Raw genomic sequence first — 72089 nt, 5'->3', positions numbered from 1 at the left:
TAAGTGACTGCATGGAGAGAAACCTCCTCCCTGCTTTTGCAATCATAAGCGTGAGAACAGCTGGTGCTCATCATAACATCTGAATAGGGTTTTAGCCATAATGAAAAGGGAGGGAGATACTGCTATTCTTGGTAATAATCCATAATATTTGGTTGTTTCCTAATCTGGTTGCCTGTTTTTCTTTTAAAAGTGTAGGCTTGGGCACCTAATGTTATAGTGCCCATTTTAAATATCTTTACTACTTTTATATATATTAAAAGGAACTGAGTATCGAGTCAGTAGCCATAAAACCATGTGTACCATGTCTGGTACGTACCACTTATTTGAAATGCAAAACTAGTGAGTTCAGCCAGATATCAACAGGGCTGCATTTTGCTCAGTTACTCTCTTGCTTTCATCCTAATTCAGTGGCTGACATGATGTATAAGGGGGACAGGGACAGGGGCGGTACTGCAGCACCACTGCAATGGTAATGCTGGTAGTACAACTGCCATCCTCCACAGCGGCACTTCTGCTTCTGTGACCACAGCAGCAACATGGCAACACCCTCCCAGACCCATCCCATCACTCTTGCTCATCATGTTGGCCATTTTTAATTATGTGCCCCAAATCTCAAATGCTGGCAATCAATTGATTCTAGTAATCAATCATGTAAGAGCAGCATCCACATTTGCTTCAGTTTCGGTTTGACAAACAACAATTTTCAGGGGGCAATGTGATATTTATTTATTTTTTAAAAAAATAAAATAATGTGCATGTGCATTGCACCATCAGTGCACAGCAAGGCAGTAATATTTCAAACTGAGGGAAACCTTTTGGAAAGAAAAAATGAGCTTTTCCCAAGGTTTGCTGAGAAAGCTCATAAATACTGAGCTAATTCTGAATTGAGCTGAGGCAAGCTTGTCCAACAATAATGAAGGATTATAGTGTTGGTACTAATAATCAAGGAATCCTATCCTTATGGGTTAATGAAATTCCAGCAATGGTAGTGATATATCTGAGTAGAAAGCCTTTTATGTCTCTACATTCAGTGTAGGAAATAGTCTTCTTAAAAGGCAAGCAAGCATAATATATTGCTGAATTCTAAGTCATTCATTCAATTTTTGTTCTTTCCAAAAAAGAAGGGATTTTACTATACCTTTAAAAAAACACATTTGCAAACTGCATATATGGGTAGTGTAAAGGGAGCTTACGTATAATAAAAGGGAGCTTACATATAATAAATAATTAAAAAGGGAGCTTACGTATAATAAATCCTGATTTCTCACTATAAGAGTCCTCCTCTTCAAAAGTTGTTTATGTATAACTCTTTATGTGCACAATTCCCTAATTATTTAATATGGACTGAATGGTTATTTTTATCGACTGTGTTACTGAAAAGATTGTATTAATTGCAGTGGGCAACATCGAGACTAGTCAGTCATCACTAATCACCACTGAAATCAATGAGACAAATTAGTCATGACCAATTTAAGTCCCATTAATTATAGTGGGATTTAGCCATGATTAGCTTAGTCCAGATGATGCCCAGTGTATACAAGCTTCAATAATTGGGCATTTTTCAGAGACATGTAAACTGGAGATGTATGATGAAATTGGTCATTTATACTTATTGCATGCAATGTATTCACAAGCCAGGGGACTTATCCAGGAACATTTTAAATTATTCCAGAATGGGGTCCATTACGGCCCTATTCATATATTAGAATAATAGAATCAAAGATTGTAAGAGCTGAAAGTGACCTCAGAGGCCTTCCAGTCCAATCCCTTGCTCAGTGCAGGAAACTGCTTTAGCATCCCTATAGATGGTGGCCCATCTAGTGAAGAAGAGCTCAGCACTGCATTAGGGAGACTGTTCCACTGTCGAACAGCTCTCACAGTTAAGAAACCCTTCCTAATGTCTACTAAATCTGCTTCCTTGTAATCACAACCCATTGATTCTTGTCCTGCTCTCAGGAGCAAGTCTGTTCCCTTCTTCTATGTCAGCCACAATAAATTGTAGCTGGGGATGACTGGAGTTGTAGTTCAGCAACATCTGGAGTACCACCAGTTGGGAACTCCTGTTCTATGTGGTCTGAGGACAGTGTATGCCAGTGGTGGTCCATGCTGGGGAGGCGGCGGGAGGCATCTTTAAGGGTAAGAGTAAAAGGGAGCCAGCGTGGTGTAGTGGTTAGAGTGCTGGACTAGGACCGGGGAGACCCGAGTTCAAATCCCCATTCAGCCATGAAACTAGCTGGGTGACTCTGGGCCAGTCACTTCTCTCTCAGCCTAACCTACCTCACAGGGTTGTTGTGAAAGAGAAACTCAAGTATGTAGTACACCGCTCTGGGCTCCTTGGAGGAAGAGTGGGATATAAATGTTAAAATATAAATAAATAAATAAATAAATAAATACTTTTGGTGCTTGCCTCCGCTCCTGCCACCCCTGAACATTGTTCCCTGAAGCAGCGTGCTGCCCAGCAGCCCCTGCGGTGGTGAACTGCCTCCGTCATTCACCTGGCCGCTGGCAGGGGCTCGGCTCCGTGGAAGCCAGGTGAGTGGCGGAGGAGATTCCCCGCCGCAGGGGCTGCTGGGTGGCATGCTGCTTCACAGAACAGCGTTCAGGTGTGGCAAGAGCAGAGGTAAGCACCGAATGCATTTACTATTTAAGGTGCCTCCCGCCGCCCCCCACCCCCAGTGCAACGTTCACGGACCACCACTAGTGTATGCATGTTCATATCTTTATATGCATACAGTTATCTACACATCATGTTCATGATCTATCTGTATCATGCATTTGAGAGGGCACGGACCTAGGTTCATTTTTAAAATCAACTCATGCGAGTCATTCACATTAAAACATGCACATGTGTACAGACCTCTGTGCACATACAACATAAAGTTTGAATAGAGCTTTGGTGAGAACTTTGTCATCCGTTCCTACTTGGTGATAACTTTACAGGACCCTTCCTTCATTCTCCACCATGTGTTCAGGATTCCTGAATGCACGGAGAAACTTTTAGACAGTTATATGTTCCAACAGTCTGTTGATAGTAACAAACCATCTGTGGATGTCAGGAAGGCTGTGTCACTTTCATCAGAGGTGTGGTCCACAGATCCAATCTCATTTCCTTCTCACATGTTCCTGAATGTGAAGAACATGAACATGAGGAGAAAGAAGTGAATGGCCCTACTATGGCTTTTAATTAAGAAAATGTTTTATAGCTGCTTCCCTGATAGACACAAATAAATCTTATGTCAATTTAACTAAAGCCACCTTATGTGGCGCAGATGGGAAATGTTTGACTAACCAGCAGAAGGTTGCTGGTTTGAATCCCCGCTGGTACTATATTGGGCAGCAGCAATATAGGAAGATGCTGAAAGGCATCATCTCATACTGTGAGGAGGAGGCAATGGTAAACCTCTCCTGCATTCTACCAAAAGAAAACCACAGAGCTCTGTGGTAGGTTGCGTATTTTGATTTTTTTTTCTTTTTTGTTTTTGGCCCCAATCCAACCCCCCCCCCCCCATTTTTGTTCTTTGTTTGAAATCAGCCAATCCGAAATACCTCAATTTTGTTCTTTGTTCAAAATTGCAAAATCCGAATCCAAAATCTTTTGGATTTTAGAAAATGGCCCTGGAGCAAAACTAGTGAGTGGGAGTGATAGTGCCCAATGTGGGGAAGCTACCGCCCAAATTTCAGAGGAATTGGGCAAAGGGCTGATTTTTGGTGAATTTTTGATTTTTCCCATAGGGAATAATGGAGGTTTCAGCAAAAGTATAGCTTCATGTTGGGGGGAAAGGGGGTGGCCCAGAGTAGGGTGGGTGGTAGTGCCCAGTGGGGGCAAGGAAGCTGCCAGAATTATTTCAATGGAATTGGGCAGAGGGCTCATTTTTAAAGATGTAATGGAGTTTACGTGCCTTTAATGTTCTTCCCCATAGGGAATGATGGACCTCCATAATTCCAGCCCCATAACTGCACTTGGGTGGCACCAGGGTGGCCCAGAGTGAGTGATGGTGTAGAGCACATAGGGTGCCAACCACCCCCATGGGTTGCTAACCCATAGGGTACTGAGTTCTGTTGTTTCTGAGATGTTTTGAGTGTAGATTCTCTGGTAGCATATGAAAATGGATTCATTGTTTGTCATTGAAAAGCTCATTTGCTACCAGAGAATCTACAGGCTCGGCTCAGGCTGGCAACAAGGCAGGCAAAAGCAATGGCATGGTATCTTTCAATGTGGTGAAAAAATTCTTCTGGAACAAAAAAGCAATGAAGCAAGGGAGTAGCAAGGTTGGAGTGGGCCCACAGACAAGATTTTAAAATGCCCCCCCTCACTGAAGCAGTTTTGTAAATTGTGGATGATGCAAATCATTTAATGCACTAGAAAAAGACATGCTGTTCTGGTAGCTCCAAGTCTTAACACCCACATCAGTTTTGGAGGATGAATACAACTGAAGGAAGCCCGGGTGGGTGTGCAGCTGGGGGAGTCAGTCATGTGACATGAAGCAATGGGCCCCCAGACAACTGTCTCCCATTGCCCTATTATGGTTATGCCCCTAAAATGCAGCAGATAAATCCATTCCCAGGCTGGCATGCAGTAGCCATAGCAGGCTGGCAGGCTGGGCTCAAGCTGGCAACAAGGCAGGCAGGCATAGGCAATGGCTTGGCATCATCATGGCAACTTTGTGGCATGCCATGCAATGCAAACTAGTTCTCTCTCTCTCTCTCCAATGAGGCAGAAAGGCAGAATGGCGAATGAGTAACTAACTTGTTGAATGAACTGAAAACCCCTCCTTGATTAAACTCCCCCCACACTTGCCCATTTTTCGACTCTTCCCCTGGTCAATGTGGGGTCAATAAAGAGTGGCAAGAGGCAAAAGAACCAATGGGGAACAAGGAGGAAATTGTCAGCAGGTCAGCCCATGCTTTAAGTCACCGATCGGAAGGCTGGAAGGGCGGGAAATTCAAAGAGATGTCAAACACAAAATGGAGACTGACTCAGAGATCACCACAAAATGGAGGTCAGAAACAACAAAACGTTTTGTAGCCGAAAAAGGGACGTTTTGTTTTGTGTACAAAACTTTCAGATTTGGAAAATGGGTGTTTTGTTTTGTCTACAAGACACCCGAAATGGCTTGTTTCGAGTACAAAACATTTTATACCCGAAATGTTTCGCGCATCCCTACTCTGCGAGCACCAGGAGTCAAAATTGACTCAGCAGCACACTTTACCTTTATTTTTAGATTTAACTAAAGGTTTATTGAGAAACAACTCCATTTCTCCTTCTCCTTCCCCTCCCTTTTTCTTTCTGATTCCATCCCCCACACTCTCTTGTCCCCTACTGGGACAAACTTTTCAACATCAAAATATAAAAGATTACTAGATAGAATACAACAGGAATCTAGCCATAGAGACAACCTTTTCCCTAATTCTAGTGCATTTATCTTTACTGTAGTCTTTGTGTGCAATGTAAATGGCTGTCGCCTTTCTCCACTTTGATATATTTGGACACAGTTATCAGTTCTGCTACTTTCATACTTTTTCTACCAACATACGAGTCAATGGAATTTAAGAGTGATGCCCTAGAATGACATCTTGATCTTGAAACATGTTTTCCCCATGTGAAATGATCCTAAGACATACTCAAATGCTCCAGATGATGTTGAATTAGAATACAAGATGTTGGATTTGAGTTTCTAGATTTGTTTTTCAAATTAAATTAAACATAATTGGATGGGTTTGAGATATTGATAGTCAGTTATATGCGTCAGTGCTCACATCCCACTAATTGAGTAACAAAAGTGGAACTTAAGCCAAAAATTACAAACACACACCATAATTCAAACACTTCATTAGAAAGTTGGGTTTAAAAAAAAAATCAGCATATTTTCATTTGTGCAACATGTTGTTTTGGCTCCTTTTGAAACACCTCTTTCTGTTTTTAAAACATATCTTTCTATCTTTTCTTGAAACATATGTTTCAAGATATGAAACATATCTTTCTGTCCGTTTGCTTTCTCAGTCACTGTGCAAATGTTATGCAATTAAAACAAGACGTACCTGGAGTAGTTGCTTGGCTACTCTAGAAAAAAGAAAACAAAACTGGCAGGATTCGGGGAAATGAAGGCCACAACTAACTGAAAATACAAAGGTTATACAGCATTCCAAAAAATTGCTTGTTTACTTCTACCTCAATTGCAGGGTAGGGCAGGGTGTGTCTGGACTCAGGCTCAATCCCCTGCAAACTGAGCAAAGAGGCACCTTTTAAAAATGGTGATTCTCTTCACTTTAAAATGGGACTGGGAGCCATTTTATCATAATGTAATAATATAGTATATTATTTTATAATAATATAAATTGATGTAAACCACTTTGGGAACTTTTGTGGAAAAACGGTATATAAATATTTGTCGTATTCATATAATCCCAGTATTCTACAGGTGGTTCCAGAGAGGCTTAAAGAGGTTCAAAATACCACTCTTCACCTGAAGATATGCCAAAAGGAGAAGAGGCAGTGGCACTCTTTGGACTGGACCTTTGGGCCTATGTCCGGTCCTTCACAAGTGAGTGTGTGGTTGTCTCCAAATGTCCCCATAGCAGCAGCCTGCGCTGTGTCACCAGCATACTCCGCTCTGCCTAATCAATCTTCCGGTGGGGGTGGGTGGGCACCATGTACATGGCAATAGAGGCGGGGCTCTGCCAGCCACCCTGCCCCATATCCCTCATGTGGAGAGTAGCCACCATGTACACAGCAAGAACGGCGGGGCTTCCACCAGCCTCCCTGCCCATCTCCCCTCATGCAGGGAGCAGCAAGAGCAGCGGGGCCTCCACCAGCTGCCCTGCCCCATCTCTCCTCACACTTGCATGATCCACAATGTACAAAACCTTTTAAAAATAATTTAGGATAACGTTCTATTGTCACACATAGGAGAGATATCGAGACAGATATCGAGACAGATAGATAGATAGATAGATAGATAGATAGATAGATAGATAGATAGACAGATAGATAGAAATGCTTTTTGTTACCACTATTCAGCCTCATTGAAGATTACTTTACTTACTTCATTAGCTGAGCTTCGGTGGGGGGGCGTATTTTAAAATCTTTTCTCTGGGCCCACTCCAACCTTGCTACTCCCCTGGCCAGCCTGCCCCAATCTCTTTTATGTGCAAGGAGGGGGTGCATGGCTAAATATGGGCCATAGCAGCCTGCCTACCTCTGCCTGGCTGCTTCTGGGTTGGGCCGGTTTCAGGCGTTGGTTAGTCAGATCTGATTGATGCAAAATGGCGCCGCCAGGCACAGAGGGAGTGGAGGTTCTGTCAAAGCTCAAGAGAGCCTGGCTCCAGCACAACAACAGGTGGCATCACTCCAGTAGTGAGGCTGGGTGGCTCCACAGGTAGAGTTGTCAACAAGGGAGCTGATATTTTAAAATAAAACGGCAGTACATATTTTCGTTTGTCCTCCTGAGAACCCAGCCTGCTCCCACCCTCGCTAAGAGCCATTTGAATTCATAGATTACTGGAGAACTGGCAGGGAAAGGGTTAAAGTGAGGGACCTGCACAAGTCTCACTTCCTGCAGCCTGGGGATGTACAGTATTTGGGAGCAGAGGGCTGTGACAAAAGAGCAGTTGCAGCCTTTTCCGCTCACAGAAGAGTATGAGGCAAGAGAGTCAGAGCATGGAGAAGGAATCATTAAATCTTCCCTCCCAGACCTGGGATACTGAAGGAGAAAATAATCCTTCATCTTCCCCCTTATCAATGGAGTTCCCTCCCTGGCCCCTTCCCCATACATAGTTTCTTTTTCCACCTTTCTTAGTAGGCAGGACACAAAGCTCAAAATGGTGGGATGCATATAGCTACAACCATCTACAGACTGCTGTTTCCCCCTGTTAAACAAATCGAATGACCTGCTCCCCACTACATACACACTGTTAGTCCCCTCCTTGCCCCCTTACTTTGTCCCCTCCCTCTTTGTTGCCCCCTTTATTTGTTCTCTTTTCCCCCTTTCTTTGTTTTTCCCTGTTGTCCACTTTCTTTGTTTTCTTTTTCTCTGTTGCTTCCACCCTCTTTGTTGTCCCCCCTTCTTCCTACCCCATTTCTTCTTTTTTGCCCATTTTCCTCTTTGTAGCCCCCTTCCTTCCTACCCCATCTTCAACAGCCACAGCCTCTCATCACCTCCCTGAATTCCTGTCTTGCTGTACTCTTCCCACCCTGCCCCATCCATAGCATTACTTATCACATCTGAAAGATTCATAGCATAGTTTGTGATGATGTCATCCACCCCAATTCAAGATAAAGGACACTTGAACATTTGAGGCTCAAGTGCGCTAACCTGTGAACCACCTAAGCGATTTGAACAGTGATTGGAACAGTCGTAGTGACACATAGGGACACTTCAACAGCATAGCTTGTGATGATGCCATCCACTTCAATTTAAGATGGCGGACACATGGACATTTGAGGTGCAAGTGGGAACTGATTTGGACCTAAAGTTGTAGGGACACCTCAATGGCTTAGTTTGTGATGATGTCATTTAACACAATTAAAGATGGCAGACATGTCACCATTTGAGGTGCAAGTGGGCTAACTTATGAACCGCCTAAGTGATTTGGACCAAATTTGGTTCCATGGTAGAGAAACATAGGAACACCTCAGTGGCATAGTTTATGATGATGTCATCCATCATAAGGAGGTTCATCTTATGAACATCATCATGAGGTTCATCTGCCTCATCCTTATCATATGGTGAATCAGTAATGGAATGGACTGCAGACTTGCAAATCTTTGCAAAGTGTTGCCTTATTTGCACCTGTTGCAAGTGATCTACCATGCAGGACAGTGAGCAAAATTGGCTTTGTGGGCACAGTCTACACATGCATAGTATTGGTAGCTCTTCTGCTTCCACTTTCTGGGGCAGTGCCATATGAGCAGATTGGGTCTGGGAGGATTTATACTGAACAGTCTGACTTTCAGGAGGATGGTTTGCAGGGAACCAAAGAGAGTGATTTAGCACAATGAAGAGTGTTTTTCACCCTTCTAGCCTTCTGTATAACTTTACCAAGGTAAGTTTCCACTCCAATAGCAGCTTTTCACACAGTTTAGAGCAGTTTGTTTTCATAACAATCTGATTCCACATCATTTTATCAGTAATGTAGACAAACTCACAGGTTATACTTGAGGCGCGCAGTGCTGCTGTGATAGATAGATTCACCAGGCAGTTGGGATCTAGAATAGAACTTGAAACATTCAGCAATCACATTCAAATAGTGTTGAAATGATCATCTAAGGCTTGAAGAGCAGCTTCATAAGAATTGGCATCCCTTTCCAAGTTGGCAGTAAAGGGCAAATGATCACATATTCTATGGCTTTCAGGGACCAGGCAGTGAAGCAATATAGCCTTCTGCTTTGTTGGGGTAAATTAAGGAGTCTGTAGAGAGAAGAGGTAATTGAAGAAATGGGACCTCCATTCTTTCCAAGAAAGAGCAGATTCTCTAGGGGGTGGACAAGAAAAAAGGTGGTGGTGCTGTATGAGCCATGTGCTGCAGTGGGCAACCCTTAAAGAACAGAGTCCAGGATTCATAAGGAAAACGTACATTATGCAGGTCTGGAAGCTGGAGAAGCAATCAGCATCATTGATAATAGAAAGCAGCAGTGCAGAAATGTATGCCTAATAATGCAATGCTTTACTAGGAACATTCAGAAGTTTTGCAGGGTCACACACTTAGTTGGCTCAAAATCTCATCACTTAATGTTTTATAGCTGCTTCCCTCATAAACACGAAGAATCTTATGTAGATTTAACTAAAGGTTTATTAAGCAACAATTATATTTTATCCTTCTCCTTGCCCCTCCCTTTCCCTTTCTGATTCCTTCACTACACTCTCTACAGGATCCCCACTGGGACAAACATCCAAACAACAAAGCACAAAAGATTACTAGATAGAATGTAACAGGCAGCTTCCTATGGTCCTATCAGGGCCTCTGTACACTTCTTGGTTTTTTAAAATGTCTGTCTGAGATTTCCAAAACAAGTTGGGTTGTCAAGACAGAGTTTGTGTTAAAGGGGTTGTATTTGTGCATAGTGCGGAACCATGGGACCAATTGACCCACAGGTCTTCCCTGCACCCGCCCCCCGCTCTCTTATCTGCATTCAGACGAAACAGAGAATGTGGGCTCTCTGTAGTCAGACTGCAGAGAGGAGGGGGAAGTGTCTGCGTGGGCTTCCTTCTTGCTTGAAGGACAGGCCACACAGCCAATCATGGCTGGAGAGAGGGAGGAGCTTCTTCCCTCAGCCCTGGTTTCAGCAAATGCAGCCTCTAGTTCTGCATTCGCTTGTAACGTTCCCAAATTCAAACCTTGGGTATGAGCAGTGAAACTCACTAAAAGCCAGTAGTTCAAACTGGAGTTTGCAGAGCACAACTTTGGGTTGCTTTCTAAATTAGACTGGCGTTGCACACATTCGGATGAAATGGTTTGGTAACCTTAGGCCCTTCAACTCCAATTCTTTGTTACATATGAATGCGGCCATTCTCTCTTGTTCTGGCCTAATCCTGTGTGCTGTGGAGACAAATAGCTAAGCCATAGGACTGACTATAAATCTCTCTGAATCTAGCTAATTTGGCTTAAAGGGCTATGATTTGTGTTTGTAATCTTTTTTATTGTAATAATAAAAAAATTATACAATACTGCTTACCCTGTCCTTGATTCTTTCTTGCTCAGTTGACGATGATGAGTTATTTCAAAGATTTCTTATTTTGCTTATCAATGATCATCTCATAGTTCTTCATTTCCTGGGCATAATTCTATATAGACTGCTGTATTTTAAAGTTTAATACTCCTGGATTATTAAGGTTGATATTTATGATGAATTGATTTCTTTTGAGTGTTCTTATTATAAATATAATACATCAGAACATTCTGAAGATCTTTCCAGACAGCAACCTCCGATATAGTTTATTTCTCTGTGTTTGTAGACTTCTGCATCATCCTCACCAGCATCTTATCAGAACACCCAATAATGACATTTTCTGCAAGTAAATCAAAATGAAGGAAATTACTGCTTCCTTCCATGTTTTGACAAATACATTTCTCACTTCCACCATGAGATGCACACATAAACTGACACATTGTTCCATTAAGGTGTTTCTGGGAAATATATTAAAGGTAAAAATGCTTTGGGAGGGCAATTATATATTTTTTAAAAGCCATAGTGGATCAGCCTAGTGGTCTATAAATTCCTTTAATAGTCCAGTACCCTTTCAGAGTTTATGGAGACTAAGATCAGATTTTGCATATGAAACAAAGAAAAATGTAATGTAAATATCATATATGATTATACTCTATGGCATTAGATAAATGTGTGCATATGTTATGTGCACAGCTTGAAAACATGTTGAAAGAGCTTCAGAGTTGCCCATGGGCTAAAAACCACGATCCATTTATTCTGTACAGATAGGACAACTTTAATCTGATTGTTCGGAACAAGCCCACACAGCTACTAAATATAGGACAAGGGCTGATAAATTGAATTATGTATCCATCACCCCTCACACCCACTCAATCTAATCCATCACTGTAATCTCGTATGCGAACAAATAAACAGGGATCCTCCCTTCCTACTTTGCAACACCCCCACATCATGTACATGCAAATGCCACCTAACATCAACTATATAGTTAGGTGGCATCCAAGCATTCCTTCCTGATATGTGCATGCAGGATCGGCAGGAGCGGCAGAGACATGCCAGGTAACGTAGATGAAGAGGAACTGCATGCATTCATTCTCCTCTCTGCAAAGGGCTGGAGCAGTGGAAACACATCATCTGACCTGGCCCAATGCGTTATGTCTTCCACATTTTTCAAGAGCTATGTAGAGCAGGAATTGTCTGCAGTCTGCAGGCTATTCATTCTGCATAAGGTTCTAATCTGTCTTTCCCAGACATGCTTAGAAACTAAGCAAGCAATTCTCCAAGGTCTTATTCTGTCAGCGCCTGTGAAATTGTACTTGAGTCAGTTTGCCTATTCCTTTATATCTATTTTTGGCTGTAAATGGCAGGCCTGCCAGTGCGCCCTGCCATTCTGTCCAATGTTTGAGAACTCTCCCCCATGTTTTCAGTCCCAGGCAGGCAGAAATAATGTGGGGGATGGAATTGTCAATCACCTGACAGGCCAATGTAAGTGGCTGGGGAGGGGGTGTTGCTTAGCTTGATGGGAGTCATCTGGCTCCAGGAGTTGGAGGAGATGCAGGTGGCAACCTTCCCTACCTTGCTGTGGCTGGAGGTCCAGCTGGGCTACTGGGAGTCAGAGGCAGGATGGAGATTGAAAGAATGGAAGGGAGCTATGGGGAGAAATAGAGAGAGGAGAGAGGAGGGGGGGGAATGAAAGGCAAAAACTGAGTTGGGAACCAGGAGGTGGGGAGAGGCAAGAGGAGAAAGGCAAGGAGTTCAGAGAAGGATATAGATGCAGAGAGGAAGGCAGCATGGAGGAGTGAGGACAACATGGAGAGGGAAGAAGTCCAAAGCACCAACCTGGCCAACCCTCATCCTGCTGGAACCTATGCCCTGGACAAAGCAGAACCTGACACTTTTTGCTTTAGTAAATGCCTCCAACCTCTGGCACAGGGTGGGAGGAGTTAGTGGCCAGATCAACAAGCATCCCCTATGGTGAGCTCAATCAACCCTAGTTGGGGTGGGAGCAAGATACCATTCCTTGGGGGCAACTGTGTCCAGAGACAGGGACTGAAGAGGTTCAACAGGAGGAACAGGAGACAGTTATTGGAGGAGGAGAAACTGAGGGTGTGTGTATCCCTTTAGAAAATCACCCAAGTTTAGCCCTCTAAGCAGTCCCTGCATGGATATGTCTGTCTGTAATAAACAGTTTGGAGTCTTTAGGAGGCAGACTTAAAGGCATACTTATTTTGTCTGGTTTTGTCCTCTGTATATGGAAGATATGGACTTTGAGGAACTACACCCTCAGGAATCAATGAAAGTGGTTCTCACTCATAAGTTGTACAGGTCTGCTCTAATGCTGGACACATCAAGTTCTCAGAAAAAATATTTATTTGTGTATTAAACAAGTATTAGTCACTTTTTCAGCAATATAGCAGTGAACATAGCACCTTTCCAGAAATATAGCAGTCATACTATACTTCTAAAAACCATCATACAAAAGCTATAAAAAGAGTATGCCTAAAACAGAGCAGAAACACAGATTTATCACCCTCAGCAAAAATTGCTAGTGTACCAACTGGAACTTCCTAGCTTGCTTCAAGGGCAGTCCCAAGAAAAGTGAATGATCATTGTTAACAGTTAATCATAGTTTAACAAATCCTACACCACCCAGGTCAGACCTCAAGTTTGGCGGAGAAAAATACTGGCTTCCCTGTGACAGAGTAGGCCTTCAAATGGGCACTAAGCTGTTTGGTTCTGTTTGTCTTATGTCTTCAGTCACCAGTGCTTGAGGCTCTGGTTGAAGCTAGAGTCTGAGGAAGATGTGGAAAGAAGTGTGTGGAAGTGGAGAACTGAGTGCTGTCTAGAGCAGAAATGAAGAGTAGAGGAGGAGGAGAAAAGGAATGATGGCTGTGGTGATGGCGGCTAGCCTGACACTGTTAGATAGGTTAATACAGAAGGCCCATCAGGATGGGGATGGGATGGAAAGGCCTGTTGAGGTGCCATGGTGGGAGGGGGGACCTGCTAGGGTGGAGCACACTTGGAAGACTGGGGAGGGGGCTTTAAAATCGTCACCTGGAGCTTCTAATTAAATGGTAAGAAAGTCCAGTTTTAATGGAACTAAGAGAGAGTTCGTAGCTCTAATACATGGCTTGCAGAATGTGTGGGATGGGTAACATACTGGCAAAAATCCACATCTGTCATGGATGCCATGTTAAGACCAGCCATGAAACTGAGAGCTGAGCTGAGCAGAATCCCACATTTCCCCCTATCACCCACAGGTGGAAACTTAAATTTATGGTTATGTAGTTCATTCACAGGATACCGTTGAGGATAATAGCCTCTTCATCTCCCCGTACCTATAGCTCAGCTGGTGCACCACCAATTACCTAGTTGGAGTCACTTGGGTCTCCATTGGCCTAGCTACCTCATCCTGCTGCCTTCACCGCAGGTTTCTGTTATACAGGCCAGGACGGTGCATTCTTCAAATAAATCATAAGGCATGGCTTTTAAATTTGCTACCAACCTGGCATATATAAACACCAGCTAAAGGGGTTGAAAGGGAACCTAGCTACGATTGCCTTCTGCATTCCTTAAGCTAGAAAAAATGACTAGATGGAACAATCATTCCTAATAGTTTAAAATGGCATCTCTTTAAAAAAAAAATGCTGCCATGCCCAGTCACCGTGTCTCTCCCTCCCCATTAATACCACAATAACCTCCCACACCTCTTCCCCTCTCAACAAAACATGCAAAGCACATTTTTAGCAGATGGTGATGCTAAATTATGATAAACTACTTGCAATGGAGTATAATCAATCTCTTTCTCCAACCAACAATCATCAATGTATATGGCATGAATCCAATGTGAATCCAGCATTGCGCAATATCCCCCTCTTTCATGTTGGTGATCTCACTGTCCATTGACAGCTGCCATTGACCATTGGGCCAGTCTTATCAGTTGCATAGATACTGTATTTGGTGAGCAAACCTAGTTGTAAATGCCTGATTTATAATAATGTGGCAGGACCAATGTAAATCACAACCTGAGATCTACAAAGCTGAATGCAGCCACCAATCCTACTTTGTGACCGTAATACCACCTCTGTTTTTGCAGTCTGAGATGCAAGAATAATTGGAAGTTAATCACGTCAAGCTGGGCCAACAATTGTCCTAGAAACTTTGAGTGAGTTTTGTGGGAAAGGGGGACTATTACCTCTTTCTGAATTTCATTGCTAATGTTGTTGTTGTTGTTGTTGTTGTTGTTGTTGTTGTTGTTGTTGTTGTTGTTGTTGTTCTTCTTCTTCTTCTTCTTCTTCTTCTTCTTCTTCTTCTTCTTCTTCTTCTTCTTCATTTTTTTGTCACAGTGGTGGCCTTCCTCATAACTGGCAGGTGCCATTTTCTCTTCACAGTTGCCCTATGAATGACACGTAGAGGCTATTCTAATGACCAGGAGGAACTGTTCCTTCTGCTCATGTGCTGCCACAGGAGCCGCATGGCTCCCAGCAGCAAACCTCACAAAATACCCCTCCCCTTAAACAAGGTTAGTGGAGCGAGCACGCCACTAACCCTGTTTAATTGATCGTGTGCTTCCACAGCGCGACTCCATGCTGTGGTCACACATGAGTAGACCCCCCCAACTGGGAGGCTACAACAAGCCTTTTGGCCTTGGGGGGTCTCCCTGGGATGCCCTGCGCACTCACGCAGGGCATCCTGGGACTTCCAGGGGCCGGGCGGCCCCCGATCCCCACCGCCCCTACCGGCTCCATGACAGAGCTGGTAGCCATGTGGGTGGCTGTTCTGGCTGCCCAGGGATGGCTCTTTGCTCGTTGGCGAAGCCCGCTCTCCCCACAAACCACCTCGAAGCACTTCACTTTGCTCGTGTGAAATGCCTCCCTATCTTCATGTATGATTGTTCCAAGGGAAATTGTGTTTAAAAAGATGGACAGTCTTCAATAAAGGTCACCTTTTTTACTCATAAGGGATCACACTGGAACAGGATTACCTGATGATGTACAACATGCACAGGGGCACTGTGGGGGGAAATGGGTGCCATCAGCAATTGAGAGAAGTGTCATCATTGCTGCCAGTAAGCCCCCACGTTCATCTCTACTTCACCCCATTTTGTATGCTGGGTGGCAATTTCAAGGGATGTGGGATGAAATTAAAAATTGTGCAGGAGAGGCTCTTATTCAACATTACTGATGGATGTGGCAGCAGCACTTGAAATACTGCTGGTTTCCCCAGCTTCTACACCACGCTGGCTGGGGCCTTATATGTTAGTGTTTATTGCTCTGTTTTAAAGTGTGTTAATTAGTAGTTAACACACTTTAAAACAGAGCAATAAACACTAACATATAAGGCCCTTGATGCTGTTTTGCATAGTAACTGGTCAGGTAGCAGAGCATATCAGTGAGGGCTGAAAAAGACTACTACCTGCAACCCTGGAGAAGCCACTGCCATACTGCGCTAGATGGACGAATGGCCTGACGCAGTATAATAGGGCAGCTTCCTATGTTTCCATGTGCATCGGATGATCAAGTCACCCTTTGCTTGACAGAGATGATTAACTGAATAAGAGAGTAGCTCTATTCAGACAATAGGATAGTTCACACAATCAAAATCCGTGTAAGAGGAGCACCCACCCAGGGTAGAAGATCCAGGTGCGCTCCTGATCAGCAGTCCTGTGAACTCCAAGATCAAAATAGGAGGAGGGGAGTGTGCTCATGTGTGAGGTGGGAGCTGAATTGGACAGGCATACCCTACACAGATTCTCTCCCCAGCACTTTACTGAGAGTGGAGGAAAAACTGTCCAACTCAGATACTCCCTTGCACATGATCATGCTCCACACCTCCTACCTTGATCTTACGACTGCCGATTACGAGTCCATCTGGCTCTATTATCCTGGCTGGACACTTCTCTTACCTTGATTTCAATTGTGTGAACTAGCCTCGAATGTTGTACATATGTACAGGTATATGTGCATGTTTTTATTTGAATAACTGTATATGCGTTCATTTAAAACAGGCATCCCCAACCTGCGGCCCTCCAGATATTGCTGAACTACAACTCCCAGCATCCCTAGACACATTTTTTTGTGTCTGGGTATGCTGGAAGTTGTAGTTCAGCAACATCTGGAGGTCCGCAGTTTGGGGATGCCTGATTTAAAAAGGGAACCTAGGTACAGGCCCACTTACATGCAGAGTGTAGATTGGAAGTGTATTAATGTACATGCACTGAACAGAATGTGTGGATGCATGCATACAGATCTGTACATGCATACAGATCTGTATTTGTGTACACTGCAAACAGTTTGTACATGCACTAATCATCATGCATGAACATAGCTCCCGCCAGTGGGAGTCTGGATGACTGAATTACTGGAGGGGAGGTGATGATCAGAATTCCTTTTTCATGGTGGGTAGCTTAAAATTGTTGGATTCTTTGGTATATTTCTGAGATAGCAGAGCACCTGTATACCATCACCTCCTCATTACAGGAGACACAGAAATGAAAGAGCAGTTGAATAGGCAAACTCCCTATAGCATAGCTATTTCCCCTGAACCAAAACTCCTCTTCCTACCCACCCACTTAGAGCTACAGAACCCTCAGGAGCTTCTGTTCTCTTTAAAGAGTTCAGCACTTCCCCAGCAGCAAAGGGCAATTTCCTCCGATCCCCTGCCTGCTCCCTGTTAATCTCCCAGATAATTAGCATTGCAACATGGAAGGATCAGGGTAGCTGGGGAGAATTCGCTTGTTCAAAGAGATACAGGAAATGCTGAAGCTTTTAAAAGAATAAAATCCTCTTGAGACATTGAGGGGTGGCTGTGAGTCCAGGCAATAGCAGGCAGCTGTTCTCAAGGGGACTCCGATGCCATCATTTTCCTTAAAAATGGGGTGTTCCAATCATATTGCAAATTATTCTAAAAGTGGGATGGGGGAGAAGGCAGAAATGTGCTTCAGAGTGAGGGTTGTCTTTCGGGCATTCATTCATTAAGGTTGTTATTATAATGTCTGGTAGTGGAAATGAACAAGAAGCCTTCCTTTGTTATCCTGTTCATCAATAGAAACACCCATTATTTCCTTAGGAGGCAAGGCTACGGCATCTGGGGCTTTTTAGTTTTGAAAAGAGGCGACTATGGGGAGAGATGGTAGAAGTTTATAAAATAATGCATGGAGTCAAGAGAGTGGATAGAGAGTGTTTTCTTTGCCTCCCTCACAACACTAGAACCAGGGGACATCCCATGAAACTGAAGGCCGGGAAACTTAGGATCAGCAAACGAAGTAATATTTTCACCTAGTGCATAATTAACCTATGGAATTCTCTGCCACGGGATGTGGTGGTGGCCACTAGCTCGGATGGCTTTAAAAGGGGCTTAGACAAATCCATGGAGGACAGGTCTATCAAAGACTGATGGCTATAGGCAGGGGTGGAGCTGTAATTGTGCACATGGGTTCCAAGACCCATGCACAGCTGCTACTAGTGATACTGCATTCACTGCAGTGGGCACCCAGCATCGGCCCACTTATCTCCCCACTGCATGTGGGGCACCTCCTTTCCCCCCACTTCGAGCACACCGAGCATCAACAGCAACAGCCTCCCCGAGGAAGCAGCCTGGGGTAGCCTGCCCTGCCTCTACCACTCAGCTGTCTGCAACACATTCATGACAGCCAGCTGAGTGTTTGCATGGTACTCAGCTGCTGGGCCAGCCACTTAAATAGCCACCAGGCATGCATGGAGGCCCGCTGAGTGGTGGGCTTAGGGCAGCCTGCCCCAGGCTGCTTCATGAGGGAAGCTGCCACTGCTGCCGCCACCATGCATATGCAGCGGGGAAAGAAGGCTGTCACAGGGGACACCCCAGCCGGCTTGGGGTGGCAGGCATCCTGAACATGGGCTGCCTATGTCGTCTCTATGCAACTGGCTATAGGCCACCTCCAGCCTCAAAGGCAAGATGCTTCTGAATACCAGTTACAGGGAGTAACCCTGCAACCAGAGGCGTATCTGTGGAAAACATTCTTCAGCTTCTTGTCTTTCATATCCTTCAATTTACTAGCATCTGATCTAAGCCTGGCAAATTTATTTTCTAATCGAATCTTCCATTTAGGTGGTATACTAGTTTCTTTTTTAGCAGATGCACTGATCTTATATCCAAGCTCTTGTATTGTTGTTGCTGCACTGTACATTAGTTGGTTTGTTTCTTGCAAATTATTGGTTGTATTTCTGCAAGTGCAGCATTGACATCTTTTAATGCCTGAGCGAGTTGTTTTTTGGCAACTGTTTTTAGAGCTGGAAGTCAAACCCTGGTGGTTGTTTGGTTCATGTGCTTTTGCTGTAGTTCTTGTTGCTTTTCTGTTAAATGGCATTTGGGTTTTTGCGATGAAAGCAAAGAGGTTGCCTGGTTTTGTATTTGAAATGGTTTTGAATTTGGTTTTGAATTTGAACCCTCCACCTGCAACTGAGCAACTTCTTCAGTTGGTGGTGAATCTTCTTCCATATCTTGAGCCTGTATTGCTCTTTGCAGTTCTTCCAGTTCAACTTCTGTGAATACTTTATTTCTTGTTATGAATCTTCTCTGGTCTGCTAGCCTTTGTTCTGTTATTTCTATATCTGGATGCTTCTCTTTCCAAATTTGGAACATTCTTTTAAAATAACCTCTTCTAGTTGGACTAGACTTATAATAGCAGATCATTATTTCCTTGTTGGCATTTTTCGTATATTTTTTTTCCAGTTAAGCGACATTTCTTCCAGTAACCCTGAAGTCTCCAGCCCTGGTTGCTCAACTGAAGATCCCGAGTCCTGTTGCCCACTTGACACCAGATGTCCAGGGACTCCAGCTCCTGGCGCGGTCCTTGTTGACCCGGGCGACAACTGATGCCCGGTATAGATTTATTAAAGTTACATCTCACCATATTGTTGATGAGGGAGGCACTCTTCATCTGGCTCCTCTGGTGAGACCGGTCCAGTATGGTTGGACCTCTGGCATAGCTCTCACCTTCCCCAGATCACGCAAGCCCCACAAACATGCCAAGGTAGGTATTGGGGGTATTATTATTATTGTTATTGTTATTGTTATTATTATTAAATTAATTATTCCAGCAGGGGTTTTTCTCCCAGTAGATAAAAGCTGCAATCCTATGCACACACACTTGGGAATAGTTCAACTGAAATCAGTGCAATTTGCTTCTAAGTACATAGATGCTAGTTTCCCTTTTCCTGGCACCCCTGCACCAAGACTTGCCATTGCCTTCTAGGCCATTCCCTTCACATCTGGCTGGACCCAAATACTAGGGACAGAAGTGTTCTTACAAATGTTGCAGGGCATGACCTCAGTGGCCATAGCTTCAGGCTGTTGCAGGGAACGTTGGAAGGGCAAATAAAGTTTTGCAGAAGGACAGAGAATGGTTGTGGAGCCATTGCTCTCACCTTTCTGTCATTTCCATAATTCTGCAGAAAATATGTTATCCAAATCAGGACAGGGTTTATCTTGGCTGTGTAGGAATAGCCTGACCTTCCCCAGAGGTCAATTTTGCAAATTAAACAAAATCAGTTCACTGCCATACATTATTATCTCGAAATTAAATAAATAAATAAAAACCCGTCAAGCCACATTATGTCCTCAGTAACAGCTGGACGGTCTGATCAAATGGAGTGGCACAGGGCCCAATTTAGTAGATGGTATACTGGCTAAAATGCTATTGGCTATTACTTTTTGCTATTAGAATCTGTAATAAAAAAGATCATTGTAGGATCTCTTGCTGCTGGTGATGATGTGAGAAAGAGCAAGGGCAGCTTGACTTTAACATCTTGTGTTAAGTTTGCAGAACAGCAGTTGGAAGGAGAAGCTTGGAAACTGTGCAGAATAGATCGGAAAGTGGCTCTTTTTCACCCACTACTAGCTAGCAGTTTTGCACACATGAAATTATTTATTCCAATCCAATGCAAGTGATTATTGCATTGTTTGAACAATATTAATACCAGCCCAGATCAAATTGTTCAATGCATCATTCTTGGGTTGATGCCTCATACCACAGGCTATAATGGCCCAAAGGAAATGCCTATAAAGATACTGTTGTGAAAATGGGATGAAACTTTCAGACATGGTATATCTTTCTTAAAGTTGATGGTGGACCTTGTTAGGGCTTCTCATTTCATGCAACAACAGCAACAAATATTTATATGCCACTTTTCAACAAAAGTTTCCAAAGTGGTTTACATAGAGAAATAATATGTAAGTAGCAGGGGCGTACCAAGGTTGGAGTGTGCCCGGAGATGAGATTTCAAAATGAGCCCCTTGTAGCCTTCCTCTCCTTCTCCTGGCCTCATGTCTCTGCTGCAGAAGAACATTAAGGGCACAAGTAATATAGTGTAGCAGATTACCAGAGGACAGGAGACTACAGTTACAAGGTGTAAACAACAGCAGAACAAAATAATACAACCGTATCTGAACCAATTCCCTTAATAAATATTTCTTAAAATAGCCTCCCAGTCATACATTTGCAGTACAGTGTAAAAATATCATTGGATTTAAACTATTAGATATATTCACAGAACTACATCTGAAATGAAGAATGCTGTTCACACTTTATTCTATAGGAATGTAATGATTTTAGACTCTCTCTCTCTCTCTCTCTCTCTCTCTCTCTCTCAAACTCTCTAATAATAATAATAATAATAGTAATAAATAATAATAATTATTATTTTATGTATTATGGTAGAACATCAACATTACCTTGACACACTGGGCACCATAGTAACAAACAACCGTACCACATTCATGCACAATTAAAATTCCAATAAGATATACGTTAAAAGCCTGAATATTTAGAAGCAAAAAGGGGAGATGGGGAGAGGAGAGAGAGCGTGAACACACAGCTGGAAGGGAAGGGAAGGTGCTGTGCCAGCCTGGTCGAGAGTAACCAGAAACATGGGGATAAAGCCCCGGGTCTTGACCGAGCCCCCGCTCCTTGCCTCCACAGCTATTGCTTCCCCCCCCCCGCCGCTGCCTTTCCCTATCGCCTGTAATATTCCCACCCTCCACCTTCGCTGCTCTGCTCTCCTCTCTCTCCACCTTCGCTCCGAAGTCCACGTGGCAGTGGTGACTGCAACAAACAGGCAACGGGACTTGGAACAGAGGCTGGAGCGGATTCCCCCAATCTTACCGTGCAAGAGCCCAAGTGTCAATGATGTCCTCATTCATATTCTCCCCTCTCGCTTAATGTGTGTAGAGTCATGCTTTCAAAAATAATAGCTTTCCAAGAGACACAAGCATGGACACAAACTTGCACACCCATTGTTGACATATAGATTAAAGTGGTTTAGGCAATGAGAAGGAGCTTAGGAAAGTGAGTGTCGTTTAGTAAACATGGTCATCAGAAAGCACCAAACTGCCAGGGGTAATCCCACCCTTCCCCAAGACTAGTATCTTCTTTTTGCACAAACCTGTTGAAGTATTAAGGAGAGAGGGGAGACAAAGCCCAAGCCTGAGCCATCTCCTCCTCCCATCTGCTCGATGCAAAGAGATGTAGGTGCAGCAGAGAGAATATTCAGAGCAAAGAGAAAGGAGGGATGGAGGAAGGTGAAGGGATACCAGAGGACAACCGACCATGCCTGTTTTGCAACCCATGGACCACAAGGAGAACCAGCAATCTTACCTGAGCGAGCCTCCCAGGCTGCTTGTTTTCAGGTGGCGATTTCATCTTTATTTTATGGCGCTGCTGCTTAATGTCATCCACCCTCACTCATGACCTCCCCGCCCCCACACTCCTAGCTTCCCAGGACCTGTATCAGCATATCTTCCCAAAACAAGATTTCAATTTCAGTCATGGGAGGTGGCAAGGCAAGAAGGTTCGTCTTTCTGCTGCAATATGATGTTCCCCTTGCAGAGGGACAGGCTTTTGTAGAGCCCGGCATAGCCATACCTGCTTCCCAATCTCAACCCCCGGGGCCCTGCCGCCTGCCATCACGTCACCCGCCGCTTGTCCCTGCAGAGACAACGTTGTTCTGCCACAACGCTGCAGCACCACTGCCATCATCCGGCCTCTTCCATGCAGCTCCCCATTCCAGTCTCCACCCCGCAATGCCTAGCACCATGCCCAGAAATGCATCATGGGAAAGGTGAAGGTGGAGGGCAAGATCAGGGGAATCGGCTCCAGCTTCCACTTGAGTCTCGCTGCCTGTTTTCTGCCGGTGCCGCTGCCACTGCCATGTGGGCTCTGAAAGGCAAAGGTGGAGCGGGGAGAGCAGAGCAATGAAGGTGGAGGGTGGGAATACTGCAGGCAACAGGGAAAGGGAGTGCAGGCGGGAGCAGCAGCTGCAGAGCAAGCGGCAAGGATTAGGGGCCTCGAGGCGGGAGCAGCAGCCACAGTAGCAGCAAGAGGGCTCAGTGAGCGACTCTTTGGGATCATTGCATGGCGGGATTGGAGGCTCTGTGCATGCAGCTGCGTGGCTTAGAAGAGACGGTGGCAAGGACTGGCCTTGGGGGCCCCTCAGAGGCTGTGGGCCAGGAGACATTTGTCTCCCTTTGTGCAATTAATGCTACACCCCTGTAAGTAAGGAAGGAAGGAAGGAAGATGGATCCCTGTCCCCAAGGACTAACAACCTAAAATGAAACCTAAGATAGACACCAGCAACAATCACTGGAGGTACTGTGCTGGGGGAGGATAGGGCCAGTCCCTTTCCCCCTGCTAAATAAACAGGATCACCACCTTTAAAAAGTGCCTCTTTGCTCAGTTAGCAGGATTTCTGAGAGGCAAACGTGTTTCACTTGGATGCTTGGAGAGTTTAGCAGTCTCTTCTGAGAGGACTTGGTCCCCCAAATTGCACTGCAGACTAATATGTGCCAGGGTGTCTGAGAAGGTGGCACACCCCACCCCACCCAACTTTCACATTTACATTCAGGGTTACGTTCGGTAGTGCCAGGTGCTCCACCAACTCAGGTCCGAAGCAGAACACCTGGAGGGCAGGGACAAGTCTTCCTGGCAAACCATGGCCAGATCCTGCCACATCTGGCTGCAGGCTGCCCTGTAAACTTTGGGTCACAGTGCTCATGCTTCACTTTTTCAGCCAGATAGCACCCCACTGCAGTCTCTGACTACTTCTTTGCTTGAGTATGTCATGGCAGACCACCACCACCCCCGAGACAAGCCCCAAATGGCTGTTGGTGCTACTGACTGCAGCTCAGTGGATCTGCTGCTGCTGGGTGTGCTGCTGGCGGAGTGCCCCCTTCCTCCACTTGCCCATGCCCTTGCATCTTCTCCTCAACCTCCCTTTCCTTCCCAACAAGTCTTTTCATCTCCCAGGAGAGTGTGTTGCTGCGTCAAATGTTCCCCTTGATGCATGGGTCAATAGGCAGGCCAGCACTTATACAGGCCCTGAGTACGGTGGCTCCAGATGTGCTGCTATCTCCTCCCTCAGGCAATTCCCCTGCTGCCTGACCTATGAAGTAGCCACAGGGGAAATGGGCTCCCAGGAAGTCATCCTGGGAGCCCCAGAATGACTTCCTCTTCAGATGCCTTGCAAGGGAGATGACTTGGCTCAGGAGGGCATGCAAGAGCTCAAGATCTCAGTGGCCAGCAAGTCCCAAGTAAGTGTGTTTAAGATTGCAATGCTACATTTCCAGAAACCTTTTTCTGCAGGTGCCATGGGGACTGGAGAGTATTTTAGTATGCTGTTGTGTATGCTCTAGTCCTGAAAAACAGTGTAAATGGCTTTCTGGGGTCTTGCAAACACACACACAAGCGTGCATATACCACATTGTACCCATTAACATGCACATTGCTTCCAATAAAAATTCAGAGCAGATACAGTGTAATTGTGCAGGTATCCAGTACACTTGGAATAGATTTCCTACCATGTTTTTGCATTTTACCACTTGGCCTGGGACAAGGAGCTCAAGAAGGCTATATCAGGAAATGGCATAGAATTAAAATGCTTCGCAGTGGGGAATACTGTGGATATGCTGCCCTGCTACTGAGCTTGAGACTTGATGAAAGGTCCCGTGTGTCCCTGTTAGATCAGGGGCAAGCTCTGTTCAGTGAGACCCAGTTGCTCAGCCTAGACTGGGACAAGGCATGGCTGTGACCTAAACATGACTAAGGTCTACAGTCCCTCCTATAAAAATAGAATTCCTTACTGAGACTGAGACTTCTTAACCTACTCTCCATTATTTCTGCTCTGTTGTATCCCTCATTCTTCTATTGTGTCCCTGAAACTGAAGCACAATATAATGTAAGAGGTACCTGCATCTCACAAGTACCTGCAGAAAGCTCTCTTCACTCAGGTCACAGGAAAGCTATGCCAGTTCTGTTCCTCTCGCATTAGAAAGAAATATCTGAAGAATACAGTTGGGAGGGCAGACAGGCCCTCAGTCCTTGGCTAGGAAAAGTATCTAATTGTAGGGAAGACTCTTTCTTTAGTATGTTTCTCAAAGGGATAAAGCTGAACCATGTTCTATCCTCTTATTTGACTTTACATTTGCAGAAGGAATTTGAAAGGCCAAATATATAAAACATCAAGTATTCCAGAAGTGTCCTATATACAAGGATCCTCTGTAGAATACAGATTCCGATGGGAGATACCCAAGCAATTGACCGCCTATTCAGAGTCAGCCTCCAGGCCCTGTAGAGAACCATCCTGTGGACAAAATACAATAGCTTCCATTCAGCTGTGGCTGTATCGAAAGGGCACTGTAATATGCATCGGTCAAAATAGCTGGAGTGGATCTTAGGTCTCCTTTGGGGCTGAGCCCCATTGTAGTAACAGTGCTTACAGGGTAGGATTCTAGAGCCCTGAAACCTGATGGAAAGAAATTGCTGGTGGTGAAATTTCACTCAGTGGTGAAATGGTGGTGGTGGGGATACATGTTATTCCCCTGTAAATACAGTCAGATTTCCTTGTAGTACAGTGCCACCAAGTGGCACTGATGCTTATGCAGCTAACACCACAAAACTTACAAAAGGGGAAAGTATAGCATCCTCTTCAAATTGCTTTACATGCATACAAATTGTCGAGATAAAAATAGTGTACTACCGTTAATCGTTCATCTTTTAATACCTTTGATCCAGCTATCCTAATCTCCATAATTTTCCCTTCCTCCTCCCTTCTTAAGTTCCACCATTCTGTGCCAAGATATTCCATACACGTTAAAAGCCTGAATATTTAGAAGCAAAAACAACAACAACAACAACAACAACAACAACAACAAAACCCCACCTAAGGCAAGGACTGAGTATAGGAAAATAGGCTTAAATGTCATCATTAATTTTATTTTTTTGAACACAAGCTTCTGTAGGCAGACTGTAGGGTAACTTTATATGAATGTGGATACAGCCCTGATAGTGACTGAGTCTAATTGTAATTTTGAGGTCTGTACAATCTATGATCTGCCAAGCCATGCACAGTTCACCAGGCTTGTAGGGCAGCCATGGGTTTGTGAAATGGTGAGGGGTATCATCTAGCAGCAGGCAGGACACAAGACATGGCTGGTGAGTCATGAGTTGTGCAGGCCTGAATTTGTGTTCTTTAACTTTATCTGAAACCTAGACAAACCTATCCCATTTGTTTTTAATATGTCTTTGTAATACTTCTAGAGATCCATTATGGCTCATGATGGGCAAAATTCCTCCAGTTTGCCTCATAATTAGTTCAAGTTTTCTGAGCTTTTGCAGAGAAGTCTTGGAAAAAATTGGGGCTCTTTCAAAAAGTGTTCTCAGGCAGCTTGGAAAGCTCAGTTTAGGGAACTTGGTTTCCTAAGCTCCCAGTGAACAGGGAGGCATTGGAAACTAGAACTCCTATGCATCCCAGCAGAAAATGGTGTTTATGACCAGGCTTTACGGATGTATAGGTGAAACTCGGAAAATTAGAATATCGTGCAAAAGTCCATTAATTTCAGTAATGCAAATTAAAAGGTGACACTGATATATGAGACAGACGCATTACATGCAAAGCAAGATAAGTCAAGCCTTAATTTGTTATAATTGTGATGATCATGGCGTACAGCTCATGAAAACCCCAAATCCACAATCCCAGAAAATTAGAATATTACATGGAACCAAGAAGACAAGGATTGTAGAATAGAATAATATCGGACCTCTGAAAAGTATACAGTGTACTGTGCTTGATTGGCCAGCAAACTTGCCTGACCTGACCCCATAGAGAATCTATGGGGCATTGCCAAGAGAAGGATGAGAGACATGAGACCAAACAATGCAGAAGAGCTGAAGGCTGCTAATGAAGCATCCTGGTCTTCCATAACACCTCATCAGTGCCACAGGCTGATAGCATCCATGCCACGCCGCATTGAGGCAGTAATTGCTGCAAAAGGGGCCCAAACCAAGTACTGAATACATATGCATGCTTATACTTTTCAGAGGTCCGATATTGTTCTATTCTACAATCCTTGTCTTCTTGGTTCCATGTAATATTCTAATTTTCTGGGATTGTGGATTTGGGGTTTTCATGAGCTGTATGCCATGATCATCACAATTATAACAAATTAAGGCTTGACTTATCTCGCTTTGCATGTAATGCGTCTGTCTCATATATCAGTTTCACCTTTTAATTTGCATTACTGAAATTAATGGACTTTTGCATGATATTCCAATTTTCCGAGTTTCACCTGTAGTCTACAAGGTCTCTGTGTCACTATATAGTCCTCCACGTCTCTGGTCCTCCCTTCCTTGATCTTGCAAGGATATTTTTGCTTGGGAAGCAGGGAACTGGCAAAGAGCATTGACTGTTTGTGAACAGATTGTGAGTGGGCCTGAATTTCATGGCTGAGATCATAATGATGATGTGATTTCTAGATTCCTCCATTCCAAAAAATGCCAAAACCACTAATTGTTGCACACTCAGCATATATCTTTTGACTATTAATATTAAATTCTAGGATCTTGATATACATTGGTGATAACCAATGTATACTTTTGCTTAACACAGATAAGCAAGCTTCACATGAGATCTGTTGCTCTGATTTCTGTATACTGAACATAAATCTCTCTTTTTATCTGAAGCTTGCCAACAACAGAGTGACCGCTGAATGCTCACTTGAGCTACATGCTTTTTGACACCTCAACGGTTTTTAATGGATTTCCTATGCACCCACTGGAATACCTTCTGTCTTACTGGCAGATACACCTACTTTGGAAAAAATATGTATTTTCTCCCCATCTTTCGTGCCAATAATAACAATAACGATAAAACCCAGCCCAAACATGTAAGGACAAGAAACAGCAAATCAAATGGAGATCTATGGTCAGAGATCTGAGATAGGCTGCAAACTATTATGCAGACAGACTTTCAAAACTCACAGACTCCAGCAAATATTCCCTGAGCTAAATGGAAATCACATCTTGTGGGCAGGCACAATGCCACTCAAAGAGATGGACACAGATTTAGACAGCCAGAGACATGCATACAGGTGAAACTCGGAAAATTAGAATATCGTGCAAAAGTCCATTAATTTCAGTAATGCAAATTAAAAGGTGAAACTGATATATGAGACAGACGCATTACATGCAAAGTGAGAGAAGTCAAGCCTTAATTTGTTATAATTGTGATGATCATGGCATACAGCTCATGAAAACCCCAAATCCACAATCTCAGAAAATTAGAATATTACATGGAACCAAGAAGACAAGGATTGAAGAATAGAACAGTATCGGACCTCTGAAAAGCATAAGCATGCATATATATTCAGTACTTGGTTTGGGCCCCTTTTGCAGCAATTACTACCTCAATGCGGCGTGGCATGGATGCTATCAGCCTGTGGCACTGATGAGGTATTATGGAAGACCAGGATGCTTCATTAGCGGCCTTCAGCAATTCTGCATTGTTTGGTCTCATGTCTCTCATCCTTCTCTTGGCAATGCCCCATAGATTCTCTGGGGTGTCAGGTCAGGCGAGTTTGCTGGCCAATCAAGCACAGTACACTGTATACTTTTCAGAGGTCCGATATTGTTCTATTCTTCAATCCTTGTCTTCTTGGTTCCATGTAATATTCTAATTTTCTGAGATTGTGGATTTGAGGTTTTCATGAGCTGTACGCCATGATCATCACAATTATAACAAATTAAGGTTTGACTTATCTCACTTTGCATGTAATGCATCTGTCTCATATATCAGTTTCACCTTTTAATTTGCATTACTGAAATTAATGGACTTTTGCACGATATTCTAATTTTCCGAGTTTCACCTGTATATTTGCTGCTGGCAAGAACCTTTGCCAGGAATATCCAGCTGGCTGACCATCCTGAGTTTATGCTGCTACTAAGGACAATATGCTGTTACTAATGAAGCTCTTGACTACTTTTGTCATTGTTAACTCTTCTACCCAAGATGAGCTCATCCCTGACACCACAAGCACATACACTCTTACTTGGGAGTAGGGCCCACTGAACTCAGTGTAAATCAAGCAAGTATACTGTGACCAACAGCAGCTCTCAGGAAACTCAGAAGATGCTGGGAGTTAAAACTGGGACATATATTCAAGGCATGGGCACTACATATGAGCTATGAGTTCTCCCTAGGTCCTGCATATACGGCATATCAGCCTAACCCTGTTAAAACAGAGGAAGGATTGGTTTAGGATATGGTTATATGAACTTCATGGGGTGAAGACTAAATGACATTATGGAGATATGTTCCAAAGAGAGGGCTGATTGTCATGAACCAGCCACAGTGATAGCTAAATGGGAAATGGGAGATCCTCAAGGTGCACATGCTCCCACTTTCTGGTTGTAAGAACCCAGACATTTTCAATGATGTTGGGTTGGCACTGCAACAAGCTAACGTTTAACAAAGATAGACAACTTTAGATCAAATCCTGGATTACTAATCTCTGTGAAATGGGTGGGTGTGGTGTCAATCAGACCTCACTGTAAGTGTTTGGGTTCTTACAACTGGAAATCAGGAGTGTGCATGCCTTGGGAATCTCTTGTTTCTGGGTTTTCCAGCATTGTGGGGATCCTGAGAACCAGCCCAAAGCCAGTGAGTACATAATATTTGACCATCTAAGAATGGCATGGAGATCTGAGCTTTCTAGATTCTGTTATGAATAGATACTGAGGCTGTCCTCACAAGCAGCCAAGCCCGGGCTTGACTGCCTGTGAGAACTGCAAGGATCCACATGGATCCTGGCAGTCCTGCAGTACCCAACCCAGCACTGAAGCCTGGCTCTTAGCCAAGGTTAAAGGTGCAATCATGGCTTTAACCCGACTTCTGGGCACGGCCGTCCTTAGAGAGCCCTGGCGGGGTGCTGGGACTGGGGCAAATCAGCCAGTGCGGGACGCCTTTCCAGTTAATTTCAGTGGGGGTTAAAAGAGCAGGGCCTGGGGTGGTCGCCTTGCTTGCCATGCCCTAATGACAGCCATGCTGCCAGAATCATGTGTAGCATGGGCAGCTTGCCGCTCACGTTGACACAGAGATGGGTGCCTAGAGCATCCGTCTCCCAGGGAAATCCCCCAGTGCACTGCACTCAGCATGTGGTGCACTGTGGGATACCCAGGGACGGAAATAACGAGTCCTGGCCTCTGTTGAGCCATGCTGCTTCCAGCAGTGCAGGTTGTTTGGATGTGTGGCTTGTATGCCACAGGGGCAAAGAGTGAACGTCTGGGGGAAGATAGGTTGAATCCTGCCTTCTACCCCTGCCCACCCACCTGCCCACATGTGGGCTTGTGTGAAAAGCCCCATTGTGTATCATGTTCCTCATTGGGAAAAATATTCTTAGTCCCAGCTGGGGGATATGAATGAATGTTACAATTTGAGATTTAGAGGGAGAGCTCTATAAATAACTAATTGTTGCATATGAGATTGTTCATGTAATCACTGGCGCCCTCTGCCAAGTGATGAAAATACTAATAATGTTTTTGAACCTATTGGATATCTCAGTTTTATGGAAAAAAATCTGATGCACAGTGTCTATGCACATTGTGCTTATGTGTTTAAATGCACATTGAAATCATCACTGCTCCTGTATTATTTTGTTTTATTTTTTAAAGCAGACATTGGATGCACAAGTCTGCATCCAATTTCTATCTGCGTGGACTAGCATACAGATGGGAGAAAAAATTGAAATCGAGAAAGATTTTGCTTCCTTAATAATAAACATTCTCATGCTTGAGTACATGTTCTCCTGTTTTTGAGAACTGTCAGGGACTACTGGTGCATTCTAATTTTTGTGTCATCTCAGCCTTGTACATGATCCAAGATATTGGACACAGAGCCAATTCACTCAGCCTACTTGGCTTGTTGTGAATATTTATTTATTTATCATATTTTTACACCACCTGATATGTACATCTCTAGGCAGTGTAATATTGGGAGAGTGGATCCAGACACTACATATCAAAGGGTGAAAGAATTTCTTTTGCATGTACCCAGTTATAACTCTACTCAGCCTACATCCCCTGTGTCATCAACTCACTTGGGGAACTTTTATGGTATCATGGTCAGTACCACTTGAATTAAAGCTGAGTGCACATTGAAGCAATCGCACAATAACATCACATGTTCTGAAATCTCTACAGATCAATTTGACATGTGAAGTGTTGGCTGTAAATTGGCTTAAATACAAACACTGACATAATGGAGTTTGGGGTTTGGACTTTTTGTCTTCTACTGCTGCTGCTACTACTACCTCAAACCAACAGCACTTACTTTTAACAAAAGTTCTCAAAGTGGTTTGCACAGAACATAGAGGGCAACCAAGATGATCCAGGGCCTAGATCACCTTCCTTGTGAGGCAAGACTACAACAGCTGGGACATTTTAGTTTAGCAAAAAAGATGACTGCAGGGAGACATGATAGAGATTTATAAAGTCATGCATGGTGTGGAGAAAGTGGATAGAGAGAAGTTTTTTTCCCCTCTCACATAACACTAGAACCAGGGGTCAGCCCTTAAAATTGATTGCTAGGAAATTTAGGACCAACAAATGGAAGTACTTTTTCACACAACACATAAACAGCTTGTGGAATTCTCTGCCACAAGATGTGGTGAAAGCCAACAACTTGGATGGCTTTAAGAGGGGTTTGGATAACTTCATGGAGGGGAGGTCTATCAATAGCTACTAGTCTGAAGGTGATAGGCCACCTCCAGCCTCAGAGGCAGGATGCCTCTGAATACCTGTTGCAGGAGAATAACAGCAGGAGAGAGGGCATGCCCTCAACTCCTGCCTGTAGGCTCCCTGTGGCATCTGGTGGGCCACTGTGTGAAACAGGATGGGCCTTGGGCCTGATCCAGCAGGGCTGTTCTTATGTAAAATAAACAGCTAAATAAGATGGTTCCCTGCCCCATAATGGCTCACAATCTGAAAAGAAACATAAGACAAACATGTTTCAGGGTCTCCAACACCAGGCTCATAAAGGATGCTGTGCTGGGATTGGATAAGGACAGTTGTTCTCCTCTTGCTAAATATACGAGAATAATAATTTTAAAAGTTGCATCTTTGATCAGTTAGCAGGGGTCTTCATTTCTGACATTTTTGTCAAAACTAAGGAATTTCACTGCTGTTCTCTTTATTAATGCAACAAAGGTACACTTAAGGTCTCGATGTCAAGAGCACTAATTTTACAATGTCTGGAATCATGTACTGACATGGACATTGCAATTGTTGTTTTTTGTGCCAATCCTTGGATGTGGCCAAAGAATCAGTAATTACTGCTACATTGGGGCTTTGCTCCTGATGTGCTATACTCTTGCCTGACCGTTGGTGGTGGTTGGAAAGAGACCCCTCTCATTCCCTTGTGTAGTATCAGACTGCAATATCACTACCACCATTTCCGGGGCATTAAAAACTGATGTCCTTTGGACATCTAGGTACCAGGACTTCTCTCAGACAGCCTTTTAAGCAGTAGGGCCTGTTGCTGGAACTGAGTTAATCACTGGTTGAAAGAGGTTATATACATTATATATAAATATGCCATATACGGTAACTACACAAGTTAACCATAAGGTCTTAAAAGAGTGGCCATATTTTGTGAAACATCAGCAAGTGACTGGTATAAAAGGAGTTCAAGGTCACACCACAAGCTCTGCAGGGGAAATACACCTGGAGGTCACCCCCCCCCCCATTAGTATGATAACGTGATCTTGTTAACACCTCCCCATTTAAAAATCCTAAGAATCCTTAACTTTCTAGTGATCTTCAGGACATTCTAAAGGTGCTACATGATGACTTGGTGGGAGATATGTAATTAGATCTTCCACTTTTTTTAAAAAGGGGGTTAAAAAAAGGTAAATGTGAATGTGGGGAAAATAGGGTTCAGATCAGTGATTTATTTCGCTTCTTCTCTACCTCCCCACAAAACCTGGTTTTTGTACCTTTGTTAGGTCACCCACACATCGATTCTTTTCCATCTTCACTAATAATGATTGGTCAACGGGATCTTGACCATTGGTGACCTATATTTTAATTTGCTATTCCCTTTGACATATACCTTTATTGGTTGGAAGTAGAATGTGTACAAATGAAACCTCAAAGATTGCAGCTTTGGGCGTAGCGACCCCTCAAGCGAAACGCTTGTGGTGAGCACATTCGTTTCTGGACCCTGTTTTTTAGTGAAAATGAGGAAGAACTCTCCCCAAATTGGGTAAATTGGTGTGAACAGAGCAGATTGAACAGATTGAACAGATCAAGATCGAACAAAGAAAGGTGAGGGCTATGAAAGGAGTTGGGGTAGAAAAATAGACTCTTAGTAAGATGAGGTGTGTGTGCTTTTGCAGTCAGCTGAAAACAGTACATCTAATTTGGGCAAAGTGTAGGAGGAACTAGAAAGCACCTACATACCTACTATCAGGCAGGCTAAAGACATGACCAGACTTGACCATGAGCTAATGTCAAAGCCTTGACCCATGTCAAGAACTTGACCAAAAAAATTGTCCCCCTACTATGTCTTACACAGGGGTGATGAGAGAGGTAGAAAGGTTGGTGTGGCTGGTGTGACTGGTATGGCTTCTGGTGTAGCCACTTGCTCCCACCCCAGTGCAGCCCCAAGCATGTGCAGTGTTTGTTTTAGGAAGCCTCCCATGCAACAGCAGTGCAATTCTGGCCTCGGATTCCTAAAGAAAGCATAGCACATGCTGGGACTCTGTGTGTGTGTGTGTGTGCGTGTGCGCACGCACGCGTGCAGCAGTGCCTGGGCCGAACAGGTAAGAATCTTTTGACCACTCTCACCACCCCTGCCTGGCTCCCCTAAACATTTACAGAACTCCCCTTCACCAGATTCTCTTTACAAGTATTAGCTGCCCAAAACACGGAACCAGTTTGGCCAAATTTGGCAGCATGGGTTTTGGCTTGAATTCAATTCAAACTTGAGCCCAACTGTGATTTTGGGTTCGTGCACACCCCTAATTTCCAGTAAGAGATATGCATCTGTACTAAAAGATAAAAAATAGAGCTATGCAAAAATTTCTGGACAAATTCTGCTAATCATATCAGTATTTTGATTTCCTTTTAAATACTTCATTTTTTCCTGAGAAAATGTTCAAATTCATTTCAAATTGCAATTAGGCAAAGACCTGTGACAACACTGGGATGTGCAGTACCCTCCTGAAATATTTGGCTGGTCTTATTAAGACTGCTTTGACTTTCCCAGACAATTCATAAATGTTTCGTCTGGGGAAATGCCCAAGTTTGCTCTGACCTTTGCTGAAGGAAAACCTCTGAAAAGTATTATACAAAACCACTCTAGTTTCAGATGCTCAGCACATATTTTAAGCTCAGGTAGCAAACAGTAGCTCCCAAGCATTTTTATGGAGATTGGATGTCATGGAGGAGGCATCTACAGCTGTTGACAAAGCATAAAAAAGTAGTTAATGACAAAGCTCTCATGGTTTGAGAGTCAAGCCATAATAAGCAAGTACAAAAGAAAATGGCAGCTAGTGACAGAAGTAACAAAATATTTGAACACAGAGCAGTAGTGTGAAACTTTTAGCCCATTAGCTACAGCCATCATAAATCACCACCTGCCTCACTATGATCTGATGAGGGGTTTGGGGATGCAAAAAAAGAAGTGACTTTTAAAAGAGGTATGTCAGGGAACAAAAGAGGTAGCTTGAAAGATTATGACTGATGATCCTGCCAAAGTTGTGGAGTAGCAAAGGATGGGGGGGGGCACAAAAGCATTTGTGCAAGACTGGGGTGACAAGGATGTCATTAGAATTGTGGTGGGTGTTGACTTTGCAATAAGATAATAGGGTGGTGGAAAGTGGAAGGATTAGAAGATTAAGATGCTGGAAACATTTTGTGTCTGGAAGATTATTTTAGGAACAGCATTTGAATAAAACAGAGGAGGCCTTCAAATAGAACAGGGGATAATGAAGGTTAGATATGAATTTGGATTGAATATATTCAGTGCACTTTGGAACAAGGTATTCCAGACCTTAGAAATGCCTGTCTTTTAAACACATTAGGAGATAGTCTGAAGGCATTTTATGCTGTCCTGCTGCTAAAGACAGGCAGTGCCGACCCTGTAAACCTCCTGGGTGGGGAGTCATATAGGAATCAGGGCCAGGGGTGTAGGCCCCCCCTAAGCATTTGAGGAGTTGCCCCCTATTTAACTGAACTCCCCCCCAACTCCTTCCTCTCCCCATTCCCATACATTTAAGTGAGGAATTGCTCCTTGGCTTTCCCTCTGTTTGCACCCAGATCAGGGTCAGCTTTGAGGGGCAGGTGACCTCTTGGAGAAGTGCTTGCCATTGAAGTTATTCTTCAGATTAAATAGCTGCTGTAAGATTATACGAAACACATATGCTTATAAATGCCACAAGTATATACAGATTTACATATCCATGCATGCAGATTTCATGTCTTCTGTGGGATAAACCATAAGCCTGTTCTCATGTGCAGCCTAACTCAGGCAAGGGCAGCCTAGGCGGTGTGTGTGAAGCGCCAGGATCCACATTGATCCTGATGCTCCAGCTCAGATGGACCCTACTTTTAAGCCTGGCTTTTAGCCAGGGTCAAGGATGCGAGTGTGCCCTTAACCCAGCTGCCAGGATCGTCTGTCTCCTTGGGCTGCACACAGTCTGAAGAGACACAGAAACAGGAGCCTAGAGCGCCTGTCTCATGGGGGTATCCCCCAATGCACCACGCTCATCATGTGGTGCATTGTGGGATAACCGGAGGCAGGGATGCATCGTCCCAGCCTCCAGAGATCCACACTGCATGGAACAGTGTGGATTATGTGGGAGCGTGATCCCAGGCCCATAGTCAGCCTGAAAGTCAGAAAAGTTCAGGTGGGCCAGGTCGAACCTTTTAAAAAACAATTGGCAGCATGGGGTACTTATACTGAAGCAGTGCACAAGTCAACAGAAATTTCATTTTTCAAAATCAATTTCTTTAATAAATTCAATAAAAATCCACATGGTTAAAACAGTAAATGGATTTCCTTAAGCAATTACAACAGGAATCTGCTTATCAAGGACAGAAGTGCACCTAGGTAATTTTGGAGCCTAGACCTACAAGGCCTCTGGAGGCCCCCCTCCCCTGCAAATTAAGCATCATCATGCTCCGCCAGGTGACCACACCACCCAGTACAGGATTGGGGGGCCCCAGTGGCTGTGGATGCCCTGGACTTTTGCCCCAAAGTCCAGGGGTTAAAGTGCCTCTGATCAAGGGAGGAGAGCTAGGATAGGGGAGGAGAGCTGTTCTTGTGGTAGAAAGCATGAATTGTCCTCTTTGCTAAGCATGATCTGCCCTGGTTGCATTTGAATGGAAGGCTACATGTGTGACTGTGAGCACTATGAGATATTCCTCTTAGGGAATGTGGCCACTTTGGGAATAGTATCTGCGTGTTTGCATGCAGAAGGTTCCAAGTTCCCTCCCTGGCATCTCCAGATAGGGCTGAGAGAGACTCCTGCCTGCAACCTTGGAGAAGCTGTTGCCAGTCTGTGTAGACAATACTGAGCTAGATGGACCGATGGTCTGACATGGTATAAGGCAGATCCCTATGTTCCTATCTGTACTCTATAACAAATACAAATCCACATATACTATAAACTGTCTTCATTAAGCAACCACAACAGGTCAACCACAACAGGTTTACAACAAAAGTTTTCTTGCCTATGCAGAGAAAGATGGTACATGATATGTGGAGTTGTACTACGCCCGAAGACATTTACCTTGGGAGGCAGCCTGCCATGTGCTCCTCAGCCCAGCATCTCTCAACGCTTTCTGCTGACTAAGACCACTCAACGCACCAGAGAGGGTGGTGAGGGGAAACTGGTGACTAACAGGCTGCTGCATCAGAAGCAGGCAGTGTGCACGGGACACAGATCCAAAATACGGGGGAAATGGCATCCCAGATGGAACGACCACTGCTCCCTGGAAATACAGGACGCCCCAGCTAATCCGGGACTGTTGGCAACCCTATCATTGGGTGGGTGGGGGGACAAGAATCAGTGCTTTCCCCATGCTCTGAAGAGCTTCCAAATGGCTGTGGACTTGCGAGGAGAAATTTGCAGTGGCTGGCACCAGCAGGCAATTTAAAAGTGGCTGCCCACTCCCGCACAAGCCCAAATACGGGGGAACTAGTGTTCCGGATGGGAACTGCAGCTGGTAGTGGGAAAGAAAAACTTATAGGGGGGAAATGGACACCCCCTGGCTATCGGTCTGATGCTCCCACCAGCGTTGAGTGATCAACTGTGGGGAAGGGAGGGAAAGTTTGCTCCCACACAATCACTTTCTCCTCCTCCTATCTTAAACTTTGCAAACATGCAACTGTGGATCAGGAGTATGTATGGCTCTCCTTCCCTGTCTGGGCACTCCTCTGACACTGTTTAGGTTTGTGAGAACAGCCCTTATAACTTCCAGGGACTATTACCTGCCCTTCATGCATCTGGATCATGGATTAATCTGGGTCTTTGATGGATTTTTACCCAAATAATTACAAAAGAATCTCTGAAGGAGAGAAACACATTTCCATTTTCTAAATATGATTTATTATTTGCAGCCATGCATATTGCAACCTTTCCACCATTGTCCAGCCTGTGACAGGAACTCATAAGCTCCCATCATAAGATATACAGAACTTAATTAAGAAAAGGATTGAAACAGAGGTTGCTTTTCTGTGACCTTCACCAACCTTATGATTGTCTAATTCCAGAGTACTTTAAAGCCTCTCATTTTTAAGCAGGTTTCACTGCCAGAGTAATAAATAAATGCTGCAATCTTATTTCAAAAGTCCATAGTTTGGCAGGTAAAGAGCAGCAGCTTCTAGCATTTAAATCTTCCACTGAAAATATAAGTCTGAATTTCCTGGACTGTGTGACACCAGATAAATCAACAAGCAAAACTCTTTTTCACTGCACTGTATGTGGATCTCCTTTCCTTATTTCTAACTAGATCTGAAATTCCACAATGCTCTAAAGCATGTCTAGATTTTGTCTATTTGTATTTTTGAAGGCTAACCACTGGACCTCTTCAATTTCATTGTTGTTTTTTTTTAAAAAAAAAAAAACAACCCAAAAAACAGAGAAGTACCATAAAAAAATTTTATTGATGCTTCCTGCTTTCCCCTCTATGGCCAGATTTATTTAATGAAAATACGTGGGCTAACTAAAAGATAACAGTACAATAAATGGCACAGTTTTAAAGAAAGAAAGAAAGAAACAAACAGATCAAGAGTATTTTAAGTCCCATAGATTTCAGTAAGAGAGATAAATGGGACTGAGAACTGCTTGGCTTTGGCTGCATCATGCCCAAATGTTAAGCCTTAAGTTCATGTATAAAAAGTAAAACATGTAACGAAAGCTCTACAAATATAGTCAACGGAGCAGTCCCTGAGCAAAGAGGTACCTTTTTAAAGTGGGGATTCTCTTTATTCAGCTGTGGGAGAGCAACTGGCCCGATCCACCACCAGCACAGCATCCCTCCAGTGGCTGTTGATGGTGTCTATCTTATGTTTCTTTTAAAGATAGTGAGCCCTTTCGGGGCAGGGAGCCATTTTATTTATATTGATCTAAACCGCTTTGGGAAATTTTGTTGAAAAGCGGTATATAAATGAGACCTGGTTGGGGGAGGCAAGTGGTCCAGTGTGGGCTCAGCTTCCCCTACCAGGTTACTCTGTCGTGGAGCAGGCCAGGGGAAGTTGGAGGGGGTGGAGTGGCTGTGGTCCACAGGAATATCATCAACCTTATCAGGGCCCCTGTGAGACAGCTGACTTATATTGAGTGTGTATTTTTGAGGCTGGGTACTAGGGATAGATTGAGGATTCTGTTGGTGTACCGTCCACCCTACTGCCCAACTGACTCCCTAACTGAGATGACGGAGCTGGTCATGGAGTTGGTGTTGGAGTCTCCTAGACTTTTGGTGCTGGGGGACTTCAATATCCACTTCGGGGCTGGCTTGTCTGGTGCAGCTCAGGAGTTCATAGTGGCCATGGCAACTATGGGCCAATCCCAATTAGATTCTGAACCAAATCATGTTGCCAGCCACACACTCAACTAAGTCTTTTATTTGGATCAGGGGGGAATTCAGTGGGTGGGAGATCCGGTGGTTTCCCCATTGTCATGGATGGACCACTACCTGGTTAAGGTTGGTTTCACAGCCACAACCCAACCCTGCAGTTGTGGTGGACCTATTAGGATTGTCCACCTGAGAAGGCTGTTGGATCCAGTAGGATTCCAAAAAGCCTTGGAGGGTTTGGAAGTTGGTGCAGCCGGTGATTCTGTTGATGCCCTGTTGGAAACCTGGAATAGGGAACTCACTAGGGCAGTAGACATGATTCCTCCTAAGTGTCCCTTCCGACCTGCTTCTAAAATGGCCCCTTGGTATACTGAGGAATTGCAGGGTCTGAAGCAGCTGGTTAGGTGACTGGAACACAAGTAGAGGAGACCTCAGCTCGAATCTGACAGGATGCAGCATAGGGCCCATTCGAAGGCTGTGTGTGCAGCAAAGAGGGACAGAAGATTTTGGTCTGCGTGCATTGCATCTGCAGCTTCGCATTCAGCAAAGCTATATTGGGTTGTGAGGAGTTTAATTTCTGCTCCTGCTGCCTTAAACCAGTCCCTGGAAACATTCTGCTTTTAATGTGTTCTTTGCTGACAAAATCTCCTGTATTTGGGCTGACTTGGACTCAACTACTTTTGCGGGGTCTATGAAGGAGGTGTCTGGCAATCCCTCTTGCATTATTAGGTTGAATCAGTTTCATTCTGTGACTCCTGAGGATGTGGACAAGCTGCTCGGGGTGGTGCGGTCTACCACTTGTTCTCTGGATTCTTGCCCAACTGGGCTGCTTCTATCTAGCAGGGAGATTGTTGGAGGTGGCCTGGTTAATACCATTAATGCATCACTGAGGGAGGGTAAGGTGCCTCCTTGTTTGAAGGAGGCAATGGCTAGACCACTTCCTAAGAAGCCTTCCCTGGACCCCTTAGCTATGGATAGTTATGGGCCAGTCTCCATTCTCCCTTGGTTGGGCAAGGTGATTGAGAGGGTAGTGGCCAACAAGCTCCAGGTGGTTGTGGAGGAAACTGATTATCTAGACCAATTTCAAACTGGCTTTAGTGGGGTTGAGACAGCCTTAGTCGGCCTGATGGATGACCTTTTCCCGGGGAATCAACAGTGGGTGTGACTCTGCTGGTTATTTTGGACCTCTCAGCGGCATTCTATACCATCAACCATGGTATCCTTCTGGATCGCCTGGGGGAGTTGGGGATAGGGGGCACTGCTTTGCAGTGGTTACACTCCTATCTCTCAGGTAGATTCCAGATCGTGGAGTTTGGTGACAGTTGCTGCTCAAAACAGGAGCTGTTATATGGAGTCCCTCAGGGCTCCATTCTGTCACCGATGCTTTTTAAAATCTACATGAAACCGCTGGATGAGGTCATCAGGAGATTTGGTGCTGAGTGTAATTAGTATGCTGAAGACACCCAAACCTACTTCTCCTTTTCATCTTCATCATCAGGAAATGGCATTAATTCCCTTAATGTCTGCCTACAGGCAGTAATGGGGTGGATGAGGGACAACAAATTTAAACTGAATCCAAGCAAGATGGAGGTGCTCATTGTAGGCCCTCAGAATTTGAGGGATGAGTTAGACCTTCCTGCCCTGGATGGGGTTGCACTCCCCTGGAACGAGCAAGTATGCAGCTTGGGAGTACTCCTGGACTCAGTCCTCACCCTGGTATCTCAGGTGGAGGCTCATGCCAGGAGTGCTTTCTATCAACTTCGGCTGCTTCAACTGCTGTGTCCATTCCTTGCAAAATACTACCTCAAAACAGTGGTTCATCAGCTGGTAACCTCCAGGCTTGACTATTACAATGCACTCTACGTGGGGCTGCCTTTGTACATAGTTTGGAAACTTCAGTTAGTTCAAAATGCGGCAGCCATATTGGTCTCTGGGGCAACCCGGATAGACCATATTATGCCCATTTTGAAATAGCTTCACTGGTTGCTGATATGTTTCCGGCAAAATACAAAGTGCTGGTTCTTACCTTTAAACCCTGAATGGCTTAGTTCCGCGTTATCTTAGAGAGTGCCTTCTTTGGTACAATCCCCACCGCATATTAAGGTCATCTGAGGAGGTCTATCTTCAGTTGCCACTAACACATCTGGTGGCGACTCAGAGGCAGGCCTTCTCTGTAGCTCCTTCTGGGCTATGGAATGCCTGCAGAAATCTGAGTTCATTATTGGCCTTCAGGACAGCTCTTAAGACGTATCTGTTTGGCCTGGCCTTCCAGGGTTTTAAAAACTGTTTTAATTGCTTTAATAAAGGTTTTATGTTGTTTTTAGTACATTTTTTTTATTTAAACAGTTAATTGAGTTTAGTGGTTTTTTTAAATGTAAACTGCCCTGAGCCATTTTTGGAAGGGTGGTATCAAAATCAAATAAATAAACAAATACATACATACATACATACATACATATAGATATTCATCATATTTGTCATATTCATATTCCTAAGTGTCCTAGTTTTCTGAGGTATACAGCTGCTTGTTCCAGTGGCATAGGACTTGATGGAGCTTCTTTTTCTGCCTTCCCACTTACTTTAATCCATGTGTGCATAGCATGGACCCAGACATTCTAGAAAACTCTCACCTTTCAGCACTCACTTGCCAACACAGGAAGCACAAGTGAGAGGTAGCTGAGAGACGGCATAGTGTTGGCTTCAGCTGTGAGGCTGTTGGCTTCAGCTACAATCTGGAACACAGGAAGCTGCCTTATACCGAGTCATACCATTGGTCCATCAAGGAGAGGAGAGCTGGTCTTGTGGTAGCAATCATGACTTGTCCCCATAGCTAAGCAGGGTCTGCCCTGGTTGCATATGAATGGGAGACTTGATGTGTGAGCACTGCAAGATATTCCCCTCAGGGGCTGAAGCCGCTCTGGGAAGAGCAGAAGGTTTCAAGTTCCCTCCCTGGCTTCTCCAAGATAGGGCTGAGAGAGATTCCTGCCTGCAACCTTGGAGAAGCCGCTGCCAGTCTGTGAAGACAATACTGAGCTAGATAGACCAATGGTCTGACTCAGTATATGGCAGTTTCCTATGTTTCCTATGTAAGCTCAGTATTGTCTACACAGACAGGCAGCAACTTCTCCAAGGTTACAGGTAGGAGTTTCTCTCAGCCCTATCTTGGCAGTGCCAGGGAGGGAACTTGGAACCTCCAGCATGCAAGCATGCAGGTGCTCTTCCCAGATGGCCCCATCCCCTACTTTACAGTGCTCACATGTAGTTTCCCATTCAAATGAAAACCAAGGTGAACCCTGCTTAGCAAAAGGGACAATTCATACTTGCTGCAACAAGACCAGCTCTCCTCCCATCATCTGCAACAGGCAGGTTGCACAATCTCTCATCTGCAACAGAGAGGTGGCACCTGAGAGAGGTAGTCAGGGCCAAGGGACATAAGAGGACGCAGTTGGAGCTGGGACTCTGTTGAAACCTTGCTACCTCAAAGCTGGTAGAAGCCTCACCTCACTGGCTCTTAGGTGAAACCAGCTGAAGACATTAAAGACCTTTATTCTGTTTTCCCTTGCAGGTATTGCCCCCTAAACTAAGATACCCCCATCTTCTTAGTCTTTCTTCATTAGGAAGGTGCACCAACGCCTTGGTCATTTTATTTCTGAGCCTTCTCCAGTTCTATCCTTTTCCAGATGGGATCATTGGAACTGTGCACAATGTTCTATGCAATATTCTAAATTCAGCAGTACCGTGGATTTTTATAAACATGAATCTCCCTGTCACAGTAGTGCAACAGGCCAATGCAGCTAACCTTACAGTAACACCTGGGAGTTATTCGCACATGGCTTCATGCTGTGGGGTAAATGTTGAGTGAAGCCACTTCAAATCGCACTCGTGGCATTGAGGGAAGCAGCCCCTCCCCTCTGCTCTCGGGTTTTGTTTTGATGCAAGTTCACATGGCATGCCTCCATGTTTTCCTTCTAGCCAGTTGGTGAGGGGAAGAGAGAGATTACTAAAGAGCTACATCTGTGTTTCTAAAGAGAGTATCCCACTTATCATGCTAATGATTCTATGTCAGTACCTCTCCCTGTTTGCTCTGGCGTTTTCAGAAAAAAGTAGCTTAAAAGAGCATTTTTAAAAGCTGGAAATAACTCGAGATAAGCTAGAATTCACAAGACAAAGCCCAATTTGTGCGTGGAGTGGGTCCAAGGATCTTGAAGGCACTTCGGGTTATGTTTGGCTGGTGTGTGAATGCACATACTCACATATGAATGCACATATTCAAGGTAGAAGCCCTGTCTGCAAAGCCTCCTGTAGTTCACTGAGATCAATTCAGAAATATATCAGATGTTGGACACTTATATCAGATGTTGGGACACTTCGCTCAGTGGTAAAGCACATGCATCATATAGGAGAATATCCTTGGTGTCTCTTTGTGAAAAAATGATATCACGGAGTAGAGCTTGGTCTGAGACCTTGCAGAGCTGCTGACAATCTTAGTAGCCGTATTAGACTAGATAGACCAGTGGTCTGACTCAGTATAAGCCACTCATATGTTCTTATGAAGCTCACACAGGCACAGCTAATCCACTAAATATACTTATACAATCCCTTTTATTTGCACATAATGGCTAGCATTAAGCCTAGCACATATCATGCTGACATTATTAGTTTGTATTTGGTAGACCTTTCCGTGCTAATGGAAAGCAGAGGTGATTTTAAAATTATTAGACATTTTCTCTAACCTGGTATTTCCCACACCAAGTAATGTGTGTTTCTACCCTGGCAATTCAGAACTATTACTGCATGGCATTTTTCAAGTGCAAAGGCATCGGTAAAGAGAAAGTGTAATGGAGAGAAACAACATAGTAGTGGGTTGTATATCTGTATGTAGAAATTTGGTATGAAATGGAATTTCCAAGTTAAGTGTTAAATATATCAAATTGCTTGAATGGATGATCAAACTGAGTTTCATTGTATATGGTTCCATTTGACAGATGCACTGGCATTTATATTCATAACTTGGTTTCGCAGCTTTGCATATTGGGAAGATGATGAGCAACTTAGTTGCATTCCTTTGATAATTCTCTATTTGACATTTGCATAATATGAAAGTATAACTCATAAATTAACCACCACCACCCCATGAGGTATTGCATTGTGTTAAAAAAGAGGCAACAACCTTCCACCTGATTTCACTTTATACTGCTTAAGCACACTGGATGGGATGCATTTATTCCTTCTGTGGCCTGATCCGTTCCAAAGTTCCAGAACAGCATTACATATGCTAAACACAAAACAAAACAAAAGCATGTCTCTCTTTCTTTGCAAGAGATAGGTGAAGTCCTCCCAGGTCAGAGATATCTATATATATCTATCTATCTATATCTATATCTATATCTATATCTATATCTATATCTATATCTATATATCTATATCTATATCTATATCTATCTATATATATAATTTTATTTATTTAAAATATTTCTATACCACCCAAAACTTGCATCTCTGGGCGGTTTACAATTAAAATCATTTAAAACATCAATTAACAATTAAAATCATTAAAAACATTAAAAACATGTTAAACTCAATATTAAAAATGTTAAAACTAGAAATCTAATTAAAAGCCCGAGTGAATAAATGTGTCTTCCATGCCTTTTTAAAAGCTGCCAGAGATGAGGAGGCTCTTAATCCAAAGGGAGCGCATTCCAAAGTCCAGGGGCAGCAATGGAGAAGGCCTGTGCCCAAGTAGCCACCAGATGAGTTGGTTGCAACCATAGAGGAACCTCTCCAGATGATCTTAACAGGCAGTGGGGCTCATGGTGAAGAAGACTGGAAGCAGAAAAATCCCCAAACTATTTTCCTCAAAATAGGGGAAAGAAAGATCATTTTATTCTCAATCCCAATATGGTTTTCCCTGCCTCCGTACCATAAATGTCAGCAGCTCTTGAGGAAACTACATTTCCCAAGAACTACAAGATAGGGATGTGCACAGAACCACAGCGGGGTGGTTCGAAGGCAGCGGGGGTGCCGCTTTAAGGGCAGGGCAGGGTGCACTTACCCCTCCCGCTGCTTTCCCCCCGCCAGCGCTCATTGCCGGTAAAAGCCTTTGGGGAGGCAGTGTACCTCCCTGCCACCCCTCCCTCCTCATCGACCGGAACTGGCCGGAAGTACCGGGTGCACGTGCACCCGTCGCCCTGCGTATTCATGCAAGCGCACGGCAAGGAGGTATGCTGCTGCCCCAACGGCTTTTACTGCAACGAGCACCGGCAGGGGGAAAGTGGCAGGAGGGGTAAGCATACCCTCCCCCGCCCTTAAAGTGGCACCCCCCCCGGCCTCAAACTTCAAAAAAAACCAAAAAACAACCCCAGTGTTTGAACCTGTTCAGAGGCCCGTAAAAGGGCCTCCAAACAGGTTTGTGCACATCCCTACTAATGGAGCCTTTCATCCTGACAGTGCACCAGAGAAGAGGAAAAGAGAGATCTTCCTCCCTTCCCCTTACGAGAGGGCTGCTATTGCTCTTGCTGGTGCAGGTTAGTGCTGTTTAAAGGGAAGGGAGGGCTGGGATGAAATAACCCAGGAATTTGTTTCTGGCTGAAATTTTAATCCAAATCAGAGAAGAATTTGGATATCCTAATGCTTCCCTTTTCTTTGAGCTTTTTATTATGAAACTCCAAAAAGTTGTATCCAGCACACACACACATACATATGAAGCTGCATTGTATTGAGTGTATCTAGCTCAGTGTTGTCTACACTGGCTGACTGTGCTCTTTTGGATTTCAGACAGGAGTCTTCCAAGCCCTACCAGGGAATGAACCTGGGAGTTCTGCATGCAATGAATGTGTTCTGTCACTAAGCTATGGTTCCTTCCTGAATGATGAATGAGACATCACACACATAACCCCACCGACAGAATGTTCTTACTTTCTATCATAACCTTACTGCCCCGTTGTTTAGCATCAACAGCATCTCTCATTTTGAGATTTGATTCAGGAAGCATGGAAGACTCTCTTAGGACGGGACTAGAATATTAGAATTTTAGATTTGGAAAGAAATTTGGAAGTACCTTCTAGCTCAACTACCTGCTAGGTGCAGGAACTTGGTAAACACTATTCAGTAAGACAATAATAAAGTGATGCTGCTGCTGCTGATGGATATAAATCCAGGAATCATATAATTCACTCTTCCAGTCAGTCAACTAATTAGAACCCATGGAAACATCAAAATATGTTATCAAACTGCAGTGGCATCTATAGTCTGTGTCCATTGGATGTGTAGTGGAGTGGGTGGATGGATTGCAAGGCATTTTTGAGTGTTAGAAAGATAGCAATAGCAATAGCACTTACATTTATATACCGCTCTATAGCTGGAAGCTCTCTAAGCGGTTTACAATGATTTAGCATATTGCCCCCCAACATTCTGGGTACTCATTTTAATGACCTCGGAAGGATGGAAGGCTGAGTCAACCTTGAGCCCCTGGTCAGGATCGAACTTGTAACCTTCTGGTTACAGGGCGGCAGTTTTACCACTGCGCCACCAGGGGCAGAAGATACTCAAGGAGTCTACTTTTATAGAGTCATACATTTTTTCTTTCAAGCACTCAGAGTCCTGGTACTGGGCTGAGAAGAGGAGAAAACACCACAATAAAAGTGTAGTATAAATTGCAAGCAGATGGTATACTGACAAACACAGTAGATAGAGAGTTGGGTCCATTTGAATTATGTTGATATATATATATCAGGTTGCTTTCACCAAGGTCCATAGCCATTTTGGGACTGGTTGCCTTGTAAGTATTATTTCAAGGAGAGTAGGATCCTTCCTTGTTTCAAGGAGGCAGTTATTAGACCACTGTTGAAGAAACCTGCATTGGATCACTTGGAATTAGGCAATTATAGGCCTGTCTCCAACCTCCCATGGTCCGGCAAGGTGATTGAGAGGGTGGTGGCATCTCAGCTCCAGGCAGTGTTGGAAGAAGCAGATTATCTGAACCCATTTCAAACTGGCTTTTGGGCAGGCTATGAGGTTGATACAGCCGTGGTTGGCCTGTTTGATTATCTCCAATTAGGAATCATCAGAGGGCGTGTGGCTCTGTTGATCCTATTGGAGCTCTCAGTGGCTTTCAATACCATTGTCTATAGTATCCTCCTGGAGTTCCTGAAGGTGTTGGGAGTGGGAAGCAATGCTTTGCAGTGGTTCCAGTTCTATCTCTCAAGTAGGTTCCAGATGGAGTCATTTGGAGATTGCTGCTCTTCAAAACAAGAGCTATTGTATGGGGTCCCTCAGGGCTCCATCCTATCTCCAATGCTTTTTAACATCTACATGAAACCGCTGGTAGGGATCATGAGTGATGCCTATGATAAGGCTAGGACTGGCCAAAAGCCTTGCTTTGCAAGTACACTTCAAACAATGTGTTCACAGCAACTAGCAAAGAGAATACAAGCCCATAGCATGTTCCCAATCTCTAAACTATAGTTTGGAGATTGGGGACATCATTTTTGTACCAGAGAACAATCTAAATCAGCTTAAATTAACATAACATATCACTGGTTTCATCACATGCCTAGTAATTTTATTGGAAACATATCAGACTCATTTTTGAAGAGCAAACAGGTGGTACTAAATAGTAAGCTTGTGCAAGCTTACTACCTTCTGCTGGTAGTAGTAGGTTGGAACACAGGAACGTAGGAAGCTGCCATATACTGAGTCAGACCATTGGTCCATCTAGCTCAGTATTGTCTACATGGACTGGCAAAGGCTTCTCCAAGGTTGTATGCAGGAATCTCTCTCAGTCCTATCTTGGAAATGCCAGGGAGGGAATTTGGAACCTTCTGCTCTTCCCTGACTGCTCCATCCCCTGAGGGGAATATCTTACAGTGCTCCTATGTGGTCTCCCATTCAAATGTAATCAGGTCAGACCCTGCTTAGCTTGGGGGGCAAGTCATGCTTACTACCACAAGCCCAGCTCTCCTCTATTATATACTGTAGGATTATATAGGTGATACATTTGTGCAAGAGCCAGGTAATTGTCCTAGATTAATTAGATCATAGCCACATGATATGATTAGAAGTCCCAGTGATATGACTGTTGCTGAGCTAAGCCACTTGAGACTTCAAATGGGATATGCTTGACGCCAATGCTTTAACATACCCCTTATTTAGGAGGACCCCCCCCCCCAAAAAAACCCACCTTCCTGGAATGTCGGTACAGTCCAACTGTATGTGAAGCTGTTGGTCATGTGTTTCAGCTCTTAATAGATGCTCTCAATGAGGCTGTTCACATGCGCAGCCAAGAGCAGGCTAAGACAAAGGAGCAGGCTCCTGGCCAGTACTGGGGGGATCTCCACAATTTATTTATTTTATTTTTACATTTAATATTCTGCTCTTCCTCCAAGGAGCCCAGAGTGGTGTACTACATACTTAGGTTTCTCCTCATAACAACAACCCTGTGAAGTAGGTTAGGCTGAGAGAGAGTGACGGGCCCAGAGTCACCCAGCTAGTTTCACGGCTGAATGGGGATTTGAACTCGGGTCTCCCTGGTCTTAGTCCGGCACTCATGGGAGTTCCAGGGGCTGGGATGACACATCCAAATCTCTGTGCTGCCATGGGCAGCTGGTGTCCATGATCCACACGCCCAGCAGGGACTGGCAACCATCTGCAGGGGAGGTACGTTCCAGCAGCCTTCCTCCCCACGTGCCTGATAGCCCTTCTCAGTGATCATGAGAAAGGGCTCGATGTTTTCTTACCAACCAGAAGAAAGAAGATCTCTCAGCTTTTTCATATAAGAGAAAGTTTTGGTTTCAAAGCCTAAAATCTTCTTTGATATGCAATTCAACAATCTACCTCCATCCTGCAATATGCCAACCTGTCCAGAGTAATGTATTTATTTTCCTGAAAAAATAGAAGACCTTACTAATCAAAAATGACATGCATATGCTACAATACAGGAGAAGAAGAGATAGTGTGGTATATTAAAATAGTGTGTGGGGGAGAAGCAATTAAAAAACCCCAGGTCCTCCATGTAAAGTTTCAACTTTCCTGACCATTCAGTTCAAAAGCTGAGCTATCTTGTCACCCATATTGTGAAAGATATGCAGCTTCACAAATAAATAGTAAGATACCGGGGGAGGGGGGGGTTATTTTGGCAAGAAAACAAGTACAAAAATTGCATTGCTTTAAAAATAAATTCCATTTGTGTCTCCTGGATACAAATTCTACATTATTAAACTTATACGCTGCCAACGTGACAAAGTTGTTTGTTCTGCTGTCCCTTTTCATATTTCATTTTAAGGGTCATTCAGCCCTGAGAATCTGATGAGGCTGAGTAGGACATTGTTTCAATTGTTTCTAATTTATGGCTCAATATAAATACTGCACTATCATGATTCCTGTCAGCTGAGATACAAGATAAACTGAGCATCTTCCTAGCATTATCTTTACTGGCAACACCCCCCCCACACACACACACGCATATGCAAACAATAATTCTTACTCAGAAGCACATTTGTCTGGTTTTGACTTACTTCCACATAAGGATGCTAAGATTGCTAGCTCAGATTAGTTTTACAGGTGATGCTAAGCTTATAATTTAGGGGCACAGACCTTCAGTATTTTTGCAGCAAGTGCAGTGGGGGGTAGTGATGTGCCTGGACCGGTCCGGAGGCCATTCCTCAGGACTCCGGACCGGTCCGGACATGGGCGGTTCGGGGTTCAGAGGGATTGGGGTGGGGGTTCCTTTAAGGGCAAGGGAGGGTTTACTTACCCCTCCCGCCGCTTCCCCCCCACTCCAGTGCACATATTCTCTTTAGTAATCAGGGCGGCAGGATACCTCCCTGCCACCCCTTCCCCCACTTGGCTGAAAAAGGCTGCAAGAAGCCTTTTGTGCATGCGCACATCGCGTGTGCTTTTCACGTCTCCATGACGTGCAAGCGCGCGGCCACACACGCACACGCACATTGCGGAGACGTGAAGCGTGCGCGGTGTGCGCACGCGCAAAAGGCTTTTTGCAGCCAAGCGGGGCAAGGGGCGGCAGGGAGGTATCCTGCCGCCCTGATTACTAAAGAGAATACGCGTGCTGGAGGGGGGAAAGTGGTGGGAGGGGTAAGTAAACCCTCCCCTGCCCTTAAAGAACCCCCACCCCAGTGCCGGACCGTAGCTCCGCAGTTCCGTTCACACCCCTAGTGGGGGGAACATAGGAACAAAGGAAGTTGCTGTATACAGAGTCGAACCATTGGTCTATCTAGCTCAGTATTGTCTACACAGACTGGCTACGGCTTCTCCAAATCTGCAGGCAGGAATCTTTCTCAGCCCTATCTTGGAGAAGCCAGAGAGGGAACTTGAAACCTTCTGCTCTTCCCAGAGTGGCTCCATCCCCTAAGGAGAATATCTTACAGTGCTCACATGTGGTCTCCCATTCAAATGCAACCAGGGTGGACCCTGCTTAGCTAGAGGGACAAGTCATGCTTGCTACCACAAGACCAGCTCTCCTCTTTTAAAATGGGATTGTGTGAATGAGTGAAATGCAGGAAATGACTTGACTAGCAAGCCAGAGGTTGTCGGTTCAAATCCCCACTGGTATGTTTCCGACTATGGAAAACACCTATATCGGGCAGCAGCAATATAGGAAGATGCTGCAAGTCATCGCCTCATACTGCATGGGAGGAGGCAATGGTAAACTCATCCTGTATTCTACCAAAGGCAACCACAGGGCTCTGCAGTTGCCAGGAGTTGACACTGACCCAATGGCACAATTTACCTTTATTTCTAAAGAGATCTCAGGTAGGCTATAGCAGTTTGCTATGCTATGCGTGAAACTGAGCTCCCATCTTTTGAGAGCTTGTCCTCCTGTGAGATCAGCCAAGGCTCTGTTGAGGCTTCTCTCCCCTCAGCCCCAGCTTCAACCTTGTTCCACAGATGCGGCCCCTCCCTAATCTCACTTTACTGATTCTGTTCGCAGCTGCTTGTCACGCCCCACTCAATGTATTTGTTTATTTGTTCATGTGTTATGAGTCAGTCTTTGTACTAATGGTGAAATCAAGCTATAGGATCGTCACTGCAGACAAAATCAGGGGTGGATGTGAAAACATAAAACAGGAGAGGGGATCCCTGCTGGATCAGGCCCAAGGCCCATCTAATCCAGCATCTTGTTTCACACAGTGGCCCACCAGATGCTGCTGGAAGCCACAGGTAGGAGTTGAGGGCATGCCTGGGGTAGAAGAAGGGTACCCCTAGATCAGCAATTCCAATTGTGTTCCACCCTTACATTTTGCGCTGACTTCCTTCACTACTGTCTTTAGAAAGCTACAGCGGGGACATGATTTGCTAAAATTGCAGAGGAGAAGAGATAGATATTGTGCAGTTCATTATGGGCCCCCTATCATAATTTGAGCACTGGCCCCACACAAACAGAGTGAATGTTCAGTGAATCAGGATCCTCTGCAGTGCAAAAGATTCAAATTGATCTGGATTGGGTACCTAAATGTAGAAAGTTTTAAAACCACCACCCCATTAGAAAAAATTGCACAGAGTGATATATAATTACGGGGCTAAGAGGGTTTACCTGTTAGCAACTAGCAACAAGGCCTCTCCTAGAAGATAGTGTCTTTTAATAATTTCCTAAGAAGTGGTGTTTGTTGTTCTCAAAGATCAGGGAAGAGATAATCATGGGTGCTGGCCTGGCAAGGCTAGACACCAGTGAGAAAAGACCCCCGTGTCAGGGTAGCAGACTGGGACCAAGTAGAAAGTGTGCTCAAATGTAGGTCTTGAGGGCAGGATAGGTGGGCAAGGCATAAAGGTTGTTCTCACAACCATGAGAGAGGCGGGGTGTGTGGGCAGTGGGTAAAGGCAGGATTGAACCTACTTTCCCTTCAGATGATTTGTGCTCTCCTTCTGGGCGCGTGGCATCCACACAATCTGTGCTGCTCTGTAGGCCTGGAAAATTAGTCCTGGCCTCCAGGAATCTCAAGGTGCATCATGTGAGCAGCATTCCCCCTCAAGCTTGGTGCAGCTGGAGTATGCGCATGAGCCCAGACCTGGGATGAAGGGCACGCTCGCACCCTTCAACCCGGGTAAAAAACCTGGGCCACTGGGGAAGGCAGCACCAGGATCTGCTTCAATCCTGGCACTTCATACAAGCATCCCTATGCAGGGAGGGCTGCCCAAGTCTGGGTAGAGCTGTTTGTGTGAATAGCCTTAAAGTATGCTTCGTGTTGAAGAAAGGAGAGGGGAAATAAAGACCGCTGTAAAAAAGGTACATTGGGCCAAGGGCAGGAAGAACAGTACACAGCTAGCAGGAGGTGAGTGGACACTCCAAGGAGCTTTGGAGCCAGGGAGGTAGGAGATCAAGGAGCCAGCAAGGACAAAGCAGGAGTGAAAACAGGGGGGAGTAGAATATCACATACCGAGGTGAGTCTCATAACCAGTGAGACTCGCCTGAATGGGGTTCGCAGGGAGAGTGGGCTTAGCCCGTTCTCTCCGCAGATGAGCATGCCGGCAGCCCTGGGTGGCCAGCTCCGTCACAGAGCTGGCGGGGGCTGAGGGATCGGGGGCCATGCAGCCCCTGCAAGTTCCAGGATGCCCTGATGAGTGTGTGGGGCATCATGGAGAGACCCCCAGGGCCAGGAGGTTTGTTTCAGCCTCCAGGCAGGGGCCTCCCCATGTGTTGGTGCGGCACGGAGCTGCTCTGTGGCAACACACAATCAGAAATATGAGATCCGTTAACCTCAGCTAAGGGGAGGGCTACTTTGGGAGGTTTGCTGCCAGGAGCCAGGCAGCTCCCATGGCAGGAGACGATCGGCAAAAAGTGGGCTAGGCTCCCTTAGCTCGCCTTTTGCCGATTGTGAGAATTTCCTCATTGGCTTAAAATTACTTCCAAGTATCTTGGCTGCAGGTCTCCAGTTTTATGTTGTGGTATATTGTTAGTAAACTGTCTCCTTAATTTTAAAGAGCTGTGTAATTTCACTTTGAACAGAGACCATTCAACCACCATGAGCTAGATGGAACAAGGGATTTAAATCATAGAATGCATACTTAAGCTCAAGAGACTGGAGAAGTTTCATTTATATCACTATGTTTATTTTCATATAGATGGAATCATGTTGGCTCTATCTAGTGGATATTTGCAAAACTGCAAACTTGCCTGGAGCTATTCCTTCTTTTTATAGCCTGAAGCACCTAGAAAGAAGCATGCAAAATTCTAAATGAGAAAGTCATATGAGAGATCTTTCCCTGTATGGCAGTCTAACTATACAAAATCCTGATCTGGTCAGACCATGGCAATGCCCGTCTTTGAAAGGCTATGGAACAGGAGGATGTCCCTCAATTCCCTTGAAGATCTGTATTTGGTATGAAGCAAAAGAGACACACAAACTATGCATAAATCATCTGTTTGTGCTGGATAGTATAAGATATAGGATAATTGAGGGAAATGATTAATCCCAGCTTTCTACGTACTGACCCCACTCAGTCACAACCCACAACTGAGGGGTCCTTAATTCTATTAAGCAACTTGAAATTTGGAGATAGTCAGGCTTAATATGAACACCCAGTCTCCAGTTTGGAGATAGTCAGGCCTTTGCTATGAATGCCCAGTTGTATATGAACACTGAAAGATGCAAAACAAAAAGTCAGGTCAAATTTATTAAAGACCATGCAGTATATTTAATGGAAGTACTTCAATCAAAACTACAACAACCTGAAATAACGTTGCAAGTTAATAGAATTTTTATTTTAACAATAACAGTAACAACTGAGAGCCAAAGGTATCCTACACTGGTGTAACAAAATAACTGTCACTGTGATGCAATAACTGAAACCTCTCTGGGCTTGAGAATAGGAATCAAAACAACATTGGGTTTATGCCTAGCACTCTCTTTTCAAGGCAAATATATGGACAAAGCAACTATTTTTCAAGAGACACAACTAAGAAAAAAACTAGAAATATGAAATTTCATAGAAGTATGAAATCCATACCTGAAATCCCATATTATATAGTTTGCCTGAATTTTCAATTGAATTTTTATTTTTTAAAAAATATGTTTTCCTGCTTGAGTATAGATTAGTTGCATTTCTGTTGCATCCAGTTAGCAAACTGTCTATCATTATGACTGATGAGGAGTGTGTTAAATGAAGACTTGTATGTTTAATAGATGTCTTAGGGATGCACTATGTTTATGCACATGGAGATACATGATACTATCTGTAGGAGCCTAAGCCATTGTTTAGTAGAAATGTTATGATGGTTGATCTAACAATGGTTAAGATATTGAGAGCACTGGCATGCTATTTCTTCCTCCCTCATTTTCCATCCTATTCCCTTGCACACAAATTCACTGTCCAATGGTAAGCAGTAAATGAACACTGTTCTTAAAGTTCATGGTGATTAGCTGTGAATCTGGGGTTGCAACCATGGTTAGAACCATAGTTAGGAGCAGGCTTGTAAAGTAACTCTGCTTGGTGTTAAGATAAGTGTGTGTGCAATGCTAATCATTCTTAGCTCCCAAAAGGGAAGGGAGAATTTGTTCACAAGAGGAATAAAGAGGGAGAAAGACGGACAATCTGGGCCAGAGGAGTAGTCCTGATCTTCTAACCCAACTTAGGAGATTCAGTGATGTTATGTCTGTATTAGACTGAAGAGGGCTGAGTCACTTAGTGAGGCTCTTCACATGATTAGTAAGGGGGCTGCGAGGATTGGGGGCTGTGTAGCCCCTGGAAGTTCCAGGAGCACACGGGGCATCCTGGAGAGACTCCCGAGCCCAGGAGGTTGCTTGCAGCCTCCCAGCCGGGGGTCTACTCGTGCATTGCCACACGCTGCAGCAACATAAGGGGAAAAAGATGAGATTAATGGAGAACTCACTCCATTAACCTCGTCTAAGGGGAGGGGTATTTATGGAGGCTAGCTGCCGGGAGCTGCACGGCTCCCGTTGCAGCACACGATCACCAAAAAGTGGGCTAGGCTCCCTTATCCCTCCTGTGGGCAACTGTGAGAATAGCCTCAGTATCACTGTCCTGAAGCACAGTGATTTCCGTTGCCATTACTCATTCACTTATACAGGAAAAGCTAAAGGATATTCAGAAGGATACCATGTGAATAGAACTAAACCTGTTTCTTGTCCCTGGAGGCACTAGTAATTAAAAAGAGAGAAGTTGGAGAAATTTGCCAGGCATGGCTCAGAAATGAGTTTGATGTGCCCATAAAACTCACTTCACAAATAGGCGAGGCAAAGATCAGATTTAAAATCAGAGCTAAAGAAAAATTCCACCCCCATCCCTGATTCCCCCAACCCTCTCCTCTTTCCCTTCCAGGAAAATAATGGAGCTGGGACAATAGCTCACCTACTGCTGGAAGAAAGGGACATGATCCAATCTCTCCCCCAACTTCCTTTTCAGTGTGTTCTGCTAGCATATCAAAAGGAGGAGAGTCACAGTAGATATTGAGAAGAGTCATAGGAACATAGGAAGCTGCTATATACTGAGTCAGAGCATAGGTTCATCTAGCTCAATATTGTCTACACAGACTGGCAGCGGCTTCTCCAAGGTTGCAGACAGGAGTCTCTCTCAGCCCTATCTTGAAGATGCCAGGGAGGGAACTTGGAACCTTCTGCCCTTCCCAGAGCAGATCCATCCCCTGAGGGGAATATCTTACAGTGCTCACACATCAGGTCTCCCATTCACATGCAACCAGGGCATATCCTGCTTAGCTAATGGGAGAAGTCAGGTGCTTGCTACCACAAGACCAGCTCTTCTCTCATGGCTACCGCAAGGGGTAGTGCAGTACCCTTTAGAGAGGGGGTGGGGAGAGATTGGATCTCTCTCCTTCCTTTTGGCAGTGGTAGGATATATGCTACTACTGGTCTGGCCAGAGTGGTGAGCATTGCTGAAGGGAACGGCAGTTTGAGGGAGGTGAATTTGGTTTAGTCTCAGAAATTGGTGGTTATTTCCTGATTTCTAAGGGGAAATATTTCAGCTTATTTCTTAAGCTTGCCCATCTCTAATTAAGATTCATGTCTGTCTACCTTATCCTGGGTTCTTTTTTCTGGCAACACTAAAGTATGACAGGATTTGCGAACTGGGTCAAACAGAAAGACACAGTAGATAGACAGATACAGGTAGATATTCAATTGCTTGCACCTGTTAAAAGGCACTTTCATGCATCTGTGTTTCAATTGTGGTAGCTATGCCTCATGGGAAATGTTAGCATGTCAATAGCTAGTACTCTAGGGATTGTGACTTCTTTTATTTATAGTGATGTTCAACTGGTGGGATTTGGGAGAGAGAGTATCTGGGTGGCTGGTGCAAGCACTTTTGCTGTTTCATCTGCTAGCTGCCACCAACATATTTACTGCCTGTTCAACTGTACTGTTTGCAGTTCTAGGACATAAATATATATGCTCAGATGCACCCATCTGCATTGTCATTGACCCCATTGCAGCAGTGATTCAAATCCTAACACACACACACACACACACACACACACACACACACACCCCTACATATACAAAGACAACAACAGAACAAAACACAGCTCAACAACTAATGGAACCTTTTCATATGCAAGCGTGAAAATAAAGTTACATTCTTTAAAGTTAAACTTTGGAATTGTTCTCTTCTTTTTAAAAAAAACATTTTTTCATTATTCTTGGAATATGGTACAATGGAGAATAAGGTTACCCAAATGTATGGGCCAAGTCATCTGAAAAATTATGTCTTCTTTCCTCCACTATTCCTAGGGCTTATTTGATGTTATGCTTTCTCAGAATGCTTGCTTGCACTAAGCACATGAATGAAAGAATAGAGGATACTACACGGACCAGAGAACAAAAACATATACTGGGTAGTATATATACCGTCTATAAGAGTCTATTCACACACACAACTTACATGAAACGAGGATAAATTAAACATATATTATGAAACACACAAATTACTAAAGAAATTGCCTGTGTTCTAGACCCCAAAAAAGTGTGGCTGAAGGTCAATTATGCCCATGGTCTTTATACATGTAGATATATAGTCCTTCCATTAAAGGAGTATTGTGAAGCTTTTAGAATCCCAAGAGGTTTAAGGATGAACAAGGCTCCTGCTATGTTTTCCTCGGATGAAAGTTTTTTGAACACTTGGTCTTCCATATTAAATAAATGCTCTTTTGATCTCATGCTCCTTATAATTAAAAAATCCTTTCAGGAGCATGAGGAAACACAGAATACAATTGCTGAGTTGGAGAAACAACTACAGGACACTATTTCAAGTGGGGATTTTGATTTAAAAATACAGGATATAGAACGATCCTTACATAGATATCAGGATAGACTGAATGGGTTCAAAGAACGAAAATGGGAAAGAGACCGGAAGGACTATGAGTCCAATCAGGTCTATGTTATCCTCGTTTCATGTAAGTTGTGTGTGTGAATAGACTCTTATACACGGTATATATACTACCCAGTATATGTTTTTGTGCACTAAGCACATGGCATTTCCATTATCCTTCCTCAGATACTGGATTTCTGGGGGAAAGCTAGCTTATTTTGCCGTCCTAGACACAATATTTTTCTTTTTCTTCTTCTAATTTCTCTAGCTCTTCCCAGTCAGAGCCAAACATAAACTTTATTAATGTACTGTTTATTCTTTGTTCCCAGGTTATATACGATGTTCCTAGAGCCATAACATAAGGACAGTGAAATTAATCCAAGTTAAGCTACTTAACTAACTGCATTTCTGTGCACACTTACTTGGGAATAACTCTGCTGAACTCAGTGGGATTTACTTCTGTGTAAACATGCATAGGATATACTGCATGTTTCACAATAGGTTGCATTTGGCAGAATAGCCTTGCAGATAGGTTTTTATACATATACTAGCTGATCCTGCACAGAGTGTCTGTGCGGTTGTGCACAGAGCCTGTAGCCTCAACAACCCTCTCCCTCACTTTCACTGCCCCCACAACCCTCTCCCTCACTCTCACCGCCCCCACAACCCTCTCCCTCGCTCTCCCCACAGCCCCCTCTTTCTATCTCTCTCTCTGTCCTCTAACTGTCCAGCTCCTGAAGCTGCCGCCAGCCTCCGAGCTCCCCACCACTTCACGGCGCCCTCGAACCAACTCAGTCAGTCATTTATTGTTACAGTCACAGACCTGTACAATATGAACAATACATTAGATAAAAGATTAAAAGAACTTAAAATACATTTATATCTACGACTGAAAAAGTTAAGACAACAATAATTTCTTACTAACCAATCGCTGATGAGTAACAGCACAGTATCTAGCAACTCTGTTTGTAATTGTAAGCCTGAGCCAACTGTCAAACTGCTTCCCAGCCACCCCACAAAACTCCCTGCTGCTCCGGAACTCTCTCCCCCTCTGTCAGCCAATCACCTCCTTTCTGACACATCCCCACGCATGGCTCGTCTTGGAGAATTAATAATATAGACATTTTTAAAAGTGGAAAGCGATGACAACTGGGGTTCTTGGGCCTCAATCTGGAGGCATGGATTTTACCTGAACATTTGTGCAGTGGCAGGAGATTGTGTGGTTGTGTGGTTGTCACATCTCCAACCTGTTCTGAGGGCCATAGCTACAGAGGGAGCCCTGTTAGTCGGTCTGCTTGGCAATTTTGAGGTCTTGTTCTCACCAGGTTCTCGCCCTCTTTCAGTGTTCAGCTTTCTTTAAGAAAACAAAAACAAGAGGGGTCCAGTCCTTTGACTCCTAGAAAAACATGAAGACCGGTTTGTCTCCAATTACTAAGCAAGAAGTAAATTTGCTCCTGCCTTCCAGTGTTTTAGCCAATGAGTATCAAGGGAGGGGAATAACTGACACATGCTAGGCACTTATTTTTAAATGTTAAATTTAAAACATTATTAATGTTTTGTATATTTTCATAACATATTGAATCTGTTCTCATGAGCAGCCTAGCCCAGGCTGCTGCTCATATGCAGCACCAGGATTGATCCCAATCCTGGCGCTGCCCACCCACCCACCCAATCTGACTTTTAACCCTGGTGTTTAGCCAAAGTTTACTGGTTGATCATCTGAGCAATCACTTCTGGGTTAAATGGCTCCCCCACACAGCCCACTTCCATTTCTAGAGGCAAACCAGGGGAAGGAGAGGCTACGCTCATAACACAGCACATCCTGGGATGCAGGAGGGGGGTAAGTCCTCCCACTCTCAGCTACAGCCTTTGCTGCAGCATCGTTCACATGGGAGCTTGTTGCAGCAAGAACTCAGATAGTCTCTGCTCATCTACCATGGAAGGTGGACCTTCTCAGCTGAGGTCAAGTGAAAGCCCTCATTAAGTCATCTATCTATCTTGTGACAGTTCTGCAATGTCTTGATTTCTTACTTGCTTACATTCTCTCATTGCAAGCTTTCTGGGCTTATGCTCTTCCTCAGAGCAATTCTAGTTCTAAGGGTAATAGAATCTGGCATGTAACCACATTCTCAGTAGCCTTAAGCAAATTTTCAAGTTGATGTTAATATACCCACTGGCAAGAGATGGAGGCTGTTCACACAACCGACAGCTAGGTAGAATTAGTGTCCTACCTAGATTTGAGAGCTGTGCATGCTCCCAATTTGCAGTTGCGTTACCAAACGAGGTAAGAGGCAGGGAAACTGATTGTGTGAGAGACAGGAGCTGGGTAGGACATTGTCTACTACACAGCTTTCATACCCAAGGTAGGAGGAAAAACTCTCTTACCCAGCTGTCCTGTCTCCCACACAATCACTTCTTCCTCCTCCTACTGAGTTGTTTGCTCCCACACAACTGAAAATTGGGAGCACATACTCTCCAAAACCTGGGTAGGACACTTGTCCTACCCAGTTTTTGTTTGTGTGAACAGCCTCAGCATCTAGTATAAGACCATTAAAAAACCAACTTAAATATTATAGTGTCTGAAACATGCAAAATACATCAAAAAATTCTGATTTCTTTACCTGTGTAACAGCCCTTGTTATGCATGGACATGCAGATCATGGTTTCACATATCTGTGATTGGGTCTTAGAGACTCAGTTTCATTATCTGTGTGTAAAAATAGCCAAAATTTGTCTATCTGTGGTTTTGAGTGGCTGGAAATGACCCAGAAAGGACTTCTGATGTCATTTCTGGCTGCCATTTTCCAGCAGTGAGCCATTTTGTGGATCTTTTAAAAATGTTTTTGGCAAATATTTGCCCAAATTTGCCCAAAGTAGTTTCTGTATTCGCACCAATAATTGAGAATCGAACCTCCATGAATATTGAGGGCCACCGGTATTTTGAATATTTCAGACACTATAAAATTTAAAGGTTTTGTAAAAATGTGGCCTTATAGTTGGAAATGTTTGCTTGCCAGTGGGTCTGTATGAAATCTCAAAAATCTGCTTATGGCTACAGTAATTGAAAAAGTGGTAACGTGCCTGATTCCATTATCCTTGGAATTGCCCCAAAGGGAAAGGCTGGGCGGCTGGGATGATGCACCAGACCTTATAGAATGGTCATTATTTACTTATTAAACACATTTGGGTTTTCCTTCCCTCCTCTTTTCTTGGAATCTCTCCCACCAGATCTTAAGCTCATGCTCCTTTTAGATACTTAGCATGTAGACTTTAACATCACCTCGCAGGAGATAAGAGAGGGGTGAGGAAGAGGACTGGGGAATGAAAGGGTGGGAAACACGACCGCTGCCCAATCTCTCTCCGTAATCCCACTCCTATTCCAAAAGCACCATATTTGAGATCCCTTTAAGCCCCGGAGAGCGATCTACATATGTCTCAACACAAATATACAATTTACCTATTTTGACTCTTCTATCAGTATTTTATATTCTTCTATGATATAAATATTGAACTGCCATTTGAATTTTCCTCTTCTGCAGCCATGACTAATGTTGAATTTTTCGCTGCTGGCAGTTTATCTCAAGTTCAACAGACAGCTTGTTGCTTGCACTGAGGTAATTTATGTGCCCAAAGCAGTGATCAGAAAGAGGGAAAGCCACAACGGAATAGCTAAAACAAAACAGGAAAATTGTGATTTCGATAAAGACTGAAAGTTATGTAAAAGAAAACTAGAGATATAGGTCTATACAATTCTTTTAGAAATCTAGAAGGAAAAAGGAACCAGCTGTGTTAGTCTTGAATTAAAGCAGGGAGCCTAGAAGACTAGGGTAATAATAGGTAGAAGACCAGGTCTATTTATGTACTGTATGCTATGCATTTATACTCCACCTTTACAAATACTGGATTGGATCAAGACTTTGGGACTATTCTCACAAGCAGCAAAAATCAGGCTAGGAGAGCCTAGCCCAATTTTTGCTGCTCGTGTAAACCACTGGGCTTGCAGGCAGGAATTTCTCTCAGCTCTATCTTGGAGATGCCAGGGAGGGAACTTGAAATCTTCTGTTCTTCCCAGAGAGGCTCCATCATCTGAGGGGAATATCTTACAGTACTCACACTTCTAGTCTCCCATTCATATGCAACCAGGGTGGGCCCTGCTTAGCTAAGGGGACAAGTTTGTTCTGCTGTCCCTTTTCATATTACCACAAGATCAGCTCTCTTTTCCAAAAGGCTCTTGGGTGGGGGGTGCTTATATCTGGGTCTTGCTTATATCTTTGAACTCCTTGGAGGAGTGGAGAGGTAAAAATTTTAATGTCACTGAGACTAGAAGATGTAAAGGAAGGTAGGGCTATAAATTATTATGAACTCTGATAGCTAAATAGAAGCTCTGTGTAAGAGTCAACAGTGTTCTGAATGGTGCCTGATACCCTGCCTGTAAACATTCAGCCAGCCATTTGGTTGGCTGATACTAGAAACTAAATTCTGGAATTGATGGACTGGGTTTGTTTCAGAAAGATGCAAACACAGGAAAATGTAAATCCAAAAACATAACCATGCTTTGCGATTAGTTAGATGGAAAAGGTATGTCATGCTTGCTTCCTAAAGCACAGCAGTAGTCTCAAAAATATACATGACACACAAAACCAAAGTCTCCAACCTCCAGAAAAGTCAGCAGAAATTTTCCAAAAGAGTAAATGAAAAGATGGACTGGGCACAAATTTCATTGCGCAAGTTGACTGCTTGTGATCACACTCCAGAGCCTCATATCTGGATACACAATACACTATAAAGGCCGAAAAGACTTGTATATTTGTCAAGGAGTTAATTTTGCCTCTAGCAATAAATATGTGCAGAGAGAATTGTTTGGGGACTAAGCTGCAAAACACCTAAGAACAATTCCTCTCCTAACTACATTGTACAGAGCAGAATCAATGGAATGTCAGGAGGCATAAAATGGGAAATAATTGAATGCATGAAATATAGAAAGCGTTTGCTGTGTTACGAGATGCGGCAATATTGTGGAGGTATCGGATGGCAGAATTGCTTGGTATATGAATGTTACACTGGCACTGCTGATTTCCTTTTCTACTGAACAGTTTCTATGTAAAAGGAAATTCCTAAACAGGCTTTACAGAAGCACCCACTCAAGATCATATGTTTTGGGAACTCTGTAATCAAAGATCCATTAATAGCGTTGTGATATTCAGTGGCAGTTCTAAAAAAAGCAGATGTATAACACCAGTGAATTTGAGGGGAGAAAAGCACCCAAGTGTTCAAATCAAAGAAGATGTAGAGGCTGTTCATATGTGCAACCTAGCCTGGGCTAGTCTGTGTGTGTGAAGTGCCAGGATCAAACCTCATCCAGCTGCCCCCGTAGTTTTTAACATGGCATTTAGTGAAGGTTGAGCGAACCTATGGCTTACTTAACCTTAGCTGGAGATTATCTGGATGATCTTCACTGAGTTAAACAGCTTCCCCCTGGCCTGCCACCATTTCTGGCAGTGAGTTGGGTGGAGGGAAGAGTGGCCATGCTCCCAGCGTGGGCCACCCTGAGATGTGGGGAGGGGGCTCTGCTGTAGCCTATCCAGTTATCTTTGGCAGTTGGTTGGTTTGGTAATTTGTCCCAAGTGGGATCCTGTAGAGAGTATGGGGGAGGAGTCAGAAAGGAAAAGGGACAAAAGTGAGAAGGAGAAAATGGAGTTGTTGACGAATAAACTTTTAGTTAAATCCACATATTTCATTGTGTGTATGGGGGAAGCAGCTATAAAACATCCTCCCAGCTGCTGCTGTGGCTCCTGTTGGTGCACGGCGTGGTAGAGGGGAGGGTGGCTTCTGCTCATCTCTTGGTGAAAGGAGGTGAGTTCCTGCCCTCTCGTCCCCACATCAGCACACTCAGCCGTGACCATGAGATCATGTGAAAGACCTCATACTTTTAAAACTGAACTCAGGGGTGATTCCAGAACAACTAGTTTGGGAGAGCAAAGGGGTGGCAAAGAACATTACTTATACTTTTGTTTATTTACCTTATTAATGAAGCTCGTTTGTTTGAATTTTCAAACTTATTCAGAACACAGTCTAAGTTCATCTTAGAAGATATTACCTTTTGGATTAAGGCAAACCATCTAGTTTGCATTCCAGGCTAGTTGTTTTCTTCCTGTCCAAGACCATGTGGTAGGAAATAGGAGTGTGCATGGAACTGGCGGGGCCATCATGCCAGGCCATGCGCAAGTGCGGCAGCGTCCCAAATGGATGCTGTGCTAGGGGCAAAGGCCAAAAACCAGCCGAAGAATGGCCAAAAAGCCAATTTATGGACTAAGGGAGGCTGGTGGGGGGAGGGGAAACCTCCACAGACCACAACCACCCCATTGCCTTGGACAACTGCCCTGGAGGGGGTAAGTTATTTTTAAAAATACTATTATTTTTTTAAAAACAAACAAACAAAAACATCTCAGGGGGGTTCAGTCTGGGGTTGGATTGAACAGAGGGTGATTCAATTCAACCCCAAACAGTTGAACCGAACACGTTCGACGTCGAACCTGTTTGCACATCACTAGTAGGAACGACTGGAGTCATGAGAAGAGGGGTCAGGAGCAGGTCAGATGAAATCTACAGGACCTTCCTGCAGTCATGGGTCACATTCGCATGCATGTAACACAAAACCAGAGGTCACTTCATCTTCAGTTTCACAAACTGCACATCCAAATGCAGGCAACTGCAGTTTAAGCAAAAAATGGACCCTCCATTTCTCTCCCCAAACAGAGAATTGTACTTCTGGTATGCATTAAGTTTTGCTGTCTGTACCTCCAGTTTAGGGTGCCAGCATTACATCCAAACACAGGCACTGCAGTTAGCCTTTTCTCCAACCTAAGTTGAGGGGGAAAGCTCCTCTCTTGCTCTGGCTGCTATTGGCTGTGTGGGCTGTCCTTCATGAAAGAAGGAAACCCACACAGTGAGCTCCCCCACCTCTCAGAGAGCTCCCCCACCAGTCCCACTGACTGCAGAGAGGATGCTCTCCAGTACAGCTGAATGTGGACGGGAGAGCAGGGGGGGTAGGGGGGTAGGGGGCATGGAACCATGCGTCCAGTTCCACATTGTGTCTGAAGGCAGCCATGGCTCACCCAGCCTAGTTCCTGTCAAGGAAGGAAGCTGAGGGGTTGTCCTGGTTTCCTGGGAGTCTGGAGGAGTCTCCTCCCTACCTTTCTGCATTGGCTTCTGTTACTTGTTCCGTGGTAGAGGAGTGAGTGAATGAGGCTTCTTTAAATAACTGAGGTCTTTTAAAACCATGCTACAATCAATAGGACTGTATTAACACTTTCCTGTCAAGTTCCAGTCTGGTAGATGGGAGAACGAAAGGGGAAGTGGGAAATTTTGTGGAGTGCCCTCTACCCCTTGGAATCTTTGACTGAAGTCTGCACTTAACCCAGCCAATCAACCCCACCTAAGAACATATGAAGTTGTTTTACAACAAATTAGACCTTTGGCCTACTATTACAAACATTTATATATTGCTGACAAAAACGTGGTGCAGAGGAAGAAAGAAGCTTCTGACGCCTGGAATTCCCTGCCATGTCTCGGTGTGATGACTCCCATGGGGGTCATGGAAGAGGATTCCTCAGATGAAGACCCAGAGCAGGGGGAACAGGTTGAAACTCTAGTCGACTCAGCAGATCCAGAGCTGACAGTCCTGTAGGCCCCTCTGCCTTCTTCCCTCCCTTCTGATAAAGCCTCCATGGGAGCTGATGTCGAGGTGCCTGCCCCAGATCTCCGACAGTGATGTTTGGCCAGAGTTCAGGCTCAGAGGGAGGAATGCCCTAGGTCGGAGAGCCTGGCCAGAAGGAACAGGTGTTAGCACACTGCCTATTTAGAGTGGCCTGGAAGCTGAGTCTATGCTGGAAACAATGTCCATGGTGACCAGAGTGGTTTCACAGCTGCCAGCACAGGTCATTACATTAGCGCCAACAGCTGCTTGAGAAGATTATCTGCCTGTGCGAAAGTGGGACTTCTGCCTTTGTAATCTTCTTCCCCTCCTATAAGAAGAGGAGAATGAGAATGGGAAGATGCCAAGACCGGAGGAATCGGACTGGGCCATCATCCAGGAGGCCATCAGGGGGCTTGGAGGAGCCCCTGGCCCCCATTGCCTCAGATGTCTTCAGAGACTCTCTTTTGCAGCCACTGCCACTGCTGCTGCTGCTGCCTCAAAACAGAAGGTAATAAAGGCTCTTTTGATCCCCCCATGGCCTTTAGAGTTAGGGATTAGGGGATGCCCCCTTTACTTGTAAAGGGAAATCCACAAGGTTTCCCCTTTACAAGTATCCCCAAACCAGCCCATGAACCAGTCTGTCTGAGCCTGAAGCTGAACCGGGTCAGGTTGGTTCAAATCTGGTCTGGATTCTAAGTGAACCGGCCAAACGGCTGGCTTGCACAGCCCTACTTACATTTTTAATCATTATGGTAAACCTCATGTTGATCTGAACATTTATCACGCTGTCTATTTATTTATTTATTTATTTATTTATTTGTCACATTTATATACAAGCATCAAAATCAGGGTATTATATACTATTATTATATAATAGTATATAATACCCTGATACAGGGTATTAATACCCTGATAATACAGGGTATTATATACTACATACAGTAAATGTAGTATATAAATATACTATATTTTATACCCTGTATAAAACCTGAGGGTGGTTTACAATCTAATCAAACCAAAACCCAAAAAATCATTTAAACAGATTAAAATGACCCAAAATAAGACTTTACAACTTTCAAACATAAACTAAAAACCTGATAAAACAGGTTAATCAAAAGTTGATTAAAAACAACTAGAGATGGAGAGTTTCTAATTTCATTTGGGAGTGCATTCCAGCTCCTTGGGGCAATCCTAGAGAAGGCCCGGTTTTGGGTCACCACCAAATAAGCCGGTGTCAACCGCAACTGGACATTCCTCGATTATCTTAATAGGCAGCAGGATTCATGAAGAAGAAAGTGCTGCCTCTTCTCAAGACTGATGCCTCTTGAGAGACATCAGTGACAGCTTGACAGATCTTATCCAGGTCGATACAGTCCATATCAAAAGCTTACAAATAACACAAAGCAGCACAGAAGAGTTGTGTTAAACACTCAGGTAGTTAACTGTAGTCCTCTATGCTTGAGAAGGTGTGCCAATCATTTTATGGAGGAGAAGCATTAAGCAGGTTCCAGGAAAGAAAGGTCAAGGAGTGGCAATGTTTCAATACTGCTGAACAAAGTTCCTTAAATAACATTGCGTGAGTGTTTGTAGAAGCTGATGGTTAATAAACACTCTCATATTTAGTGGTTTCTGGTAGTTATATAAATTTACATGTTAACCTGGGCAACTTAGTCTCCACAATTACTGCAGTGTCTGATGCGGAGGTGTCCAGAGACTCCTCTTGTGTGAAGGATCAATTCCAGGTTAGCATGTTGGATCAGTTCCAGTTTGTGTCTCCTGAGGATGTGGATGAGCTGCTTGGAATGGAGTGGCCTACTGCCTGTTCTCTTGACCCTCGTCCGAAATGACTTATACTATCTGGCAGGGAGGGTAGTTGTAGAAGGCCTGGTAGAGATTATACATGTTTCTCTGAGAGAGGGCAGGATGACTCCTTGTGTTAAGGAGGCAATTGTTAGACCACTTCTGAAGAAGCCTCAGAGTTGAGCAAATACAGGCCTGTCTCCAACCTTCCATGGAGCAAGGTAATTGAGAATGTGGTGGCCTCCCAGCTCCAGATAGTCTTGGAGGAAACTGATTATCTAGACCCATTTCAGACTGGCTTTTGGGTGGGCTATGGGGTGGAGACTGATGGATGATCTCCAATTGGGAATTGACGGGGGAGTATGACTCTGTTGGTCATTTTGTACCTCTCAGTAGCTTTCAGTACTATTGACCATAGTATCCTTCTGGAGTGTTTGAGGGGGTTGGGAGTGGGAGGTACTGCTTTGCAGTGGTTCTGCTCCTACTTCTCGGGCAGATTCTAAATGGTGTCCCTTGAAGACTGTTCTTCAAAATTTGAACTTTATTTTGTCTTATTGTAAACTGCCCAGAGACATAAGTTTTGGGGGGTATAAAAATATGTTACATAAATAATAAATAAAATCAATTTGTGGTATCTGGGAGTTCCACAATGCTTGAGATTGCATGACTATCATATTAAGGATAAGGCTGTCCATTTTTAAAAAAATGCAGAAAAGACAAACATCTATGATCCTTGGAATAATTCCCTAATTCTAATTTCCAAAAGGAGTTGTAATGGGTCTTTGGATTGGTTACTAGATTAAAAAAAATTAATTTCCTTTTCTTCTCAACAAATACATATTAGCAGTAGCATTTTCAGTAAGTGGTAATCTCACATATGTATAATATGGTGTCAAATAATTATGACCGGCTTCTCTGCTCACATCTGACTTGGGCCACTAATTACATGCTTTTTATGAAAATGATTTTAAAAGATTCTTCTCACCGCCCTGCCCCCCACAGTTCTAGATAGGCCTCTAATACCTTGGTGTATGTGTGTACTTGCAGTGCCACTTGTTATCTGTAGTACAAAAGCAGGCAGGAAGCAGCATGATGCCTAAGTGCATACATTCCCATTCCATGGCCCCTGATTGGTTGCTGTAGAAGAGGAGGAGCCAACAGCTCTGGAAGCACCTGTGGTGAGGACAGTATTGCCTTCCAGATGGTGGTAGGTGCCAGCTTCTGGTTCCTGTCTCAGTGGCATGTATCCTCCTCTCTGCTAATCCTCCTCCCCATGAGGAAGTGGAGCGTAATTCATCGAACTAGCTCATTCATGTGTTCCTGGCAGAAGTGGGCAGCCTGACAACCGAATCTGGATTGGGAAGCCACCACACCCCAGCAATGGGGCTAATAAGACTGAACAACATACAGCAACCAGGAAGGAACAACATTTAACTGAGTAAGGGATAGTCTTTGGGAGTTGCAGCCCAACAACATATTGAGACCCAAGCTGAGAACCCCTGGAGTAAGGAATTTAAATAATTAAGTTATTTAACAGCTTACTGGCCTCACCTGAGGAAGACCAACTGCAGAGGCCCCATCATGATGCCATCATGAGGCATCAACTCAAAATGCTTGTTATTAATTATGAATGAAGTGAAGGCTTCAAGGTCAGTGTGTCCGTCTTGTAATGCTAATTAGCATTATGATGAGTGACAATTTGCATTATGAAACTGTTATTTGCTAACTTCTACAGCATTGTGAGTGCCAGCTAGATGGCACAAGTGTCAGGTACACCATTTCATATGCTACTGCAAGTGTTTCTGTGTGTGGTTCCTTTGTAGCTGCTCCATAAGCTCTGTTCATGGAAGCAATACAACCCAAAAGCAGAAGAAGAAGAATGCAGGGAGGAGGAGGATTGACAGAGGAATACACTGATGTGGCGGTGGAGGCTGTGGGGATCTCTGTCACATACTTCCCTGCACTGCTTCTCCATTTTGCTTGGGCACCCAAGTGCATGCTGAGTACAGTGTGTACCACAGGAACAAAGAGGTAAAAGCTACTACTACAAATATTTATATACTGCTCTTCAACCAAAGCTTTCAAAGTGTTTTACATAGAAAAATAAATAATACATAACAACAAATATTTATATACTGCTTTTCAACAAAAGTCTCCAAAGTGGTTTACATAGAGAAATAATAAAGAAATAAGATGGTCCTCCGTCCCCAAAGGGCTCACAATCTAAAAAGATACATAAGATAGACACCAGCAACAGTCACTGGAGGTACTGTGCTGGGGGTGGGTAGGGCCAGTTGCTCTCTACCTGCTAAATAAAGAGAATCACCATGTAAAAAGGTGCCTTTGTCTAGTTAGCAGGGGCCATGCTCTTAATAACATGCTATTAGCACAGTCCACTGACCCACCAGTTTGAGGGACTCTGCCACAAACACGTTCTCTAACCCCTCTTGAGTACCAGAAAGGCTTAAAAGTTAGAAACTCTAATCAGACCTCTAGATCTGATACCATGTTGCAATTCAGAATGCCCCTCAAACATGCCAATTAATATCTGATGAATCTCTAAAATCTTGCAATATGCTTTTGGGGAGAACTATTGTATCATGCTTTAATTATTAGAGAAGGACTTTATTATCTAAAATCAGCTGACAATCTTAGCAGCAATATTGCCCCTCATCAGGGTGATAATTATCTTGGGGGCGGGGGAGTTTCCAAGTCATTGCCTTGATGATTCAGTCCTTGAAATTCTGAATTGCTTCTTGTTTCATCCTTCTTTACTCTCCCCCTCCCTGGTACCACTTGGAACATATTGTAATTCATCAGACTCTTGGTATAATGATTCAGTACTAAATGGAATTACTTCTTGAATGTGCTGAAGGCCAAGAACGAAATGAAATCCAAGTGCATTGGTTGTAGAAGAAGTGGAAAAGGGGCCAGCTTGTACTTTTAAGACCTCTTCCAAGATGTTCAGGTAAATACCTCAGTTGATTTTATTGGGATTTGAAAGAGTTACCTAGGCTACTATTGATGGGCATAATTCAGCCCCAGCTAAACCTGGGACTCTTACACACAGCAACTTGAAGTTGTTCTAAAAATCTGATGAAAATAATTTATTTTTTAACCCTGGAAATATATACACTCTAAAGCACAATGGAAAAACTAAATTGTGTGTTAACTGCTTTATGATAACTCACAGGGACTTCAGGGTAAATCTGGCCGGTATTGAACACAGCCCTTCCATTCCAGAGGAGTTGCGAGTTAAAGGGCTTTAAAAGCCTCGTGTGAAAAACTTCCTGCTGGAAATCAAATACCAAGTAGCTCTAACGGGCGAAAAATGAAGTGAGACTGACTTGCACCTTATTCATTAATTCGATTTGGTTAATTCTATTTGATTCATTAATTGTATTTGAGTGCCCGCATCACTCAAGGTGGCATACACAAGGTTCCTGGGCAGTCTGTCAGCCAGGCACCAACCAGACCCAGACCTGCTTAGTTTCAGCAATATTGTGGCATCATTTAATTTAAATTTAATTATATATTTATTTTTAAGTTATATTTTTATACTGCCTGGTATTTCTGACATCTCTACGCAGTCTACCTAATCATAATCATGTGCCTACAGGCTATTCCCTGGGTTCAGGGGGATAACTATCATTGAACGGGGCCCCCACAAATGTCCCTGGGCCCATGAGGGAAGGGGGCCCACTGGCTGGGAAACAGACTGCTCTTTACCTCCCTGACTCAGTGGCAAATGGTAGGCTCCTGATTGCACTATGGGGCGGGTGAAAAAGGGCACGTGGAGAAGGTATTTACAAGTCAAGAATCCTTTATCTGGACTGCTTGGGAACAGAGGTGTTCTGGATTTTGGATTCTTCCGGATTTCAGAATATGTTCATAAATGAGATATCTTGGTTACTATGTTTTTTCTCCCTCCAACAACCCCTGAAGTTCCTTCCTGCCTTCCAGCCAAGCTCCTTCCCGCTTCCCCTCCTTCTCCTCTCCCAGACTGGCTTGAGAAGTATGTGAGTGGCAGTGCAATCCCATTCACAAAACCAGCTTTGCTCTGCCTCGAAGGAGGGCTCATTCCCCCATTTGGAGTACGATAGCAGATGGAGCCCTGGGTGCTACTTTGCCTCCCTGGCCCCTTCCCTGCTTGCAAGTGCCCTTAAATGCCACCAGCATTTAAGGAGGGGCCGGGCAACCACCATTGCAGATGGAGCCGCGAGTGCTGCTTTGCCTCTCTGTGAGTTGTGGGTGCTGCTTAGTTCGGGGGCTTTTTGCTCCTTTGCCACTGTTAGCTGCTGAGTTGGGCCTAGCATTGGTTTGGGGGCTTTGTGAGTGGTAGAAGCTACAGGTCAAGAATCCAACTGGAAAATACAAGTGGGTGTTGTTTGTTTTCCTCGGCATAGTGTCCGGATTTTGGAGCATTCCGGATTTCGAGAGTCCAGATAAAGGATTCTCGACCTGTACCATACCCATATAGTTATTTTATAGCAAAGACATGTGGTGGGGGAGGGGGAGAAGGCCACAGCAGGGGCCCCAGGGGCCCATCTTCCCTTCTTGTCCCAGATCCAACTTCAACTTTGCTATGCCCCTGCCTGCATTATGAGAGGTGCACTTAGGTAATTTTGGAGCCTGGACCTAAAGGACTTTGGAGCCCCCCACCTCTGGAGGCCTCCCTCCCACTGCAAGATAAGTATCACCCCCCCCCAAACACTCTCTCTCTCTCTTTCACACACACACACACACACTCTCTCTCTCTCTCTCTCTCTCTCTCTGACAACACAGTATTTTTAACATGTGGAATATATTTATGTCAGTATGCAGTTTCAGAAACATTTCAACATGAAACTTAACATATTCCCATCCCACAACTTTCTTTCTTCACTCTCCCCTCTGTCTCGCCCTGAGCCATTTTTGGAAGGGTGGTATAGAAATCAGATCAAATAAATAATAAAGCACCTGGCTCTGGTCACAATCACACTTGGCCACCTGGCGCAGTGCAGGCCAGCAGTGACCACACCACCCAGGGCAGTCTAACGAGGATTTGGGGGCCCCCAGGACGTGTGGAGTCCTTGGACTTTGGCTCCAAAGTCCAGGGGTAAGAGCACCACTGTGCATTATTCTTTTTCACTGCTTCTTCTGGGCATGTGAAGCTGGACCTACAGACACATTTCTTCATAAGAACTGACCGTCTCAATGGCTTTTGGGAGGGAATTTCTCCAGCAGGAAACTTTTCACATTACTGTAGGAATAAG

Source organism: Hemicordylus capensis, chromosome 4, assembly GCF_027244095.1.
Source record: "Hemicordylus capensis ecotype Gifberg chromosome 4, rHemCap1.1.pri, whole genome shotgun sequence".
NCBI lineage: Eukaryota > Metazoa > Chordata > Lepidosauria > Squamata > Cordylidae > Hemicordylus > Hemicordylus capensis.
Note: the sequence above shows the minus strand (reverse complement) of the source record.